General features: G+C 45.8%; 1 protein-coding gene across 3 annotated transcripts; it reads right to left on the bottom strand.

The window, feature by feature from the left end:
• Positions 1–27,110: 27,110 nt before the first annotated feature.
• LOC129699383 (uncharacterized) lies at positions 27,111–66,860 on the bottom strand. Of its 3 annotated transcripts, XM_055639105.1 has the most exons (4): positions 66,763–66,858; positions 41,956–42,114; positions 39,669–40,168; positions 27,111–28,475 (listed from the first exon to the last, which is right to left on the bottom strand). In XM_055639105.1, exons 3-4 carry the CDS (start codon positions 40,162–40,164, stop codon positions 27,967–27,969), a joined length of 1,005 nt encoding a protein of 334 aa, XP_055495080.1. In that variant the 5' UTR covers positions 40,165–40,168; positions 41,956–42,114; positions 66,763–66,858; the 3' UTR covers positions 27,111–27,966. The 3 variants fall into 3 exon arrangements, with proteins under 3 accessions (XP_055495080.1, XP_055495081.1, XP_055495082.1); XM_055639106.1 differs by lacking the exons at positions 41,956–42,114; positions 66,763–66,858 and having other exon boundaries at positions 39,669–41,867; XM_055639107.1 differs by lacking the exons at positions 27,111–28,475; positions 39,669–40,168; positions 41,956–42,114 and adding an exon at positions 47,945–51,218 and having other exon boundaries at positions 66,763–66,860.
• Positions 66,861–72,089: the final 5,229 nt, after the last annotated feature.

Here is a 72,089-nt window from a genome sequence, read left to right as displayed (position 1 = left end):
ACTGGTAAGTTCTCGTTTAATCTTACTATTTTACTTCGGAGTCACGTGTGACTACGTGAAGAGCCCGCCAGGACGCATGCGTGTCATATCGCTTCACGCATTGCGAAACGACAGGCGGGGTGAAACGACATTCCCCCGCAGCGGTAATTTTGAAACCGACAGGTAAGTGAATTACTCTGCGGTCGTTTTTTGTTTCCCGCGCTGTTTTTTACAGGGGGAAACTGGACAAAAATAGAGTCCACAAGGGCTGCGTCTAAAGCTTGCTGGGGAGGACTGCGGAGTTGCGAGCAGCCAGCAACAGCTGAAGGCACCAGCATCACCATGAGTGGGATCAGCTGTGCCCGACTTAGCACCCGCGCCGGCCAGATCAACTCCACGGCCGGGCGGGAAGACTACACAGAACAGAGCCGTTAACTCTGACAAGTCGAAACGGCAAGTGGGGGGAGCATTTTCCTGCAACGGCAAGTTTTTAAAACCAAGACCGACAGGTAAGGGAATTACTGCGATCGTGTTTTGTTTCCCGTGTCTGTTTCTTACAGGGGGATAATATGGACAAGAGTCCACAAGGGCTGCACTGGCTGGAAAAAACCGCGGAGATGCGGGCAGCCAGCAGCAGCTGAAGGCACCAGCATCACCGTGAGTGGGATCAACTGTGCCCGAGGTGGGGCGGGGGGGGGGGGAGTATTCCCCTGTAGCAGCAAGTTTTTTTAAACCAAGACCGACAGGTAAGGGATTTACTGCAGTCATGTTTTGTTTCCCGTGCTGTTTTTCACAGGGGGAAACTTTGGACAGGAGTCCACATGGGCTGCACTGGCTGGGAAGAACTGGAGTTGCGGGCAGCTAGCAGCGGCTGACGGCACCAGATCACCGTTAGTGGGATCAGCTGTGCCCGACTTGGCTGACAAGTCAGACTGCAAAGGAATGCCGCGGGGACCAGCGTTACTGGGGCCAAATGGAGCGGCTTATGGAGCACATGCTCCACTGTGACAGACTCTGGGAGATGGAATCTAGTCACAATGGGTATATAATACACCCATGGCAGCACCTTATCAGGGCTGCACAGTGCATCTCCCTCGACAGAGGGGAATACTGGGAGCCAATTCTGGGCTGGCTCTGAAGAGGGGTTTTGCTGAAGAGACAATCAGTGTGCAGGAGGTGCAAGAACAAGGAAACCTCCTGGAAGAGGAGTCCAAGTATGTACATAACCATATAACCATATAATAATTACAGCACTGAAACAGGCTATCTCGGCCCTACAAGTCCGTGCCGAACAAGTACATCTAAAAACAACTACAGGAACATGGCTGTAATAGACACTGCTGCCAAATATTTGGCACCGGTAAATGGGTATCCCTCAAAATTTCCCACAGTGAACAGTTACATCTGAAAACATATTGGAACGGGAGTCAGAAGGCAGGATGTTTAGCTGCAGAAAATCCTAAAATTGTTGACTGCAGGGATCACAGTTTTTGCCCGGACAGGGGATGGAAAAAAGATGTCAGAACAACAGCAAACAGCTGTGGCATTATTCTGCAATACGGAGTACGAGATTAATAGTCTCAGGAGAACGCCATCCGCCCAGCTTTAAACCATAAGTTTGCAGAGCTGTGCAGACCTGGAGGGATTAAACCACCAATATTACTACTTGGGGGCAACCTGTCAAAACAGGTAAAAGAGCTCAATAAGGAGGCCAATACCCTGGGGCTCATAAAGGCGGCAATAGGCAGGATCTCCTACACACGGCAACAGCACATCCACGCACCCACCAGCAGGCAAGACACACAGAAGCTGGTGAAAGCTCAAAGGCCGGGCTACAGGACAGAGGTCTTTATAGGCCATGGCTCAGACCGGCCTTCGTGGAAGACGTGCAACCCCAAATCCCAAATCCAAACTGCGACGCCACAATCTCTACGGCGACTGCACAGGAAGAAACAAACTTTCCACTGGTCACCATGGTGGTAGGGGGGTCTGGTCTCTTCCAAAAAACAGGAAGTGTAAATATCACAAATTGGTGTGTAGATTACATTTTTTTTGGGAGGCATGGAGTGCAATAACTACTAATACTTATTATTGAATTTGTGCACAAATCTTCCCAGTTCAGCATGTACCGAACTGAACGTTTGTGCCGTCACGATAAGAAAAACTGGAAGTGCATGCTGAACTGGAGAGGCTAGATGCTAGGGGATCATGGGAAAATCCCAACACACATTTGTGCAGTAAATTCATTCGAAATGGAATCCTTTGTTACTGCCAAACAATTGATTCCATAGGCTAATTTATGGAATGCATCCATTAAAAGATGCTTACTATATGGTGCCTATGCGGAAGGATTATAGACTAGTTATTAATTCTAAGCTAACACCTTCCACCGCTAAGGACTACTAGGGATTCACCTTTGACTTAGTTCACATGTGGGTAACTTATCAAAGGAAGGTACAGACTTAACAGAGGCCAACAATCTCATTGACATCAGTAAACCACCTATTCGATTGGTAGTAAGAGTAATTGGCAATAATGTGGCCTTTCCAGCCACACTGTTTGACCTTTGTATTACCAATAATTACAAGGACAAAGGAACAAGCACTTAAAATCAATACTGGTCATGTGTATAGACCAATGAGGCTACCAATCTAAGCAATCACGGAAGTACAATGGTGGGGGAAATATTGGGCATTGTTCAAGCCCTATCATTGTCAGCAACCATTCAGTGGTGCTACAAACTAATGCCAGTGTTCATGGTTGGCGTGTTACTAACCCCATCTCTAGTTGTGGATATAGATGGGATGCACAAGAAGCATCATTGCTTCAGATACATGTCATGAATTGCTTGGAAATGTTGGGTGCGTTCTATGGACTAAAATCATACTGTTCAGAAATGCATCACCTGCATGTTAGACTACAGATTGATAACACCAACATGGTGACATATACTAACTACATGGGTGGAATCAAATCGGTATCATGTGATAATCCGGCTAACACAATTTGACAATGGTGTATTCAGAAAAACATTTGAATATCAGCTAGTTACCTACCAGGTAACCTCAAATTCAGTGGCAGACACCAGGTCACGCAAATTCAATGACAAACATCAAATGGATGTTGGACCGCAAAGTGTTTGCTGATATTGTAGCATGATATGAAACACCAGAGATTGATCTATTTGCATCTTGGCTTAATCACCAGTTGCCTATCTGTGTTTCTTGGGAATCAGACTGGGGCATCAGCGATGGATGCCTTCTCGCTGCATTGGGGGAAATTGTTCTTTCTATGCATTCCCTCCTTTCTGCCTCATCAGTCGGGTATTACGTAAAATACAACTAAACACGGCACTCCATTCCGAAATAACCAGATTGTTGGTTCATCCCGTAACGGGCGGGAAAATCATCCCTACCATAATAGGACAAATGTGTTGGTTAGCAGAATCTTAAGTAACCATTTCCGGACCTGGGACTAACGAACTGAACAATGAACATATTACAGCGGCTCACAGGCAGTCCACGAAGAAACAATATCGGGTCTACATCAGGAAGTGGGAGATATTGTTCTTGGAACAACATCACTACTGTACGACGAACATAACTTCTGTTCTGAAATTCCTGGCTAGCCGCCACTATCAGGAGGGGCTCAGTTCAGTGCCACAAACTGCGCCAGAAGTGCCTTTTCAGTATTCTGGGGCAAGGACCAGAGCGTCATTGTGACTGGTGACTAAACTCATGAGGGTATTTTAATATTATCCCCAAGGACTAAGTATTCCCTTATATGGGATGTGAGTATAGTCCAACATTACTGAGGAATTGGTCACCAGCTACAGATCTGTCCCTGCATAGACTTGCACATGACATGGTCATGCTTGTGGCATTGGTCTCAGCATATAGAATTCAGTCTTTACATAAATCAAGGCTGGATAGTATCACCACTTCAACGAGTAAAATAACCTTTTACATCCACGAATGAGTTTAACAGAACAGACCGGGATTGTCAGGCCTCATATAGAGTTCAGTGCATACCCAATAGATGATTGCCTATGCATTATGAGACATTTGTTCTTATACATAGAGAACTCTAAACAGCACAGAGGCAATGAGATGGCTGAAACAGGTTTACGGCTGCTGGGGTGGATACTAACATATTCAATCTCATACCACCAGGACTGTAACTACATCAGCAGCAAGGAATTGGACGTGACATTGCAGAATCAAAATTAGATCTGTATCATGATTTACCCCATAAGACAGGGGCTATAATTTGTTGTTAATATTTCATCATGGAATTTCAATGTCAGATTCACGTTTGAATATGTTAACACTATTTCCTCCCTTAGGCAATTAAGGCAGTTGTGAGGCATGGACTCGTTTCCACGGCATGAAATCACAGAGCTTTAAAATCTTCACATAGTCACTCACGTGACTCCGAAGTAAAATAGTAAGATTAAACGAGCTTACCAGTTTGAAGTTTGATCTTTATTTTATGAGGAGTAACGTTGAGGGATTACGTACCCTCCGCTCCCACCCTCGATCATAAAGTTCAACTGGTATCCTGTTTCTCTAATCTTACTATGGTCAGGTCATTACTGTTATCTGTGATTTCACACCGCTGCTTTGAAGAATGACATGCATGCGTCCTGGCGGGTTCTTCACGTAATCCCTCAACGTTACTCCTCATAAAATAAAGATCAAACTTCAAACTGGTAAGTTCTCGTTTAATCTTACTATTCCCTCCAATAACAGACAACACTAAGGACTTTTGATGTATATAGTGTCTTGTCTATGGTCTTTGTCTGTTCTTTTGCACTATGTTCTGTTGGTGAGATTTGTGATGTGGTATGGATGCACTTTATTACTGTGATCTGTGTTGTTATATGTGTTAATGTGACTAATACAGTGTACCATCATGTACCGAACCCAAATACCACCAACCCAGGTTGTGTGGCAAATAAAGATTCTATCTATCTATCTATCTATAAGCCGCTGAAAGGTCTGTGCAGCATTCATAAGCCCGAATGGCATACGCAGGAACTCGAAAAGGCCGAATGGTGTTATGATGGCCGTTTTGGGCACGTCGTCAGGATGGATGGGAATTTAATTGTAGCCACACACCAGGTCAACCTTGGAGAACATCACAGCCCCAGTCAGGTGCCCTTTGAAATCAAGAATGTGGGGTACCGGGTACCTATCAGCGATGGCATCATTAAGCCGACGATAGTCTCCGTAAGGGTGCCAGCCACCGTCAGCCTTGGGAACCATATGGAGCACGGACACCTGAGCTGCACGATACCATGGGCTGTCTGAGTGGCGCACGATACCCAGCGACTCCATAAGGTGGAACTCCTCCTGAGCTAGACGGAGTTTGTCCGGTGGAAGATGCCGCACCCGGGCCTGCAGGGGCGGGCCAGTAGTCAGAATGTGATGCTCCACCCCATGTTTCGGGGCGGAGGAGCGGAACTGTGGGTCATGGATTTCAGGGAAATCGGCCAGTACACGCCGGAATGTAACATCCACGGACGTCAGGGGCCCATCAGGCAGCAGGACCAGGTCGCCCACGCAGAGGTAAACAGGCTCCAATGTTACAGAGTGCACCAGTCGATCCAATGTTACATAGTGCACCAGTGCACAAGCAGGGAATGTGCGCGTAGGAAGTCCGCGCCCAGCAACGGCTGGGAAACATCAACAATGACAAATGGCCATGAAAAGCGGCCATCCCTGAAATTGAGGGTGTGCGTGCGCACCCCATATGTGCGGATTGGGCCCCCATTTGCCACGGTGAGGAGGGAGGCCACGCTTACCGGGGCAGACGTTGCCATTAGAAGGGGGCAGCACACTGATCTCTGCTCCAGAGTCCACGATGAAACAAGCCCCAGTGCGGCGATCCCACGCAAACACGCGATGAATCTGGCCGGCCGCCGAAGCAATCACTGACGGCCGGCCCATACATTTCCTGGGAACGTACAGGCCTGCCAACACTGACGAGATGCAGCCTCCCAGCGGTGGTGATAGTAGCACCAGCTCCCTCTGCTGGCGTCTGAATAAACAGGTGGAGGTGCAGGTTGATCCGACCACCAGCAACCACTGGTGGCATCCAAAAGAATTGATGGCAGGCCACGCTGGAATGACGTGCCAGCGCCCAGATGCACAGTAGTGGCCAGATCCCACCACGGACGGCATTTAGTACCGACCTGGTGTGCGCCCCCCGGTGCTGTCGTGAGGATCTCCAGTGCATCCAGGGCCTAGTGACGGGCCATACAAAGTTGATCGACGCGCTCCCCCACCGATTGCATGTCGGTGAAAGAGTCGCTGGTAAGTTGCAGGCAGATGTCCGTTGGGAGCTGCTGCAGGTAGGCATATTTAAACCTGGTCAAACCAGACTTCGGCTCGTCCGTCCCCAGGGTAGTCAGCTTCAGAGCAATGGCGTGGTGATCGGCGGTTCCAACATGGTCCAAGGGCAGTTGACTGGGTTGTGCGCCCTGAAGAACATTTGGGTCCATCGCGACTTCCGATGAAATGTCGAGTCACCAGTGTAGCAGGTGCGTGAGACAGCCCAGAATGAAGGCGAGGAGCCAGGCAAATTCTGTAAAGGCTTTAATGAGCACAGCAGACTAATCTTCGCTTCAGTGAGAGACTGAAGACTGGTCTCGCGCCAACAATCCCAGCTCGTATCTTCGTAGCTGGGAGCCGCCCCGGACCAGTCAACCAAGTGCTGAGGGTGATGAATCAGGGAGTAGCCTATGCCCCAGTAACTGCCACATCATAGTCTTTTCCATTCCATGGCCTGTAGCTGGGTAATCCACCTGTGTCTTTTTCGGCCCCAGCTCTCGCAGACTCTTGGAATATTTCTTTATTATTGTTGTTTATTTGTGACAATAAATGACTGAAACCATAAAACCCAGCTTTTAGTAGTGCAGTGAGACTGTTTACAATTTACACCACTGCTGCAATGAAGTGCTAATCCATACCAGCTGATTGTGTAGATATCAAGTATATTATTGGGGTTATCAAGTGGGCACCTCTCTTCACTGGTGTTTCATTGAGTGAGGCCCACGACACCTCGGGAAGGCTCAACAATTACTTCTGGTCAAAGATACTAGAGCACAATCGTTGGTTCTGGTGCTATTTTTCTTTACCAAATCCACCTTACTGCCTTGTTCTGCTGCCTATGACATCTCCTTTACGGCCTGACGCAAACTCTGTCCGCAAATGTTCTAGCTCTGCTAATAGCGATGTGGTCGATCGCATGATGAAACCTCTACAACCCACCTCTACCGGATGTACTCTTGCTCTCCAATCTCGCTGCTCAACTTCTGTTGCCATCTAAGCTTTTTCCTTTCATAAGCCTCATCCACTAAATTCTCCAAGGCACCGTCAGTTCTATAATATACACTACCCGCTGACTAAAGGGCCTGTCCCACTTACATGTCCTTGGCACGCAAATTACGCAACCTCGTGGTCACGTTGAGGCGCACGGGCATCGTATGGCTGCGTGGGGCCGGTCCCACTGAGACATGGCTCTTGGGTTAGGCAGGGATCATTCTCTGCGGGGTGATCTTAGTGCGGGAGACAAGTTGCAGGAGAGGTGTACTGACTGTGTGGGCAGAACTTTGGAAGTGATTGCCCACCAGTCTCAAAAGCCGCTGTGTCTCCCTGTCCCTGGGATAGCAGGGGACGATCAAACAGCACAATACCCCCCTCCCCCTCCAACTCCAGAGGAGTCCGCTCCCCGATGGGCCGCTACAGCAACAAGTGACAGTTCGCCCACAGCCCGAGCTGCGCCCCCTCATCTACCACCCCAAGAACAAGACGTACCTTGCACACCATCAGCTTCTGCCCCTACGGGGAGCGTGTTCCTCTGGAGTTGAAGCGGGGCTGGGCTGGAGTTGCTGTTGGCTGTGTGTCTCTGGGATCTCCATGCTTGCAGTGGGCCTGGGGGTCGGTGTTCCATTGGTCCTGACGTCTCCGGCCATCCCCCTGGACAGGATGTCTATATTGGTGAGACCAAGCGGAGGTTGGGCGATCGTTTCGCCGAACACCTCCGCTCGGTCCGCAATAACCAAGCTGACCTCCCGGTGGCTCAGCGCTTCAACTCCCCCTCCCACTCCGTCTCTGACCTCTCTGTCCTGGGTCTCCTCCATGGCTACAGCGAGCAGCACCGGTAAATTGGAGGAACAGCATATTCCGTTTGGGGAGTCTGCATCCTGGGGTCATGAACATCGAATTCTCCCAATTTTGTTAGTCCTTGCTGTCTCCTCCCCTTCCTCAGTCCCCCTGCTGTCTCCTCCCATCCCCCAGCCTTCGGGCTCCTCCTCCTTTTTCCTTTCTTCTCCCCGCCCCCCCACCCCCCATCAGTCTGAAGAAGGGTTTCGGCCCAAAACGTTGCCTATTTCCTTCGCTCCATAGATGCTGCTGCACCCGCTGAGTTTCTCCAGCTTTTTTGTGTCGCCTGGACAGGAGCTGAGACTGGGAAATGTACCGTCCTTGCCCCCTCCCTCTGCAACTGCAAACAACCACACTCTCCTGCTCACCTGCAAGGGCGGTACAGTTCCCAGTCTCAGCTCCTGTACAAGGGGGTGGCCGGAGACGTCAGGACCAACAGGATCCCGCTCCCCGATCGGCCGCTTCGGCGACGTGGCAGTTCGCCCACAGCCCGAGCTGCGCCCCCTCATCCGCAACTCGCGTTCCTCTGGAGTTGGAGAGGGGCTGGGCTGGAGTTGCTGTTGGCTGTGGGTCTCTGGGTTCTCCGTGCTTGCAGTGGACCTGGTGGGTCTGGGGGTCGATAGCCCATTGGTCCTGATGTCTCCGGTGACTGGCACGGACCTGCTGGCATCGCCGACGTGAAGACAGTGCAAAGACCCCGTGCTGGTGCAATGTGCGGGGAGCTGGAGAGGGGAGGGAAAGGGTCACACACATTGCCGGGAAGCAGAGGGGTGTAGGTGGGGGTGGTGACAGATGGGGCCAACAATGAGTGGAGAAATACAGAAACACCGGCATGCAAAGGTGACCTACAACAGTGCATGATCTCCCTCGCGTGGTAGGTGACTGTCGCTGGGAAATTGAAGGGAGCGACAATCTGCTGCTGCCTGCCCGCTGAGGTAAAGAGTTCCCACGATACACTAAGGTAAGCGCACGGGCCACCACGTTCTTAAATCGAGTTGTGGGTTATTTGTTATCAGTCACCCCCATCCCAGAAACAACAGTACTTAAAGAAGAACATTTGTTTTACTAATTTACGAGCATGTACCATACATGTACCATTGGTCCATATCCAACAAGCTATTGTGATAATTGCATAAAAGGTATTATTGTCTAAGAAATTTGGTGTGGAATGATAATCCATCTCAGTACTCATTTAGGCAGGTCCCAAGCTATAGATACTTTTCCCCCACCCCCAATCCCCCTCGCCCGATCTTCATTTGACCGATATTTTACTCAGCTGCTGTAATATTTCCTTCCTATCAAAATCTTTGTGTAACATCTCTGTCCCTATCTTCCAATTCCAATTTCCCCTCTTTCTCTCCCTTTCTCTCCCCCTTCCTCTCTCTTCTCTCTTAACTTCTCTCTCTCCCTCTCCCCAATCGGCCTAGGACCGGCCGTGGACAGGGGCATTACTGATTCCCAGAAAAGCTGCTTTGGATTCTGTATGACTCTTCTGAAGATTACAACAGCAGTGTTAGACAATAGACAATAGACAATAGGTGCAGGTGTAGGCCACTCGGCCTTTCGAGCCAGCACCGCCATTCACTGTGATCATGGCTGATGATCCACAATCCGTACCCGTTCCTGCCTTCTCCCCATATACCTTGACTCTGCTATCTTTAAGAGGCCAGAAATGAATAAACAGAAGGCGTGAGAGAAACATTTACGGATTGTGAAGCCTGAGAAAAAATAGGGGGGGGGAGGGAGAAATAGGGGAATGTCCAGCACAGAGGATGTGGGTGAAAAAGGGTAGGAGGAGGGTGTGGCTTTGTTAGAGGTTACCAAAAATAGGAAAATTCAATATTTAACGATGGAGTTGTAAGCTACACAAGCGGAATATGAGGTACTGCTCCTTGAAGTTGCATGTGGCCTCACTCTAGCTGCAATGGAGGAGTCCCAAGGCAGAAAGGTCAGCATGGCTTTAGGTAGGGGAGTTTAGCAACAGATCAAGTAGGCCATGGCGGACCGAGCGCATGTGTTCGGCGAAATGCTCACCGAGTCAATGTCTGGTCTCCCCACTGTACTGGAGGTCACATTGGGGATATTAGATGCAGTAATAAGGTTGGACTAGGTGCACATGAACTTCTGTCGCACCTGGAAAGACTGCTGGGGCACCTGGATGGAGGTCAGGGTGGATGTACGTACAAGGTCAGTCTTCCACCAGAGGTTTGTTGCTGAGTGAACCAACATTTATATTAAGCTTATCAACATGAAGGCTGACCTCTAGCGTGCTGAGGCCACACACCAGATCTGGGCCACCTCCTCATACCCACCTTTGTCATGACCCAACAGACGAACACCCAGGCCTTCATCTCCCAGACTGATGCAAATATTGAAGCCAGAAGGACAGCATGGTGGCGCGGCGATAGAGTTGCAGTCTAACAACGGTTGCAGTGGCAGAGACCATGGTTCAATCCCAACTATGTCTACTGTCTGTATGGAGTTTGTGAGTTCTCCCCATAATCATGTGAATTTTCTCTGAGATAATTAGTTTCAGGATAATGTTCATTTGTGGGGATCGCTGGCCGGTGTGGACTCGGTTGGCCGAAGGGCCTGTTTCCGTACTGTATCTCTTGATACTAAGAAGAAATGGAAGAGGGGAGGGAGGGGATAAATAGGGACATGTTCAGGTGGAGCGGTGAGAAGAAAGAGGGGTGTGGGTGGAAAGGGAAAGGGGATGTTGTTAAAGGTTACATAAAATTAGAAAATTCAATGTTCATACCATTGTTGTAAGCTACACTAGCAGAATCTGAGGCACTGTTTCTCTGTTTGGCCGGTGGCCTCTCTCTGACAATGGTCAGAGACGGCAGTATGGGAATGGCAAGACAAGTTTAAATGCTTCACAAACGAGAGATCCAATAGGTCTCACTAAGAAAGCGAATGGTATGTTAGCATTCATCGCAAAAGGATTTGAGTATAGGAGCAGGGAGGTTCTACTGCAGTTGTACAGGGTCTTGGTGAGACCACACCTGGTGTGTTGCGTACAGTTTTGGTCTCCTAATCAGAGGAAAGACATTCTTGCCATAGAGGGAGTACAGAGAAGGCTCACCAGACTGGATAGACGCAGCTTGTACTCGCTAGAATTTAGAAGATTGAGGGGGGATCTTATAGGAACTTACAAAATTCTTAAAAGGGTTGGACAGGCTAGATACAGGAAGATTGTTCCCGATGCTGGGGAAGTCCAAAACAAGGTGTCACAGTTTAAAGATAAAGGTGAAATCTTTTAGGACTGAGATGAGAAAAAACATTGTTTACACAGAGAGTGGTGAATCTGTGGAATTCTCCGCCACAGAATGTAGTTGAGGCCAGTTCATTGGCTATATTTAAGGGGGAGTTAGATGTGGCCCTTGTGGCTAAAGGGATAAGGGGGTATGGAGACAAGGCAGGTACTGGATATTGAGTTGGATGATCAGCCATGATCCTATTGAATGGCGGTGCAGACTCAAAGGGCCGAATGGCCTACTCCTGCACCTATTTTCTATGTTTCTATTTCTTGGCGGATCGAGTGCAAGTGTTCAGCGAACCGCTCGCTGAGTCTATGTCTTGGTCTCTCTGCTGCACAGGTGACCTCATCGGGAACACCGGATGAATTAGATGAGTTTAAAGGAGGTGCATGTAAACTTCTGTCTCATTTGGAAAGACTGCTGAGGATTCCTGGATGGAGGCGAGGGTGGATGTATAGGGGCAGGTTTGCATTTCCTGCGGTTGTAGATTAAAGTACCTTGAGAGGGGGTGGTTTGGATGGGAAGGCATGTAAACCAAGGAGTTGCGGAGGGAGTTGGCTGTGCAGAAGATGAAAAGGTGGAGATTGGAAGAAGCTACCGATAGTGGGATTTCATTGAAGAAGACAGAAATGTTGGAGAATGATGTGTTGTATGCGGAGGCTGATGCCACAAAAGGTAAAGGGTGGAAGATATGTTCTAACAAGTACCCAGGTGAGGGTTCAGTTTTCCAGTAAGTAAATGTAATGTTGTGATACGAAGAAAGGCAGTTCTAGTTTCTATTTACTCTGAAAGACGCATATGCAAATTGTTCTTCCATTGGAGAGTAGATGATGGAGGGATGTGTAGAATAAAGGGAATATTGGTGATAGGATGAGTAGACATTGCATTGAGACACTGTGGCAATATATTCAGCTCCTTGGTCTCTGTGGCCAATGTTTTTGCTCTTGTCATCCCTAGTGGTTACCTCTTTAAAGTCTGAATTAAATATTCCAATGCAAAATAGTGATCAGTAATTGTCTATCCAAATGCTGGTAGATCTTCAGAAAAGCCTCCAGTAATTTATCCCTGTCTGATGTCAGGATCACTGGTTTGTTGTTCTCTGGCTTGCACCTACAAACTTCTAAATTGAGAGCACAGCATTAGGCAGCTTTCAGTCTTCCAGTACCACAACCGTGGTGAAGAAAGATACAAAAGTCTCTTCCAAAACTCTAGAAATTTTTTCCCATGCTTCTCACAACAACCCAGGTGACACAAGAAGCTGAGTTGTGGGAAAGGATGGACAGACTAAGACTTCCTTAGACATTTGGTCAGGTCCTGCGGATAAATGTACCATTATGCGCCTCAAGACTGTAAAGATATAAAACTACACTGAGCAGAGGACTGTGTACAGTGAGGCTCGGCTAGACTTTGTTCATGACATATATAAATAACATTCCCAAATACTGCCAGCATGGTTGCTAATGAAGAAAATTCAAGCTACTGAAAGATAAAGATCTGGTCTTCAATCCAAAGGGGGAACAAGGCAACAGAATAGGTGATAAATGATAGGATATCATATGTAATGAAGCATGGGGACCTTTGCACACATGTCTACTTTATCCTGAAAGTAACAGGTGGATAAGACAATAGAGGATATCTACGGAATACTTGTCCCTTTTGACCAAGTTACAGATTGCTAGTGTAACAATGTCATGCTAAGATGGTACAAAACATCAGCAAACATACTGTGTGCAGCTCTGGTCATCACACTCCCTGACATATGTGATAGCACCAAAGATGGTGCTGAGGAGATTTACAAAGTTGTTGTTAAGGATGCAGAAAGGAATTAAAATAAAATATGTAAATTAGGATTCATTTCTTTGAAAGAAAGGAGGCTGAGGAATAACTGCTCTTTTTATCACAGAATCTGGCCCTTTAAATGTTGTTGTCGTAGCTGACTCAACTCTCTCCTCTGGCAGCTCATTCCATTTACCCAACACATTCAGTGAAAAATTGCCCCTAATCTTTCCCTTATCAACTTAAACCTATGCCCTCTAGCTCTCGATTGGCCAATTCTGGATACAAGACTGCATTCACCCTATCCATTTGCCTCGTGATTTTATACACCTTTTTAAGATCATCTCTCAGTGGTGGTGGTTAGTGGCGGCGGTGGGAACGGCTGCGGCTCGCCTGTAGTCCGTTTGTCTTATACTTTTTTGTGTTGTTCTTTTTTTTTGTTTTGTCTAGTTATGTTTTTGGTTTTTAGGCTGTGTTTATGTGGGGAGGGGGGTGGGGGGTGAAACGGGGGCTGCTGTCACTCCCTTCGGGGGAATACGACCTTTTTGTCGTATCCCCCTTCTTTGCCTCCGTCTACGATGGGGCCTAGCGGAGTCGGCGACCTCGGGACTCTGGAGGCAGCTGACAGGACTTGTCCTGGGCTCGCTCCCGGCCCAGCCCGGGATGGAACGGTGCTCCCGTGAGAGCGGCATGGTGAGGGGCTGGAGTGGCCCAGCCCGAGGAAGGAACGGCACTCCCGCTGGAGTGGCCCAGCCCGAGGGAGGAACGGCACTCCCGCTGGAGTGGCCCAGCCCGAGGGAGGAACGGCACTCCCGCTGGAGTGGCCCAGCCCGAGGGAGGAACGGCACTCCCGCTGGAGTGGCCCAGCCCGAGGGTGGAACGGTACTCACGTGAGGGCGATCTGGTCCGGGGGCTGGGACGGTGCTCCGGTGGCTGGGACGACGTTCTGGCGGCGGTGTCCAGAGTCCTGGGTTCAGCCGCGGGTCGGCGGCTGCGTGTGCTGGACTGGAGGTGCGGCGGCTTCGACCGCCCCGGGCCGCAGTGTTTGAACCGGCCCGTTCGCGGGGTTCAGTGAGCTGAGGGACTGTTTGTACCATCGCCCGGTGGGGAATTGCCTCAGCGCAGAGGGAGAAGAGGGAAGAGACTGCAGCCCTAAGATTTTTGCCTCCACCACAGTGAGGAGGTGTTTGGAGGACTCACTGTGGTGGATGTTAATTTGTGTTTATTGTTGTTTATTATTGTATCATTGTATGTATGACTGCAGGCACGAAATTTCGTTCAGACCATAAGGTCTGAATGACAATAAAGGAAATTCAATTCAATTCAGGAAGTTCTAAGGAAGGTCTAAGGAAGTAGTATACAAACTTAAAGCACACGGTATTGGGGGTTCAGTATTGATGTGGATAGAGAACTGGCTGGCAGACAGGAAGCAAAGAGTAGGAGTAAACGGGTCCTTTTCACAATGGCAGGCAGTGACTAGTGGGGTACCACAAGGCTCAGTGCTGGGACCCAGCTATTTACAATATATATTAATGATCTGGATGAGGGAATTGAATGCAACAACTCCAAGTTTGCGGATGACAAAGCTGGGGGGCAGTGTTAGCTGTGAGGAGGATGCTAGGAGGCTGCAAGGTGACTTGGATAGGTTGGGTGAGTGGGCAAATGCTGGCAAATGTGAGGTTATCCACTTTGGTGGCAAAAACAGGAAAGTAGACTATTATCTGAATGGTGGCCGATTAGGAAAAGGGGAGATGCAACGAGACCTGGGTGTCATGGTACACCAGTCATTGAAAGTAGGAATACAGGTGCAGCAGGCAGTGAAGAAAGCAAATGGTATGTTAGCATTCATAGCAAAAGGATTTGAGTATTAGAGCAGGGAGGTTCTACTGCAGTTGTACAGGGTCTTGGTGAGACCACATCTGGAGTATTGCGTACAGTTTTGGTCTCCTAATCTGAGGAAAGATATTCTTGCCATAGAGGGAGTACAGAGAAGGTTCACCAGACTGATTCCTGGGATGGCAGGACTTTCATATGAAGAAAGACTGGATAGACTCAACTTGTACACGCTATAATTCAGAAGATTGAGGGGGGATCTTATAGAAACTTACAAAATTCTTTAGGGGTTGGACAGGCTAGATGCAGGAAGATTATTCCCGATGTTGGGGAAGTCCAGAACTAGGGGGTCACAGTTTAAGGATAAGAGAGAAGTCTTTTAGGACGGAGATGAGAAAATCATTTTTTTACACAGAGAGTGGTGAATCTGTGGAATTCTCTGCCACAGAGGGTAGTTGAGGCCAGTTCATTGGCTATATTTAAGAGGGAATTAGATGTGGCCTTTGTGGCTAAAGGGATCAGGGGGTATGGAGAGAAGGCAGGTATGGGATACTGAGTTGGATGATCAGCCATGATCATATCGAATGGCGGTGCAGGCTCGAAGGGCCGAATGGCCTACTCCTGCATCTATTTTCTATGTTTCTATGAAGTCTTAGTTTGTCCATCCTTTCCCTCCTTGTGTCCTGGTGACATCCTTGTAAATCTTCTCTGCACTCTTGTAGAAACAAGGAACTGCAAATGCTTTGAACATAAGGACACAAAGTGCTGGAGTAACTCAGTGGGACAGATAGCAGTTTTGAAGAACATGGAAAGGTAATGTTCTGGGTCAGGATCCTTCTTCAGACTGGTTATGGGAGGGGGGGGGAGAGGGGAGAAAGAAAGCTGGGTGAGGTGAGGACAAAGCATGGCAGATAATTGGTGGGCATAGGCATGAGGTGGGTTTGATAGGCAGATGATTGGAATGAATGAGATTAAAAGAAAGGTGTGAGACAGGATTGAAATTGCAATTTGTGAAGCTTCCGAACAAAAACGTCACCTCTCAATGTTCTCAGTGGATGCTGCCTGAAACGTTAATTTACTCCAGCAATTAATCCTGTGTCTTTTTTTGTAAACCAGCATCTGCAGTTTCTTGTTTCTAAATGGTATTCTGCATGTCTAGGAAACCCTATCCATTTTCTCAACACCTAACAAGCGTGCATCTTTCTGTTTTTATTCCACAAATTTGGACATTGTCACATTTTTTCACAAAGTGTTCATCTCCTACATTATTGCTTACTCACTGAGCTTGTCCATACCCTATTAAAGCCTTGTACCTGTCCAACAGTTTTATTTAACGATGGAATAGTCCCAGCCTCAACTACCTCCTCTGGCAGCTTGTTCCATACACCCACCACCCTTTGTGTGGAAAAGGTTACCCCTTGGATTCTTATTAAATCTTTTCCCCTTCGCCTGAAACCTATACCCTCTGCTCCACAATTCCCCTATTCTGGGTAAAAGACTCTATGCATCTACCTGATCTATTCCTCTCATGATTTTGTATATCTCTATAAGATCTCCCCTCATCCTCCTACGCTCCATGTCATAGAGACCCAGCCTATTCCACCTCTCCCTATAGCTCACATCCTCTGATCCTGGCAATATCCTTGTAAATCTTTTCTGAATCTTTCAAGCTTGACAATATCTTTCCTAGAAAATATCTAGACAATATCTTGGTGCCCAGAACTGAGCACAATATTCTAAATGCGATCTCACCAACGTCTTATACAACTGCAACATGACATCCCAACGTCTCTGCTCAATACTCTGAATGATGAAGGCCAAACTGCCAAAAGCCTTTTTTGACCACTGTATCTACCTGTGACTCGACCTTCAAGGAACCATGCACCTGTACTCCTAGATCCCTCTGCTTTACAACACTATCCAGAGGCCTACCATTTTCTGTGTAGGTCCTGCCAATGTTCAACGTCCCAAAATGCAACACCTCACACTTCTCTGTATTAAATTCCATCAACCATTCCTCCGCCCACCTGGTTAATTGATCCAGATCCTGCAGCAATCGTTCACAACCACCTTCACTATCTGCAAAACCACTACATTTTGTATAATCAGCAAACTTGCTAATCTTGCCCTGTATGTTCTCATCCAAATCATTGATGTAGATGACAAACAATAACAGGCCCAGCACACCACTAGTCACAGGCTACACAGAAAAGCTGGAGAAACTCAGCGGGTGCAGCAGCATCTATGGAGCGAAGGAAATAGGCAACGTTTCGGGCCGAAACCCTTCTTCAGACTGATCAGGGGTGGGGGTGGGTGGGGACAAGAAAGGGAAAAGGAGGAGTAGCCGGAAGGCTGGAGGGTGGGAGGAGACAGCAGGGGAGCTGAGGAAGGGGAGGAGACAACAAGGACTAACAGAATTGGGAGAAGTCGATGTTCATGCCCCCGGGGTGCAGACTCCCCAAACGGAATATGAGGTGCTGTTCCTCCAATTTCCGGTGCTGCTCGCTGTGGCCATGGAGGAGACCCAGGACAGAGAGGTCGGAGACGGAGTGGGAGGGGGAGTTGAAGTGCTGAGCCACCGGGAGGTCAGCTAGGTTATTGCGGACCGAGCGGAGGTGTTCGGCGAAACGATCGCCCAACCTCCGCTTGGTCTCACCGATATAGATCTGCTGACATCTAGAGCTAATAACCTAGCTGACCTCCCGGTGGCTCAGCACTTCCGATCGTTTCGCCGAACACCTCCGCTCGGTCCGCAATAACCTAGCTGACCTCCCGGTGGCTCAGCACTTCAACTCCCCCTCCCACTCCGTCTCCGACCTCTCTGTCCTGGGTCTCCTCCCTGGCCACAGCGAGCAGCACCGGAAATTGGAGGAACAGCACCTCATATTCCGTTTGGGGAGTCTGCACCCCGGGGGCATGAACATCGACTTCTCCCAATTCTGTTAGTCCTTGTTGTCTCCTCCCCTTCCTCAGCTCCCCTGCTGTCTCCTCCCACCCTCCAGCCTTCCGGCTACTCCTCCTTTTCCCTTTCTTGTCCCCACCCACCCCCACCCCTGATCAGTCTGAAGAAGGGTTTCGGCCCGAAACGTTGCCTATTTCCTTCGCTCCATAGATGCTGCTGCACCCGCTGAGTTTCTCCAGCTTTTCTGTGTAACCTTCGATTCTCCAGCATCTGCAGTTCCCTCTTTAACACTAGTCACAGGCCTCCATTCTGAGCAGCAATCTTCCACCATCACGCTCCACCTTCCTTCCATGGAGCCAATTTGCTATCCATTCAACTATCTTTCCTTGGATCCCATTAGATCTAACCTTCTAGAGCAGTCTACCATGCAGAAGCCTTGCCGATCGCCTTACTAAAGTCCATGTACACAACATCTACAGCTCTGCCTTCATCAACCTTTTTGCTCACATCTTTAAAAAAATCTGTGAGACATGACCTCACACCAACAAAACCATGCTAACTGCCCCTAATCAGCCCTTGCCCATCCAAATGCCTGAATTCCTATCCCTCAAAATACGCTCCAGTAACTTACCATGTGTTCAGCTTACCGGCCTATAGTTCCCAGCATTTTCCCTGTGGCTCCTCTTGAAAAGAGGTACATTTGCAACCCTGCAATTTGGACTTCTCCTATTTAAGGAAAACTCATAAATTTCAACCAGGGCTCCCACAATTTCCTCTCTAGTTTCCCCACAATATCCTCGGGTATATCTGATCAGGCCCTGGAGATTTGTCTACCTTCAAACACGACAGCATCTTCAGTAATTCCTCGATGGTAACCCTAACTGCTCTCAAGACACTTCAAGTGACTGCTCCAATCAACTCCGTCCAACTGTCTTTCTCCTCGGTAAATACAGAGGAGAAATACTCATTGAAGACTTTGCCCATCTCCTGTGGCTCAACACAGAGGTGACCGCTTTTATCCCTGAGAGGTCCCACTCTCTCTCTAGTTCCCCCTTATGTGTTGATAAATTATTTTGGGATTGTCTTTTATGCAACCCGCCAGAGCTATCTCCTGGCCCCTTTTTGCCCTTCTGATCTCATTTTTGAGTTTGCTTCTTAGTTCCCGAAACTCCTTCAGGGATGCACTTGATCCAAGCTGCCTATACCTGTCCCAGGATTTTGACTAGCGTCCCATTTACCCTCGACAGCCAAGCTTCCTTACGTTTGCCTGCTTTACCTTTCATGCTAACGGGGACGTACACATCCTGAGCTCTCCTCAGTACACTGTTTGTCAATAGTCAGATATATTCGTCACATGCACTATAAAGTGCAGTGAAATGAACTTGCCAGCTGCGGAACAATAAAAAAAAGAACACACAATACACAATAAAAATTTAGCACAAGCATCCACCACAGCATTCATCACTGTGGTGGAAGGCACAAAGTTTAGTCAGTCCTCCTCCATTTTCCCCCATGTTCGAGACCACAAACCTCCACAGTCGCCGCTGTGGGCGGTCAGATGTGCAGACAAGGTATGTCCCGAATCGTTGCTTCCCAATCGGAGACCGTGGCTTCAAGATGTAGGCCGTGACCCGGAGGTCACAGCTCTTCTCCAGGGATCTCCGGTGACGGCTGGAAGGGGGAGAGAAGAGGATGTGGAGGGGGAGTGGAGGAGGGGGGAGAGAAAGAGGAAGGGGAGAAGTGGAGGGGAGGGGAAGAAGAGGAGGAGGGTAGAAGGGAGGGGGAGGGAGAAAGGAGGGAGGAGAGAGGGTGGTAGAGGTGGGAGGGAGAGGGGGGAAGGCGGAGAGAGATTGGAGGGGGAGAGAGAGCGGAGGGAGAGAGAAAGGAGAGGGAGAGCGAGGAGGGGGAGAGAGAAGGGGGAGAGAGAAGGGAAGGGGATAGGGGGAAAGGTGCTGGGAAGGAGAGAGGGAGGGGAAAGAGAGACAATAGAGGGGAGAGAGTACAGGGGAGAGAGAGTACAGGGGAGAGAGAGTACAGGGGAGAGGAGGGAGGGAGGGGTGAGCAAGGAGGGGGTGAGAGCGGTTTGAAGGAGATGGGAGTGGGAGAGAAGAGGGGGAGTTGGAGGGGGAGAGAAGAGGAGGGGAGAGAAGAGGGGGAGATGTGGAGGGGGGGAGAGATGAGGAGGGGGAGAGGTGGAGGGTAGAACAGGAGGGGGATGGAGGAGGAGATGGAGAGGATAGGAGGGGTTGAGGTAGAGGGGGTAAGGGGAGTGGAGGGGGATGGAGAGGGAAGGGGTAGATAGGGAGGGGGGTAGGACAACTTGCTCTATTTGATTGTGCACGCCAGGTTGATTGCATTTGTGGGACCACGTGAAGGTTCCAATCTCCCACACCTGTCCCATTGTGATGCCATATGTAAATGAGATTCATTGTGATTGTACATCTGTGAGATGGCTGTGACTCATGCAGCTGTTTGATTTTAGTCGGACCACCTGAAGGTTCCAATCATCCTGCCCTGTCCCATTGTGATGTCATATCATATTTAAATGAGATCCATTGTGATTGGACATCTGTGAGATGGCACAGTGACATGTAGCAGCTTGATTTAAATTTATTTTAATGTTTTTTACTAAAAATGCAGGGAAATTAATAACCAAATGTTCTCATTTTCAAAACAAAATGTGGAGGAGGAGAAACTCTATAGGAATATGTAAAAATGTCTCCGTCACGGCAAAGGGTGGAGGAGTAAATTCACAAACAGCTTATTTGTATTTCTATGATTCTACAGATCTTGGCTGGGAACCTGGGGCTCACCAAAATGGTTCCCAATTGGGCCCCACACCTCCTAAGGCCAGCCCTGGATGTAGGCTTCACAAGATGAGGCAGCATTTAATTGCCCATCTCTAATTGACCTTGAGAAGGTGGTAGCGAGCTGCTTTCTAGTTGTGGGTATGTGGGTACACACCTACAAGGTTGTTTGGGAGAGAGACCTCCAGGATTTTGACTCGGCGACGGTGAAGGAACGATAATATAATCCCAAGTCAGGATGGTGATAACATCACAGACTTCAATAAAACATTTTTCTTATTATCTATCAGAAAGTAATTAGTTACAGCCTTGAAGGTCCTGTCAATCATCAGTCTGAAGAATGGTCTTGACCCGAAACGTCACCCATTCCTTCTCTCCAGTGATGCTGCTTGTCCCGCTTGCATGCGATTGCATGCGTCTGGCGTGACCAAACGTGGTCGCTTTTGGCGTACAGTCCACGCAGGGCAGGTCCCACTTCGAAGCGCAGAAGTGTATGGAGTTGTGCGGGTCTGGTCCCGACATCGCGCGGGGCTTCAAAAACCTGACACTGTCCGACAATTCAGCGCGCCAACGGCCTGTCGGCCCGCAAGAGCATTGAGGGCGTATGGGGCGTCGTGACAGCGTACACAGCATCTTGACGTCATATGCAGCGTCTTGGTGGCGTACGCCTAGCGCATGGCGTTACGCGATGATGTCACCGCCCAGCGTGGCGTTGCGCGATGACGTCACCGCCCGGTGTGCCATTCCGACACCTTGCGACGCCCAAATTCAGTCGGCCCGCCTCCTGCCCAGCTGATTGGTGAGTATGACGCGACTTACGTCACATGCGAACTTAGCGCGTACTTACCGCGAACAGTGCGAACTCCGCTTCCGTTTTGTCACGCCAAACGCATGCAATCACATGCAAGTGGGACAGGCCCTTTACTCGAGCTTTTTGTGTCTATCTTCGGTTTAAACCAGCATCTGCAGTTCCTTCCTACACTTCACTAAATTAAAACAGCTCATCGAACTACTGATCTTTATTTGTACTGATTCTACCTTCACAGCAGTGAGTTCTAACAAACCAAAGAAATGAGGCAGTCAGTTGGGGGGAGGGGGGGGGGAGGGGAGGGGAAGAGTTCCAAATGTGGCTGAAATTGCAGGGATCTAAACACTGTCTCCCGAGCATACTTGTAGCTAACTTAGAACAAAGCTGCTGTTTCAAAGTGAGTTCAAGGACTGCTGTGTTATTTGTTTCACTGAAACAAGACTCAGCCCTGACCCACCTGACCCTGTTACCCAAATTGAGGATTTTTCCATTTGTCATATGGACCGCACGGAATCCTTTGGCAAGAGAAGAAGTGGCCGCCACCCCAAACCCAATACCAAGATGGCACTGGACAAATTATACTTGGTTTTCAACTCATATCAAACAGAAAATCAGGATACCCTGTTTATCATTGCTGGGGACTTCAATCAAGGTAACTTAGTAATATATTCCATAAATACCATCAATTTTCTCCCGTCCCACACAGAATGTTAACACTCTAGATCATTGCTACACCATCATCATGTTTGCCTATCGCTTCAACGCTCACCCCCAAACCCTGATTCAACCCCTCCCCCACAATCTCCTTTGCCTACATGTCATCCGTATCCCTCCACTCCCTGCATATTCATGTCCTACCTAAAAAGCCGCTTAAATGCTGCTGTAATTTGATCTGTCTACAAAAAGTTTCTTATTAAAACACCTTCATTCAGGATTAGCTCAAGAGTAACTCGGGAGACGAACTTGGAACATCGCAGAAATAACAAGTAAACTGCAAACTTGTCATACCCATGGGAACTCGGTTAAAAACACAATAACATTTATTGAGGAATGTGGATGGGATGCATTGATGACATTGTATAACAACGTGTTAACTACTTGATGTTACGAAGTGCTAACAGTACTAGTTAACAAATCGTTTGTGTCTGATGGCCGTGCAGCGGTTGTTATACGAGTTTGTTAAATAAAGATTTTTTAAAAACAAAGAGAATTCGTATTTCCGTACGAAATACGGAACATTAGTGCGGGGCCCCCTTTAGGCGTGGGCCCCAATTGGGAGCAATCGGTCAAATCGGCTTAAGGCCGGTCCTGGGCCAAAGGTCTGTTTCCGGAATTGAAGACATAAATGTGTGCCTAAGAATCTGGCGCAGGGGGAGGGTTTCAGGTATAGGGTGATTTCACGAAAGGTCACTGGATCATAGATCCTCACCCACGTGACCGCAAAATCCAACTGGGGTACAAGCGTCACTTCCGTACATGATATTGATGCTGAAAATGCACACTTTCAAACCCATTAAAAAACCGCGAAAACGGCCCGTTTTTGAGCTGTAAATAACTGTGCCAGTCGGGGTGACCGTGAGGCACAGTTATCTTACTTTACAGTCCAGAAGATAAAGAAAAACGAAGGTAAATACAAGAGGGAGCTGAAGGGGCAACAACAGCGGAAGTGTTTAGCAAACATTGGCCGTGGAGATATAAAGATAGAAAATATCGGGAATTATCGCGTTTGCTCACTGCATTTCATCAAAAGTAAGGCATTATGTTTTATCTTTATTCATTTGTTATATAAAAAGTTTTAAAAGTGAAAAATTCATCATTAAAATTGCAAAATCTTCCATGGTTCTCAGGTGGGTTTTAACATGCAAAAAGAAAATGCTTCTGAAGCTACATTTACCATTTAAATAATCGTAAACCATAAATGCGTTATGAAATGAATTTTACTCAGATGCAAGCTAAGGAATGGGATAATTGTCCACTGTTAATTGGACAAAATCAGGACATTTTATTATTATTATCCAATTAACAGCTGACAATTATCCCATTCCTTAGCTTGCATTTGAGTAAAATTCAGGGACAGAGGTTTTGGGGTAACATGAGCGGGAACTTCTTTACTCAGAGAGTGGTAGCTGTGTGGAATCAGCTTCCAGTGGAAGTGGTGGAGGCAGGTTTGATTTTATCATTTAAAAATAAATTGGATAGGTATATGGACGGGAAAGGAATGGAGGGTTATGGTCTGAGTGTAGGTAGATGGGACTAGGGGAGAATAAGTGTTCGGCACGGACTAGAAGGGCCGAGATGGCCTGTTTCCATGCTGTAATTGTTATATGGTTATATGTTATATGGTTATAACCATAAACCCCTCACGGTGCTAGTCGACCCACGAGTGACCCCAAGTTTAAAACAAATTAAACTCGTGGTAATCATGTACGATTAACATAGCGGGAACATCGGAACTCGTGGACGCGACTCGTAGCGCTAACCGCAGGTACCCGTAAAACTTGTTAACTCTTGAAATTTTTCAAACAGGTTTAAAGTTTTCCATGTGTCAAATTTACTGTTGAAGTTAAAAATTGAAACATTTAAACTCATTGTAAGAACTTGGTGGCCCGTGAGTTTACCTTAGGGGCTCTTGAGTCTACCGTGTTAAATCGTGAGCACTCTGAACTCGGCAGCTGGACAGAGAACAGTGACCTGGGAGATTAAAGGTACACAAAAATGATGGAGAAACTCAGCGGGTGCAGCAGCATCTATGGAGCGAAGGAAATAGGCAACATTTTGGGCCGAAACCCTTCAGACTGATAGGGGATGGCGGGAAGAAGGAAGGAAAAAGGAGGAGGAGGAGTCCGAGGGCTGGGGGTTGGGAGGAGACAGCTCGAGGGCTAAGGAAGGGGAGGAGACAGCAAGGGCTAACAAAATTGGGAGAATTCTATGTTCATGCCCACCGGATGCAGGCTCCCCAAGCGAAATATGTGGTGCCGTTCCTCCAATTTCCGTAGTTGCTCACTTTGGCAATGGAGGAGACCCAGGACAAAGAGGTCGGATTGGGAATGGGAGGGGGAGTTGAAGTGCTAAGCCACCTGGGAGATTAGTTCCGTTATCCTCAGATGTTGATTCTTATTGGTATATGTTGTTTTTTGCCTGTTTGAGCATGTTTTAGTTTCTTTTGGATACCTCCACTTTTTCTAATAGCTTAAAGTGTTGAAAAGGTTTTTACTAATCCATTTGATTCACATTGTTTACTTCATTGCACAATAATAGAGTTCTTTGTTATCAAGATCAAATTGATGTCTGGAAGTCTTCATTTTAATATCACTACAAAGTATCATGACTCGAATGTAATATTCTTTCATCATACAACACAAAATTGAGGAAGTGGCACAATATATTCACATCTTGATTCTCACAATCATTTGTGAGAGTTAAGGACTCCGGTGCCTCATATGCTGTGCTTTTTAAATGTTAAAAATTGTCCCCCCTCAGTAGATCAGAAAATAAGACAAACAGCATGGTGAATGTGAAACAAAGTCTTTATTCATCGTGTTCAATATAAAAAACTCTTTTTTGCACATATTGAGAAAAGGAGCACCACAGCAAACAACACAGTGGTCTGAAAAAGGGCTTCTCAAACATGCAAATCAACAAATGAAGCACAAATAAGTATTTCCAGTATATATTCTCATTCAGCTGAGAAGTGGAGCACAAGCCTAAATTCCAGCAATAAAAGAGACAATGCAAAGCACTCAATGGCAAGTTTTAACATCTACAATCAGCTAAGTAGATGCATGATAACCACTTTTTAAAGAAAAGACAGATGCAATGAAATTACTGAAATGAAAAAAATTAAATGAAAAAATGCATCGACACTTAAAGTTAAATAAAACAAAGTCATTTTTACCATGCGATGATTTTTCAACACGTCGGTAGACGTTGTTGGCTCAAGAGTAACTCGGCAGAGGAACTTGGTAACTCGGGAGGAACTTGGAACATCGCAGAAATGACAAGTAAACGGCAAACTTAGTCATACCCGTGGGAACTCGGTTAAACTCTTGATCATAAACTTGGAATCCCGTACACAACCACGAGTCTTTCACTCAGGGTCACTCGTGGGTCAACTCGCACCGTGAGACAGGGCCAATAGGAAGATGCCAAGACCCCAAGCTCAGGAACTCATTCGACCTTCCTTCCACCGTTAAGATGCTCCCTAGAAAATGCAGCTTTGACGCAGCACACAATAATCTGCTGCCTCATCAACCATCAGACATCAAGCAAATTGTCTCCACTGCACAGTTACACGCTGAGTGAACGAATGAGATATTTCTATCTCAATCAGTGATGAAGTCCAACTGCAAATCATGTATTTACATATTCATATTTAATAACAGGCATAGTGATACATGGATCATTTAAATCACCATGCAAACATTTCAGTATAAGTGAGGTTATCTACTTGGGTGGCAAAAACAAGGGGGCAGATTATTATCTCAATGGGGTTAGGTTAGGTAAGGGGGAGGTGCAGCAAGACCTGGGTGTCCTTGTACACCAGGCACTGAAAGTTGGTGTGCAGGTACAGCAGGCAGTGAAGAAAGCTAATGGAATGTTGGCCTTCATAACAAGAGGATTTCAGTATAGGAGTAAAGAGCTTCTTCTGCAGTTGTATAGGGCTCTGGTAAGACCACATCTGGAGTATTGTGTAGTTTTGGTCTCCTAATTTGTGCAAGGACATCCTTGTGATTGAGGCAGTGCATCATAGGATCAGGAGATTGATCCCTGGGATGGCAGGACTGTCATATGAGGAATGATTGAAAAGACTAGGCTTATATTCATTGGAGTTTAGAAAGATGAGGGAGGATCTTATAGAAACATATAAAATTATAAATGGACTGGATGAGCTAAATGCAGGAAAATGTTCCCATGTTGGGTGCGTCCAGAACCAGGGGCCACAGTCTTAGAATAAACAGGAGGCCATTTAAGACTGAGGTGAGAAAAAAAACGTTTTCACCCAGAGTTGTGAATTTGTGGAATTCCCTGCCACAGAGGGCAGTGGAGGCCAAATCACTGGATGGATTAAAGTTAGATAGAACTCTCGGGGCTAGTGGTATCAAGGGATATGGGGAGAAGGCAGGTACAGGTTATTGATTTGGGATGATCAGCCATGATCACAATGAATGGCGGTGCTGGCTCGAAGGGTCGAATGGCCTCCTCCTGCACCTATTTTCAATGTTTCTAATACAGGGTATTGGTTGCTATGATTTAGTCATGGCCAGCTGGAAACTTAACAAGGCTGCACAGACAGTTGAATGTATCCGACTCAAATCACTGTGAATGACATGTGGCTTAGATCAGTGCCTTGAATCATTATAAATTGCGGTAATAATTTAGAAATACCCGAGCCATATCCTTCAATATCAATGTTCAACTTCATCTAGATTGGTAAATATATTTGCCTAAAATGTTTATGCTGGTATTAACCTAAACATCTCTTTGTGTGGTTGTAAAATATATAATACTAGACCAAGTGCAGACCCGTTGGGTCTGTTACCCCAGCGTGAGTGCGGGGGGGGGGGGGGGGGGGAAGAGGCGGCGTGCAGCGTCACACACTAACATCCCCCCCCCCCCCCCCGCACTCACGCTAATTGAGGGGAGGAGGGGAGAGGGAGAGAAAAAGAGGGGGGAGAGAAAAAGAGGGGGGGGGGGAGAGGGGGGGGTTTTATAATTCCTCCCTTTCCCTCCAGCAGGGGCAGCAGAGAGAATGGCGAATTTTGTAAAAACATTAATACCTCTGTCAATTTTCATCGATGGCTTAAATCCTCCGCACACATGCGGCGGAGTGGGGCTCTGAGCGAGGTGGCCAAAAATGATGGCCGTAGGTGGCGGCGTACTCTCGGAAATCGTAGCACAGAAAGCCAAAACCGGTCAAGAACAGACTTTTAGTAATATAGATATGTGCCAGAAACCCGGGTTGTGTGGGAGTGTGTGAGTGTGTGTGAGTGTAGGAGAATTTGTGGGGAGGTGGTGGGGATTCGGGAAAAATTTAAAAAATCATGATTATTGTAAATGGTTGGCCTAGACTCGGTGCCTCAATGACCTGTGAAGATAACATGGCATTAGGGACCCGAGGTCAGAGAGAGAGGGTCGAATAAGAAAACTTTGATCATATCACTGCAGTGACACGGAGTTTTGTGGAAATGTGGGAGGAACAATAAATGAGGTTAATGCAGGGTCATTGTAAACGGGTGGGCTGTGGTTGGCCTAACCCGAAAGGGCCTGTTTCTGTGCTGGATGACTCAATGCCTTCAAAATATAACCAATCACGAACCACAGGGACAGAAAGAGAGAGAGGAATGAGAAAACGTTGATCATATCAGTTGCCTTCAGTGACACAGTGCCGTGTGGCACAATCCAGTGCACACAGTTGCCCTGCTCATTGGCATTAGGACCATTCGCTGAGATCTGAATCTGACCACTCAATCGCCCTCAGCTGATCACTGAAGGTTGTCAGCATGTTAACAGTGTATGGTTCCAAATGCAGAATCTTCCCCTGTAGCAGGTTAGGCAGCTTTAATATGTGGGCAATTACGTCCTGTACAACAATGTTCAGAGCATCCAGATTCAGGAATTTCTCACTGCGCCATTCCAGCACTTCTACTTTCCCGAGCAGTGTGTTCATACTGAGTGTTCCATGTTTCAGCTGGCAATCTATAGCGAAGAAATATTCCAGTCGCTCTTGCTGCATGTTCAGTTGATCGTCCACAGCTTGTATTCTTTTTTTAGTCTGGCGAATCGCGTTTCTCACCTTCTCTATGCGCGAGATACAAGATTGCAGATCTGATGAACATTTTGAAACTTTCTCCTCTCCTCTCCGCACTTCTTCACGAAGCGATCGACAATTGTCCTCTGCCTCAGCTCTGCTGACTTCACAAGCAATGGCAGATATACCTCCTGGGGGCAGAAATGATTTTACTGAATTAAATATTTATTTTTCATTATTCATTGTTATAACACTCAATGATGAGCTTTTATACTGATATCTGGCCAGTGGACAAGGCCATTCATTAAAAATGTTGCTCAATAAGCAACAGTTCACCAAATTATGTGACACTGTTCCATGCTGGTGAATGAGCAACATTGAACCATTAGATCTTTTCTCATCTAACTTCATCTAACTTCTGGCAGCATATCCCAAATTGTTTCAGCTTCAAAAATTTCCACCCTTCAAGCCTATCATATCTTCATGGAAAATGCAAGTTTATAGAAGAATCTTTGTAAACCATCCCAATACACACAGAAATACACTAAATGCTGGAATAACTGGGTATCCTGAGAAGCTGCCTGTCCCGCTGAGTTACTCCAGCATTTTGTGTCTATCTTTGGTTTAAACCAGCATCTGCAGTTCCTTCCCACCAATCCTTGTACACATATTTTCCATCCTCTGCCAAAATATCCTTCATTCAAAATAATAATCAGTATTGTAGATGGCTTCAGTGTAGCCTAATCAAGACATTTCGGTCTGAACCAAATTATGTTGCCTGCAGTCATACACAGAATCAATAATAACAAAACATACAATAAACACAAATTAAACATCCACCACAGTGAGTTCACCAAGCACATCCTCACTATGATGGAGGCAAAGTCTTAGTCTCCGTCTCTTCCCTCCTTGTTCTCGCTCTGCGCCGAGGCGATGGATCCAGGCCGAAGATGCCGCTCTCCAGTCCAGCGGACCTCCGTGGTGATGTCGCCGCCGCCGAAAGTCGGAACACCATCTCCGCCACAGCATCAGCTTCGGGCCGCCTTCCCCGCCCCAGGCCGCCGCCTCAGCTCCAGGTCCCGCAGTCTCCGCTCCAGGCCGCCGCCCTGGCTCCAGGCCGCCGCACCCGCACCAGGCCGCCGCCCCCGCCCCAGGTCCCGCAGTCTCCGTTCCAGGCCGCCGCCCCAGCTCCGGGTCCCGCAGTCTCCGCTCCGGGCTGCCGCCCCAGCTCTGGGTCCCACCCCAGCTCCGGGTACCGCCCCAGCTCCGGGTCCTGCAGTCTCAGCTCCGAGCCCCGCTGCATCAGCTCCAGGCCGCCGCCGAAAGCCAGAACGCCACACCAGCAAGTCGGGCTACCGCTGCCTTAGCCCCGAAGACGGCCAAGCTTCTCGTTGTTAAGTCCTGGCTGGCTCTGCCTCCGGAGCCTCGGGGTTGGTCGCAGGTTGGAGGCCGCCAGCTCTGCCATTAGGCCTCAGCGCAGACGGAGGCAGAGAAGGGGGATACAACATGAAAAACTCGCATTCCCCCGAAGGAAGAGACAGATAACATGTTTCACCCCCTCTAACACAACCTAACAAACTAAAACTTAACCAAAACAAGACAAAACAAACAACAGATAAAAGTAAAGACAGACGGACTGCAGGCGAGCCGCAGCTGTTAACAGCGCCGCCACTTCCGGACTTCCGGATACTGGGCAGATTAGAACTGTATCTCACGGGCTGTGTAATATGTAAATGGAGGGGTGAGGGGGGGTATCCATCACCGAACAGTTCATGCAAGAAATGTCTGTCTCAACGTGGATGTTAAATGAACCTTCAACAGTGCAAATGTTTAGAGACACAAGAAGTTAAACTTACACAGTATAGTCTTCTGCTTCGAAGATGGTTCCATTAGAGTATGTGAAGGGGAAACCAGTGGATGTATTTGGATTTTCAGAAGGCAGCACAGACTTCACTACCCATGTTAATCAGATGAGATATTTTGCTCAGAGATGGCATTTGTCTCCATGCCTTGAGAATTTGTCTATTTTTCCAAGGACTGCTGATTACTCATTTCTCCATTTGTTGCCAAACTAATCAGATACAGGTGGCTGAATAACCTCTTGCTGTAAAGTTACTGGTCATGGAGGTATGTTTTGTTTTCCAGCTACATTTATGAAGTGGAGGAAAGAGCCATCCCTGCCACATTTTCTCTCTGAAATCATCCTCCAATGGAGGCTTTGCAGGGAGGATGAGGAATTCCAAGTGTAAATCCTTTGTTTTATTTTTCATTCAGAAGACGACAAAATAAGGGTAAAAATACCATAATGGGAGTTATCTACAGGTCCCCAAACAGTAGCCTGGAAAATGAGTGCATTGAATCAATAGTTAAAATTGCCAAGTCACAAACATAATGCTACGATTGTTATGGGAGATTTCAACCTGCAGGTAGACTGGTAGAATCAAGTTGGAACTGGACCCCAAGAAAGGGAGTTTGTAGAGTGCCTCCGTGATGGATTCTTAGAGCAGCATGTACTGGAGCCTACCAGGAGGAAGGCAATTCTGGATTTAGTGTTGAGTAATGAACCGGATTTGGTTAGGGAACTCAAAGTAAAGGAGCCATTAGGAGGCTGTGATATGGAAAGTTTGAATCTCCAATTTGGGAGGAAGAAGGGTAAATCAGAGGTGTCGGTATTACAGTTGAACAAAGGGGATGATGGAGCCATGAGGGAGGAGTTAGCCAAACTTGACTGGAAAGATACCCAAGCTGGGATGACAGTGGAATAGGTATTTCTGGGAATAATACAGAAGGTGCAGGGTCGGTTCATTGCAAAGAGGAAGAAAAATTCCAAGCGGTGACCATGACTGACAAGGGAAGTCAGGGTCAGTATCAAAATAAAAGAGAAGAAATATAACATAGCAAAGATGAGGAAGCCAGAGGATTGGGTAACTTTTAAAGAACAACAGAAGATAACTAAAAAGGCAATATGGGGAGAAAAGATGAGGTGTGAAGGTAAACTAGCCAATAATATAAAGGAGGATGGTAAAAGCTTCTTTAGGTGTCTGAAGAAGAAACAACTAATCAGGCCAAAGTTGAACCCTTGAAGACTGAAATGGGTGAATTTATTATGGGGAACAATGAAATGGCAGATGAGTTGAACAGGCACTTTGGATCCGTCTTCAATAAGGAGGACACAACCAATCTCCTTGATGTACCAATGGCAGAGGATCTAGGGTGGCGAAGGAACTGAAGGAAATGTACATTAGGCAGGAAATGGATACACAAATGGGACTGAAGGCTGAAAAATCCCCAGGGCCTGATGGTCTGCAAAACATGGTACTTAAGGAAGTGGCTCTAGAAATCGTGGATGCATTGGTGACCATTTTCCAATGTTCTATAGATTCAGGATCAGCTCCTGTGGATTGGAGGGTAGCTAATGTTATCCCACTCTTTAAGGAAGGAGGCAGGGAGAAAAGAATAAATAATAGACCAGTTAGCCTGACATTGGTGGTGGGGAAGATGCTGGAGTCAATTATAAAAGATGAAATAGCGGCACATTTGGATAGCAGTAGCAGTATCGGTCAGAATCAACATTTACGAAGGGGAAATCATGCTTGACTAATCCTGTAACCAGAATAATGGACAAGGGAGAGCCAGTGGATGTAGTGTACCAGGACCTTCAGAAAGCAGTTGATAAGGTCCCACATTAGAGCACATGGTATTGGGGGTAAAGTGTTGACAATGAATAGAAAATTGGTTGGCAGACAGGGAAAAAAAAAAGTGTAGGGTCCCTTTCAGAATGGCAGGCAGTGACTAGTGGGCAGGCACGTGCCGTAAGTAATTAGTCGAGGCAGGAAACCAGTATCTTTGTCAGTCGGCTTTAAAAAAATATCTTGTAAACCACGCATGCGCAGATTGTTCACTCAACTTTCATAAAGTAATTTGTCTTCTAAAGTATTGAAAAACATATAGCTCAAAGAAATGTATTTACCACATTCTATTTGTTAAAAATACAACTGCATAGCCACTCTTTCCTGTTGTACCAAGCTGTTTAAAATGTTTTAATTATTTTTGTTCCTTTGCGCTGTTGAAGTTCTTTAAGTTCTGGCGTTGGTCTGCCATTTGTAATTATTTTTGTCTTTTCCTCATAGGATTGCTTAGAGAAACTCTTAAGATAATCACTATCCATCTTTGAAAAACCTGCCAAGAAACTTGTAATGCGCACAGTGGCGTAGCGTGGGGGGGGGGGGGGGGGGGGGCGCAGAGGGGCGATTGCCCCGGCGCTAAATTTTTAGGGACGCAAAAAAATAGTTGGATAAATTTTTTTTATAAAAGGGCAAAACAATTTGTTCTAAAGGCACGTTGCGCCTCTTTAGCAGCCTTCCCCTGAATTATTGTAATAAAATGTAATTTTTTTTGCCATTTTATAATTATTTTTATCTAACAATTTTTTTGCGCCACTAAAATTTTATCCAACAATTTTAACCAACCAGCGATCTCTGCGCCGAGGCCACTGCCACTGTCCCAGCCGCCGCTGTCGTCCACTGGGCCCGTGGTCACCGCTGTCCCACGGAACGTGCCCCAGCTCCGAGTTCTGGTCGCCGCTGTCCCAGCTCCGAGGCCAGATCGCCGCTGCTCCAGCTCCGATACCGTGTGGCTGCTGCCGCTGCCCCCGCTCCGAAGCCAGGCCGCCGCTGTCCCTGCTCCGAGGCCAGGTCGCCACTGCTCCAGCTCTGATGCCGTGTGGCTGCTGCCGCCGCCCCAGCTCTGAGGCCAGGCCGCCGCTGCCGCTGCCGCCATCCCAGCCGCTGCCGCCGCCATCCCAGCTCCGATGCCGGGCGGCCGCTGCCGCTGTCCCAGCTCCGAGGTCAGGCTGCCGCTGTCAAAGTCGCCGCTGCCCAGCTCCAAGTTCTGGTCGCCACTGTCGCCACTGCCCAGCTCCGAGTCCCAGCCGCCGTTACCACTGCCCCAGCTCCGAAGCCGCCATTAGGCCTCGGCGCAGGTGGAGACGGGGGATACGACAAAAGAAGTCGCATCCCCCGAAGGAAGAGACCAAAAACTGCTAATGAGGAGGCGCAATATTTTAAACTGCCCCGGGCGCGCAAAACCCACCCTACGCCACTGAATGCGCATGCGCAGTAGGATGCCGCAAGTGGGGTGCCACAAGGCTCGGTGCTGGAAGTACAGCTGTTTACAATATATATTAATGATTTGGACGAAGGGATTAAAAGTAACATTAGCAGATTTACAGATGGCACAAAGATGCGTGGCAGTGTGAACAGTGCAAGGCAAGGCAACCTTAATTAGGCAAGGCATCTTTAATTAGGCAAGGCATCTTTAATTAGGCAAGGCGTCTTTAATTAGGCAAGGCGTCTTTAATTAGGCAACACAGCTTTAGCATTTCCAAACCCAAGTCACAGCTTTAGCATTTCCAAACCAAAGGCAACACAGTTTTAGCATTTACAAACCAAAGGCAACACAGTTTTAGCATTTCCAAACTACATTTTCAAACCACATTAAGGGCACTGACAGGTCAGTAAAACTCAGTTTAGTAGACTTGTGTTCAGTGTTGTTCACAGCTCAGACTGAGAGACACGCTCCTCCATCTGGCAGAGACTGACCGAGACACTCAACACTTCCGGGTTTTATAGTCCCTCTGGAAGGGGCGTGGCCTTCAGGAGAGTGAATCTCAACATTTTTTAAAAACTAATAACTTTTTTTTCATCGATGGCAAAAATCTTGATGTCCTGCACAGCGGAGGGGGGTTCTGAGTGAGATGGCCAAAAATCACAGCCGTAAATGGTATGTTTTTTTCTAAAATCAATATACAGAACAGAAAGTGGTCAAGATCAGACTTTTAGTAATATAGATTAATTATTTGGGCAAAGGGATTAAAAGTAACATTAGCAGATTTAGAGATGACACAAAACTGCATGGCAGTGTGAACATTGATGAGGATGCTATGAGGATGCAGGGTAACTTGGACAGGTTGGCTATTGCGTTTGGTGGGCGGCGCGACCGGTGTCGCAGCGGCCTCTGCAGTCTGTCTGTTTTTTTTGTTTTTTTGTCCTGTTGAGGGTTTAGTTTGTAGCTGTTTATCGGGTTTTTTTTTTTTAATGTGTATGTGTGGGGGGTGGGGGGTGGGTGGGGGAAACTTTTAATCTCTCCCCTGCATGGAGACCCGACCTTTTCCCTGTCGGAGCTCCGTTGCCATTGGGGCCTAGCGCCGTGGAGCGGCCTCCACCGGAACGACCTGGAGGCTCAAGTCACAGAGCATGTGGAGCTGGGGAGCTGCCGTGGAGCCTGCTGTGGAGCCGCGGAGCCTGCTGTGGAGCCGTGGAGCCTGCTGTGGAGCCTGCTGTGGAGCTGCTGAGGAGCTGCTGCAGACTTACCTACGTGGAGCTGGCCGGCTTCGGGGCGTGGAGAGCGGCGGTGGCGCGTTGATGCGGCCCGGCTCCGGTGGATGGTGACATCGGGAGCTCGCGGATCCCCGGGGGGAGGCTGCTTTGCGGGGCACCGGCAGCAGCGACTTCTCCCGCCCGAATTGCGGGATTGAGAGTGACCTGGAGGGGGGCCCTACAACGACCGGCGCGGCCTTAATTTGCCGCGGACTAGCGCCCGCCGGGGGCTTTGACCTCGACTTTGGGAGGGAAATGGAATGCAGGGGAGAGACAAGAACTTTGCCTTCCATCACAGTGAGGAGGAGAGCCACTGTGATGGATGTTTATGTGAATAGTGTTGGTGTGTGTTTTGGTTATTTTATTGTATGGCTGCAGAAACTACATTTCGTTTGAACCTCATGTGAGGTTCAAATGACAAATAAAGGTATTGTATTGTATTGGGGATCTGGGGGTCCTTGTTCATCAATCATGTTCATGTTGGCCTTTATAACAAAAGGAGTTGAGTATAGGAGCAAAGGAGTCCTCCTGCAGTTGGTGAGGCGACACATGGAGTATTGTGTGCAGTTTGGTCCCCAAACTTAAAGTACATTCTTGTTATCGATGTCGGGCAGCGTAGGTTCACAAGGTTATTTCCCGGGATGGCGGGACTCATATATTGATAGATTGGAGCGGCTGGGCTTGTATACCGTGGAATTTAGAAGGACAAGAGGGGATCTTATTGAAACATATGAGATTATTAGGGCTTTGGACACGCTAGACGCAGAAAACATGTTCACGATGTTGGGGGAGTATAGAACCGGGGGCCATCGTTTAAGAACAAGGGGCAAGTCATTTACAGTGATGAGGAAAAGCTTTTTCACACAGAGAGTTGTGAATGTGTGGAATTCTCTGCCTCAGAGGGCGGTGGAGGCCGGTCCTCTGGATGCTTTCAAGAGACAGTTAGATAAAGCTCTTATGGATAGCAGAGTTAAGGGATATGGAGGGAAGGCAGGAATGGGATACTGATTGTGGATGATCAGCCATGATACCATTGAATGGCGGTGCTGGCTCAAAGGGCTGAATGGCCCTCTCCTGCATCTATTGTGCTCCAAGCATGTCAGATGAAAAGGAAGATTTGACAGGAATATTTTCACCAGAGAAAGAATGTGGTGCACGAGACATTACTACAAGATAAGGAACAGGTCGCTTCAAACTGAAGTAAGCAAAACCTTGAGGAGAAAGGTCCGAAGATGGGACCCAACCCAAAACGTCATTATCAGTGTGAAGAAGGGTCCTGACCCAAAACGTCACATCCATTTTCCCCAGAGATGCTACCTGACCCTCTGAGTTATTCCAGCACTTTGTGCTGTTTGAAGTAAGCAGAAGTTCCCTCTTACAGCAGCAGGATAAGGCCACAATCCCTCAGGTCTGTCCCCTCATCTAATGTAATTGTGGCCAGTCAGTATTGACATCAACTTCAGACACACTTCCTCCAGTACCACGAGCTCTTCATTTATGCCCTGGACCTTTATGCGGTATCTAGTCAAACGCGTTTTGGAATTCTAGAGGGCCACAGAGAACATGGAAAAGTACAGCACAGGAACAGGCGCTTTGCCCCACAATCTCTGTGCCAAACATGATGCCAAGCTGAACTAATCTCGTGTGCCCGCATGTGATTTATACTTCTCCATTCCCTGTATGTCTATATGCCTATCTAAAAGCCTCGTAAATGATATGATTGTATCTGCCTCCACCACTATTCTTGGAGGTTTGTTTCAAATACTCACCATCCACTCTGAAAACAAAAACTTTTTAAAAATCCATTTTTTAAAATATTTCACCTTGCATAAACCTACACCCTCGCCGAAGCAAACTTGAGGATATATTGTATTTATTAACTTTCCCTGTCAAATCCTCATAGAATGACATCAAATTGGTCAAACAATCTTTACCTATCATAAAACTGTGTTGACTTGGTTTGATTACATTCAGCTTTCCTACAAAATCAGCTACTTCATCTTTTGATTTCTCACTACCATCCTGCCAACAATGAAATGTTAGATTAACTGGAGTATAACTACCTCATTGAACAAGGCAGTCATATTTGCTGTTTTTAATTCCTATGATACTCTCCTCAAAAGCCTCTCTTGAGATCCTAATTTTTGTTTTCATTCGTCTTGGTTCTTGGTTTCTTGGTCCTCCAAAATATTCCAACTGGAATTTAAACTGGAGGTGGTGAAGGGAGGGATTAACGCAGATGGGTTATTAGGAAGAAAGTGCTACTTTAAATTTAGTTGCATCTGGTTGGGTAACTATAGTTTGGTGGAGATTATTCCATGCTTTAATTGTGCGTGGGAAGAACGAATTGCTGTACACATCTGTCTTTGTAGCTGGGATCACAAATTGGATCGAATGCCCTCGTCTGCTCCTAATTGGTTTGGGGTTGGTGTAGGTCTTGTGATCTATGTCTAGCTGACCATTTAACATTTTGTAAAAACAGGTCAAACGGTGAGCTTCACGTCTGTCTTGGAGAGAGTTCCACCCCAGAGAATTCAGAAGTTTGGTGACACTCGCTTCTCTCTCATAGGTGTTAGTAACAAATCGAGCTGCCTGTCTTTGGACACGTTCGATGGATGAAATGTTTTTATCTGTGTATGGGTCCCATGCTGCAACTGCGTAGTCCAAATGAGGTCTAACGAGGGTGAAATACAGCTTCTCCTTGACAGAAGCTGAACAATGATGAAAGTTGCGCCTCAGGAAGTTTAGGACACCTGTTGCTTTCACTGTTGCATGATGAGTCTGACCATTCCAACGCAGATCATTCTGCAATTTGATGCCAAGATACTTGGTTTGTTTGGATTCTTCAAGGGTGACACCAAGTATGTTGTAGGATGTAAAGCCTTGATTCCTCTTTCTGGTGACATGCATGGTTTCACATTTGGAAGGGTTGAACTGCATGCCCCATTGTTGTGACCACTCGACCATAGTATCGAGATCCTTTTGGAGAGCATCTTCATCATCAGTTGACTTAATTGGACGGTACAGCAAACAATCATCAGTGAATAGTCTGGTCGTACTTGCAACTTTTTCATGGATGTCATTTATGTAAAGCAAAAATAGGTGTGGGCCAAGTACTGTGCCCTGGGGTGTACAACTCAACACTGGATGCCAATTGGAGCTCTTTCCGTTCACACACACACACGCTGAAGGCGTTTTGTCAGGAAACTGGAAATCCATCGTTTCGTGTTGGAACGAATACCATAGAAGTCAAGCTTCCGAAGCAGTCTCTGGTGTGGGATGACATCAAATGCTTTAGAAAAGTCCAGCACAACTAAATCCATGATGACGTTACTGTCATGGTGCTTGGTCAGGTCATTTGTCGTCAGGATAAGTTGAGACTCGCATGATCTATGCTCACGTGATGCATCAGATTACTATCAATGATATGCTCCAGCAATTTGCAGCAAGTACTTGTTAGTGAAACAGGACGATAATTCGCTGGGTTGGTGGTTGAACCCTTCTTAAAGAGAGGAGTGATGTTAGCCTTCCTCCAATCCAGCGGAACATCGCCCGAGTCAAGCGATTGTTGAAAAATGAACTGCAAAACTGGAGCCAGTTCTTCGGCTGCGATCTTGAGGGCTTGATTCTGTATCTGATCTGGTCCAATTGCTTTTGTGGTATTAATGTTGAGCAATAACTTCTTGACACCTTCAACCTCAATTTTAATAGCAGGCATATCAGCATATGGGCTGGGCGGAAGGACTGGAAATGACGAAGGCTCCACATCTTCCCGGGTGAAAACGTGTTGAAATTGGTTTGCAAGTGCTTCTGCTTTCGCCTGGTCCTCAGTGATCAGACAGTTGTTCACTTTAAGCATCTGGACACCAGTGTTGTCTGTCCGTCTGGATTTCACATATCTCCAAAAAGCCTTGGGTTGCTCTCCCCAAGAATAGAGGAAACATGTTGTCTATGAGCACTCCTAATTACACGATCGACTTGCTTTCGCACACTAGTAAAATTGTCCCAGTCCAGTTTTGTACCCCCTTTTTTGGCACAGATATAAAACTTCTCTTTCTTACTGCAGAGACGTTTCAGTTTTGCCGAAAACCAAGGAGGACGCATCATACGGCCCTTGATTAGTTTTTGAGGAACATAATTTGTGACAATATTATTTAAAGAGTTTTTCAGCCACACCCAGTTGTCTTCTACGGATCTTTTATCTGGTTGCAGGTTGAAGAAATCTTTTGCCAGTTTTTTTGCTAGGCCTTTAAATTCCTCGCTGTTCACTTTTTTCCAGAGGGAAATTTTTCGCGATGGTTTTGAAGGAACTTTAAGCTTTAAGTGCAGTTTTGCTTGGATAATATATTCATTCATGCATCGACGGCAGAAAAAAACAAAAGGAAATTGCTTCAATTCGTTGGAAATTCGGAAGACATTTTCTTTCCCATTCCCACTTAACTGAGGCTCCATTCACCACCAGTTGTCTAATTAAGCCCATTTAAGCTCAGGGACTGCACCTCATCTCCCAATGGGACGCAACATTGGGAATGAACACTGAGTTCGGGGCATTGAGATAATCAACCATCCCAGTCACCTGTTGTTATTCTCAATTCCCTTTACCACCCACTTTCACTGAACACCTTCTGTCATATAAAACTCTCCGTCCTCCACCCGATCACAGATCTTGCCGGTCTCTCGAGATGTACTCCACATCTTGAAACGGATTTATTTCCATTTTTTACACAGTTCTGATTAAAGGTCATAGGAGAACATAACGTTAACGCATCTTCTCTGTCCAAAGATCCTGCCTGACCCACTAAATATGTCCAACAGTTTTATTGGAAAGGAACGAGTCAGTGTTTAACATCTTTTCATTTACTGTCAAGATCCTTTGCAATGCCCGTAGTTTGAGAACTGCTGCTAGATGTTCTGAACTTCCCTCTCGCTCGGACCTCTGATAAATCAAAACCTGGATGAACTAATACATTCAATCTATATTTGGATCTTCACTTCACAATAACTCACCTGCTATGGTGCCAATAATGGGAATAAACATTATCCCAATGCTTACATTCCTTGCAATTTCCATAGACCTCTCATGTTCCCTTTGTCTCTCCAATGCTCTCTCTGCCACTCTCAGTGGCTCTCTTAAGCTACGCATGTAACGTTTTTGCTTGGTCTTCTCCTCTCTCATGGTTGGAAGCTGTCCTTGTAAAGCGCTCAGTTCCTGTTTCTTCCGTTTCATCTCTTCTTGTATTCTGCCTTTCTCTTCCATTAGGTTCTCACAGACTGATTGAACCTCTCTCAGATAGCCAACAGCCATGCCATAGGCCTCCTTTGCTTCACAGTGTGCTTTCTGGACCAGCCACTGGATCACATCAACATCTGCTTTATTCGGGGCTCTGTTCCCGATTCTGGTCAGTTTGCTGGCCAGCGACTCCACAGCTTTGACCTGTTTTGAGAGATGCTTTCCAATCTTGTTGGCAGCTTCTGCCTTCATAAAATACTGTGCAACCGCCATGGTCCTTTTAGAAATAAAGAGGAGGGTTATTAACAAAGTTGGGTGCTCCAGGGTCCAGAATTATCTCTATTTCCTCTTTTGAACAAACTATATTCGCTGCTCTCCAATCCTCCAGGGCCTGGACTGTTTACAGTGAGGATGCAAAGATCTGCATCTGGGCCTCAGTATTCTCCTGTTTTGCTTCTTTTAATAACCTGCGATAGATCCAATCATAATCTGAAGACATGTCCACCTTAATGCTCTTCAAAACACCCAGCCCCATACCCTTCTTGATCTCATACTGCCTCAGCCCACAAGATCCCTCTCCCAGCTCGCATGTCCTTCTCTTAGTGAATCTTGATGCAAAGTACTAATTTAATACCTTTCCCATGTCCTGTGTAGATTAACATAGTTTAGTTTAGAGATCTTGCATAGAAACAGGGACAGCTTCTTCCTTACAGCCATGAGGCTAGTAAACACTACAAACTCACATAAGCTCTGAACATAAGCAGTGACTAGTGGGGTACCGCAAGGTTCAGTTCTGGGACCCCAGCTATTTACGATATATATTAATGATTTGGACGTGGGAATTGAATGCAACATCTCCAAGTTTGCGTAAGACACGAAGCTGGGGGGCAGTGTTAGCTGTGAGGAGGATGCTAGGAGGTTGCAAGGTGACTTGGATAGGCTGGGTGAGTGGGCAAATGCATGGCAGATGCAGTATAATGTGGATAAATGTGAGGATATCCACTTTGGTGGCAAAAACATTAAAGTAGATTATTATCTGAATGGTGGCTGATTAGGAAAGGGGGAGATGCAACGAGACCTGGGTGTCATGGTACACCAGTCATTAAAAGTAGGCATGCAGATGCAGCAGGCAGTGAAGAAGGCGAATGGTATGTTAGCATTCATAGCAAAAGGATTTGAGTATAGGAGCAGGGAGATTCTACTGCAGTTGTACAGGGTCTTGGTGAGACCACACCTGTAGTATTGCGTACAGTTTTGGTCTCCTAATCTGAGGAAATACATTCTTGCCATAGAGGGAGTACAGAGAAGGTTCACCAGACTGATTCCTGGGATGTCAGGACCATCATATGAAGAAAGACTGGATAGACTCGGTTTGTACTCGCTAGAACTTAGAAGATTGAGGGGGGGGGGGGGGGATCTTATAGAAACTTACATAATTCTTAAGGGGCTGGACAGGCTAGATGCAGGAAGATTGTTCCCGATGTTGGGGAAGTCCATAATAAGGGGTCACAGTTTAAGGATAAGGGGGAAATCCTTTAGGACTGAGATGAGGAAAACTTTTTTCACACAGAGAGTGGTGAATCTCTGGAATTCTCTCCTGCAGAAGGTAGTTGAGGCCAGTTCATTGGCTATATTTAAGAGAGAGTTAGATGTGGCCCTTGTGGCTAAAGGGATCAGGGGGTATTGAGAGAAGGCAGGTATGGGATACCGAGTTAGATGATCAGCCATGATCATATTGAATGTGCAGGCTCGAAGGGCCGAATGGCCTACTTCTGCACCTATTTTCTATGTTTCTATGTTAACTACAATAAACTATTATTATTACTATTGCACAATAATTGTTTGTTTTGAGTATGTGTGTATGTGTATATACCCGACCATGCCCATATCAGGTTCACTTAACATTTCATCCGCTATGTCACGTTATTAATGATTAAAGTTTAAAAAAAAAATCCAAAAACACTTCTCACAGACAGCCTTTTTCCAGCAGATTCATTTTTGCCATCTTTAAAGATAGGATTTATTTTAAAACACCTTGCGATTTAAAAAAAAAAAATGTTTTACCTTGCTTAAAGATTCACTTTCTCGGCCCCGCTCGCTCGGCTCGGGGAAGTGAAGAGTCCACAAAAGCTAACCTTGCGCTTATTAGGTTTCTTTTAAAAGACCTCCCGGTTTTTGACTTGATTGCAGTAATTCCGTTACACCTCACGGTTTTAACTGATTCTTTGAATATAATAACATTTTAAAAAGATTAACCTTGCTTTTATTCTATTTCTTTTAAAATACCTCGCCATTGCACTAATTCCGTTTTTGACTTGATTCCACTTAATATCTATATAATTAAAAGTCTCTTGACCACTTCCTGTGTTTTTGTTTGAATTTAGAAACAAAAAAGGCTACCACATATGGCTGTGATTTTTTGGCCATTTTACTCAGTCCTCCTACGATGATCAGGCCCAGAGGATTTTTCCCATAGATGAAAAATAAAAGAGTTATTAGTGTTTAAAAATGTTGAGATTCTCGCTCCTGTCAATCACCATGATGAAGGCCACGCCCCTTCTTGGGAGAGGGACTATAAAATCTAGAAGTCTGGATGTGGCTCAGACGCTGCAAGATGGTGTGCGTGAGGCCACAAATCAGTCCGAGCTGGGAATCTACACAACACTGTCTCCTGAACTGTGAGTGCCCTTTATGTGGTTTTATGTGGTCTTGAAACCAGTCCCTTCAGCCCACAACACCCATACTAGCACTCCAGAAAGCCCCCCCCCTCCCCCCCCCCACTACGCTCCCTCCCCTCACTGGCCAGTAATATTGGAATTGGTGGAGAGGTGGAATATTGCGTTGGGGGGCCAGCCCTCTCACGTGTAGCTGGGGCCCAACGAGTCCTACTTAGTCTAGTATACTATTAAAAGTCTCATCTTGTAGGTATGTGTGTATGTATGTGTGTGGCCGTGTATGTGTTATTTTGTAATTTTTGTCAAAACCCTACGCAGTAGCGCTTTCCCACATTGTAACTCACATTTTTACCGTCCACGCCGTAATCAAGATTTCATGTTATATTTCAAAAGTTATTGATGATTAAAGTTTCATAAATAAGCCAAAACAGCCTTTTAAAACACAGATAGTTTACTATCAGAGCCCCCTCCTTCTCTCCCTCCCAGAGACTTCTCATCGCGGACCGATCTCGAAGGGCTCGACAGGGGTATTGAACTGTGAAATGTAAAGTTGTACAATATTCTTTGAAAGTAATACGGCCAATTATCAACACTGTGGTAAAGGAATTCAATCCCACTTACGTGCATATAATCCTCCTCACTGCCCATCCATCCCTCTTTACCACAGCATGGCACTGCCTTCTCACTGTCCCTCCATCCCTTCTTCCCACAGTGCTGCTCTCCCTCCTAACTGCCGTCCCTCTCTCCATCCCACACACTTCCCATCCCGGACCAAATATGCTTTGAAAATAATACGGCCAACTCACAACACAGTGGTAAAGGAATTCAATGCCACTTGCAGACCAGCTGCTGATAAAGTTATTCAAGGGCATTCTCCAACTTCACATTCCTGACAACAGCTCAGAAACCATCAAGACTTCAATGCACAAAGTTCTGAAATTTGCTCTGAGCAAGCGAAGGACCAAAATTGCAAAGCCATAAGGTTATCCCTTCCATTCTGCAAGCCAACGTCACCAGGCCCTATCGGAGGGGGGCAAAGGGGGCCATTTAGCATCGGTGTCATGTCTGCCTGCTTTAAAGGGATCTTGATTTGGGGGCCTCTGCTTGATCTTGGTTTGGGGGCCACTAAAATTGAATTGAAGTCGGATCGGCCCCGTTGCAGGATGGCTAAGGAACAATGTAAACAGATGTTGAGAAGCAGTAAGGAGCAGAAGAACAAGAGACAAGAGACCCCCCCCCCCCCCCCCCCCAGGTTAAATGTTAAGATGAAACTATACGGTTAATGGCAGGACCCTTAACACATTTGATGCACAGAAGGATCTTGGGGTTCAAGTCAAAATCTACCTGAAAGTGGCATACAAAACCCCCGTCTCACAGTGCGAGTTGACACACGAGGTACCCCGAGTTAAAACTCGTGGTTATAACGTACGAGTAACGTAGCTGTAACGTCGGAACTCGTGGACGCAACTTAGAGACTCGTGGCGCTAACGGCAGGTACCCGTGAAACTTGTCAACAGACAAATTAATGACGCCCACGCATCCCCCCCCATTGACCTCCCCCAACCTCTCTCCACCTCAACTCACGCCTGAGCACCAAAGCAGCTCAGAAGGCGAAGCCTGAGCTCCATCTCCCAACAATCTGATGTGCACATCCGTCCATATTCAAACATTTCATTACCTGTCTCCCTGCAATGTGTAGACATGGCAGTAAATTCAATTAAAATATATCAAATCTGTGTGTTTCAAACAAATCATAAGTATAACTGCTCTGGCACTGGACGGTAAGCATTTTCCCTTTGTAGGTCACATCAATAGATGCGGCCGCGCTGAATTTTATCTTTAAACCAAAGCCGCAGGATGGAGATGTCTTTTTAACACTGTTGCTTATTAAAACATAACACTGTTGCTTATTAAAATGGACCTTCATTCAGGGTTGGTTCAAGAGACGAACTTGGTACATCGCAGAAATGACAAGTAAACGGCAAACTTGTCATACCCGTGGGAACTCGGTTAAACTCTTGATCATACACTTGGGATCTCATACACAACCATGAGTACTTCACTCGGGGTACCTCGTGGGTCAGCTTGCACCGCGAGACAGGGCTTTAATGAGAAAGACAAATGAAATGCTTACCGTCATCAGTCAGGGCATCGAATACAAGCGGCAGGAAGTCACATTGCAGCTTTATAAAAGGTTTGTATTTGGATGTTGTAGCATTGGCTATAGCATGTTAGCCAATTGGAATGCTTAGTAATTATAACCCCACCTAATGGTAACATTCATAGTGGAAGACCCTGCCCACCAAAGATCTTATAGCAGAGCTATAAGATCTTTGCTGCCCACTGCTTACCAGTCTGAGTAGCAGTGTGAACGTGTGATGATCTGCTGTGTAGTTGATGACCTGAACAATAAAGATGCTTATGTTTCAATCCGTGTGAGTTTCAGCTCTTTACATGATGTCAGATCGGGTCTGCCCCACATCTGGTTATCGCGATTTATTTCATTTACCAATTTTTATTTGCATGTTTTTTTGTGATTTGGAAATATGGCTAGTTCTTGTCGAAAGCCTAGCCCGCTTGTGTTTGATTCCGATATTGCGGAGCGATGGAGGATGTTTGAGAAGGATTACTCTCATTATGAACGCATCATTCACCGCAACGATCCCGATGATTTGAAGGCTTCGCTACTGCTGAATTTAGCGGGTCTGGAGGCTATGATCCACGCTGACTCATTTGAATTTGCACCTACTCAATTGGATGCGAATGGACAGGTATTGGTGCCAGCAGAATCTATAGACAACTCCATGGTGTTGCTGAGAAAGTTTAGAGAACTGGCCGACCTGCTGTCTAACAGAATCCTTGAGAGGCAAAGTTACTGATCCTGCTGTGACCATGATAGTCAATAACAAACCGATGATCGCCAAGGTCGATACCGGTGCCCGCGTGAACGTCATGTCACTCAAAGTGTTCAACAAGATAAGAACCACTGAGCACATGAGAAAAGACTCCTCCACCTTACATGCTTATGGAGGGGAAATTCTTCTTCACCCACTGGGCAAAACCGATTTCAAATGTACCATCAATGAACAGACCAAGGACTTGCTATTTTACATCATCCAGCCAAGTTCTGAAACCCTGCTAGGCATCGATATGTACCATGACCTGGGTTTGGCCTATTTTGGGCATGCTGTTCACAAACTCTGTTTGACAGAGGGACCACCCAAACAGATGCTATCCAACTACAAAGATTTGTTTGACAACCAACTCGGTAAACTACCTACAATATACAAGATCATTGTCGACCATGCAGTCACCCCAATTGTACGTGCCCCTCACTGCGTCCCGCATGGCATGCGTGAGCAAATACACAATCAGCTTAAATGTATGGTCTCCATTGGAGCCCTCGCCAAAGTCAGAGAGCCCTCTGATTGGGTTTCCACCATGATTGTTACCACAAGGAGTTACGCATCTGTATCAACCCTAAATATTTGAATACAGCAATGAAACGCCAACACTATCCTATGAGGACCATCAAAGACTTCGCAGCACAAATCGGTAACGCAACGGTTTTCTCAGTCATGGATGCCAAAAACTCATTCGGGCAAATCCCGTTAGACCGTGCCTCATCGGCATTAACAACATTAGCCACCCCGTTCAGACGTTACCGATTCCTAAGAATGCCCTTTGGCATCAACTCTGCCAGCGAAGTCTTCCAGCGTGCAATGGAACAACTGTTTGCAGAATTCCCCTGCGATGCCACAGAGCACGAGGCAAACCTACGTAAAGTTCTGGACTGTGCCAGAGACATCAATTTAAAGCTGAACCCACTGAAGTGCAAGTTCAGGGTTCCCGAAGTCACTTACGTAGGTCACGTGTTCACTAGCAATGGGCTGAAACCAGATCCTCTGAAGACTGCAGCAATCAACGAGCTGCTGGTACCAACTGACGTCACCAGCCTGCAATGATTTCTAGGCATGGTCAACTATCTGGGAACGTTTATCCCCAATCTCAGCGAACTATCAGCCCCCCTGCGTCAACTAACCCACAAGGACAACACCTGGTCCTGGTACCCGAACCACCAGCGAGCTTTTGAGACTTCAAAACTACAGCTCGCTAGTGCACCCACTCTGTCTTACTTCAACCTCAACCTGCCAGTTACAATCACCTGCGACGCATCCCAGTATGGACTAGGTGCTGCATGTCTGCAGACCTCTTTCAACGGCGATGTTCTGCCGTTATCCTACGCTTCAAGAACACTAACAGATACAGAACAGCACTATGCCCAGATAGAGATAGAGCTGCTTGCCGTGGTTTTTGCCTGCTCCAAATTCAAAGATTTCATTTTTGGCAAAACCTTCACGGTAGAAACTGAAACTGTTTATATGCACAAAGACCAGAGATGAACACACAGAAGTATTATAGAGATGCACATTTTGAAGCTGGAGAATTGACGAGGTGCGAGTTGTGTCGCTAGGGGAACGAATGGTGGTGGAGGGCGAGGAGAGCGGAGAGATTGCGGCAAAGTCAGCTGGGGCTCAATGGAGGAGGGGGAAAAAAAGTAGACATTTATAGGGAAGAAAAGAGAGACAAGGGCAGGGGGGTGGAGGGAGGCAATGACTAGAAGGATACAGGCCTAATGTGGGCAAATGGGTTTAACATTTAAGAGTCACAATTGGCAAGGATGACATGGGCTGGAAGGGCCATTTTTAAATTATTTTCTTAGATTAGAAAGAGTGCGCAATGTACACATAAGGGAACGGAAAATGATAACACATAAAGCAAGGGGTAATGTATTTGGTTTAAGGAAGATGGGTGGAATTAAAAAAATGATAAGTGCTAAGTTTAGATATGATTATTACAGTTATGAGAATGTATTGTAAGATGACTGTAATAATACAATTTTGCAACAGTGTATTACTCAATTATATTTTAGGTAAAGAGCATATACCGTGAAGGTGAAATTTAGTTAAAAGGGGAGGAGTGCTGTGTATGTAATAGAAATGGTGTTACCTGCCTCGAAGTTAAAGGGGGGGGGGGGAGTGTGATGTATGAGATAGAATTAACATATTTGATGTCTTGCACAATGGTATGGACGCGCAAGCGAGACTGAAGAATAAAGAAGTTTGTAAGTTAACTCCCGTGTCCGAATGTTATTTAAAGCAACAAATACACAACAGTAACAGCTTAAAAGTACAGTTCCACTGGAGACTTCAAAATCTTCAAAATGACATAATTTTTATTCTCAGTTATCCTCAGATTAATATGGCTCAGATATTAGAAATAATGTCATTAAAACACATTGGTGATCTTAAAGGAAATATCAATGAATGTGAGAAAATTCAAGGATTTGGTCAAACATCAAGCATAAACAATTTATTGAAAAGTTAATGTGAAATATTGAACATATTCTTGTATATCTTTAGCAAATTACAAACAGCTTAATCTCAGGCAAATGTGATCCTGGGCATACGTCTCAATTAAAGCAATTTAAAACAATTTTATTCTAATAATCAAATAATGAATCAGGTGCAAGATATTTTACTGAATCACAGAATTGGTAGAAGCAAAGGAGGAAGCCAACTGGACAATCGAGTTCATGTTAGCTGTCTGTCAAGAAATCTGTTCAACCTCATCCTTCCAGTTTACACAGAGCCCTACAATTTATTTACATGGAGCCTCAATTTATTTAGCCTACCTGCCTTCCCAAATCTCCTTGGAATGCTACAATCAATTATATTTCCATCATCTTTAGAAACTGCAAGTTCCGGATTATAACCATTCACTGGACAAAAGTCATTTACTCACAAATCACGTGCCATTTGCCCATCAATTAATATCAGTATCGACTGGATCTGCTAATGATAACAGATTCATTCTATTTAACTAATCCTGCCATGATCGTTCCTTAACTCTCTCCAGAATCTTCAAAACCTTCACAACAACACAGGTGAATATTTCAGTTGTGACTTAACCTTAGAAAGGTTCAGTGTCACCTCATCTTTTAGAAACAGTGCCTCGGCTTCCATAGTTTCAGATCCCATTTTGCTCACTACGTTCTGCCACTTTAATAAATTTATGTGAAAATGTTTTGATTTTTAGAGTTAGATTCATCCATGTTAACCAAGTTGCCCATCTAAGCTAGTTCCAATTGGCCATGTTTGGTCTATATCTGTCTAAAGCTTTTCTATCCATGTACCTGTAGAAATATTTTATAAATGTTACTATGCCTGCCTCTATAGGGCAGTCCATATATCAACAAGACTGCGTAAAAAAATTGCCCCTCAGGTCGCCCCAATCAAATCTTTCCCTTCTCCCCTTCAACATACATACTCTCGTTCTTGACTGCCCAGCTCTTGGAAAATGACTATATGCTTTCAATATATTGGAAGGTGCTGTTATTCATGTAACCTGCTGCCACCTTCATAAAAAAAGAGCAACACCCTTTTTATTAAAATATAATGAAGATAGAATCGATAAACTGCATTGATATTTGGGAATTGGAATAATAAGTAAGGTCTGTGGGGGAGCAGATTAGTAAAAATCATTAATAACTTCCTCTGCTATTTCCACAAATCCCTCTTGGATGCCTCCTTGCACGGAATCTTGAATTTCTTGAATTTCTTCTGGAGTGGCTGGGGATAGCAAGGCCTGCACACTGTTATTCAGCGTATCTATTCTCGCCTGCACACGGTTTTTATACTGGTCCTTGTTCTTCTGAACAAGAACCTCTATGGCATTTGATGCTTCATCGCAGTCCGATCCAAACTTCTCATGTTCCCGATCAAACTTAAATCTGTCCCGATTTGGGTCGAGTCCCAGTAATTTCCCCAGGCTGTTGACTCGGTCCATCAGGTGGTGGGTGGAGATCTGTACGTAGGTTTCAGCAATCATGTGGACAAGGCTCGCAATGTTGGTGGCCTGAGAGATCTGTGTGTACAGTAGATCCTGTGTCAGCTGGTCCGGTGAATAGCCAGAAATCTTTTCACTGTACTCCGTGAATTTGAGAAGTGATGGGTTCAGTGAGCTTTCGATCAGGTTTGACATCATGGTGAAGAAGAGCACCATCTTCCCCCATTGTTCCTTCACACGGCCTAATGCATCCAATCCCTTCAGGAGCATCTCACAGTTGTATTAAAGTCTATTTCCTGAACATTACAACGCTTCAGAGTCTCCAGGACCTGTTGGAGTTCTTTGTTATTCTCCATTATATTCTCAAAGCTTTTCTCGTACATCTCCTGTGAGGCTCGTAGCTGAGCTGCAGACTGTTCCACTTTGATCCTGGCATTGAGACTGGCTATCTGTACACCACTGGGTCCCTCTGCTGGCTGAGATGTGGCAATGTGTGGTGGACTGGCAGTAAACCCCATGGATCCTGTCTTTCCCTTGCTACGAGAGGTGAATGTAATTGAATCCTGCATCACTTGTTTGATCTTCACAGCTAGATCAGCCATTTTGTTTTTGTCAACTTGTTTAGACTTTCCCATTGTTACCAGATCCTCACATATTCCAATTCCTGCTTCACAGATCTTCAATGCTGTGTGCTTCTCTTTGCAGTCCACTCCATCTGTTGCTTTCTGCTGCAAATCGTCCAAGCTTTGTTTACAATAGCTTAACATTTTAGCTCCATCCGCACTGTTCAACTTACTCAAGTTAATTTTGTTATCCTCCTTCAGGAAAGGCTGAATATTTTGTATAACATTTTGTAGAGTCTCTGCTTTATAAATGATATCATTCTCAACTCCTTCAGCAGAATTCGGATAGGTGTTATTATGATAATTCCTTGAACTGGAATTATGACATTTTTTACTGCTTTCCCCAGAGAAAAACAGCCTTGAACATGCTTCCACTGATGAATGCACTGACAGCATTCACAAGTGTTTCTGCCATAGACATTTTCATAGCATCCCAGCCAACAGGTATGGAATCCATGCTGGCTTTGTAATCTTCCTTTGCTTCCTTCATTTGGGCTTCCAGTTTTTTATGATGTTCTTCTATCATGGCTTTTCTTTCTTTAGATGCTTTCTCCTGCATTTCAGCACGTTCCTTTTCATTTTTTATTTCACGTAATTGTTCCTCATACACTCCTTTGGAACTTGTACAGGCCTCCAGTAGTTCATTGATCAGACAGATGACTGCATTAAATTTGTCCTCCACAACCGTGGAAAGCTTCAAGCATTTATCTGCAGTAGATTTGATGCTGTTCAGGGGGATCGGGAGGAAATCTTCAGTGAACTTTGGATTCTTCTGCATGAGGAACTTCACAACATCCTTCATGTCAGTCGGGACCATCACAGAGAGAAGTCGGATTTGGTCCATGTTCTTGTGAGCTATCTGAAAAGCCTCCCAGCCCTCATTGCTCACTTGCACTAAAGAGGCACGGAATGATTTGGGATATTTCATGAACTTAAATCCTTCCTCGGGCATACCCTTGTCAATTGCAAAATCTTCTCCTGCGGAAAGGAATATTATTTCACCTAAAATGGCTACAGAGAGTGGGCCAGGCATTAGGAACTGTTCCCAGTTACTGTATGGCTGCAAGAACAAAGCATTGTCTTCCCTGACGTCAGATGCTTTGGTGACGCTCCTCACGGCCATCTTTATGGCAGCAACAGTTTTACATTCTTCACTGGCCATGGTGGCTGAACTCCTCTCCTGCAAGGGAAATAGTTGCAGTAAACACAAAGGATGTTTGATGACATAATATTAAAGAGGTAAACCTCTAGGGTGGCATGGTGGCACAGCGGTAGAGTTACAGCCTTACAGTGTTTGCAGAGCCAGAGACCAAGGTTCGATCCTGACTATGGGTGCTGTCTGTATCGAGTTTGTACTTTTTCACCATGACCTGCGTGGGTTTTCTTCGAGGTCTTCGGTTTCCTCCCACACGCCAAAGACGTCCAGATTTGTAGGTAAATTGGCTCGGTAAATGTGAAAATGGTCGCTAGTGTGTAGGAGAATGTTAATATACAGGGATCGCAGGTTGGCGCAGTTCCGGTGGGTTTCCACACAGTATCTCTAAACCATGTGACATCGCTCCCCCCAAAATGATAGAGTAATTCACAGACAGCAGTATCTCACATCATCCCAATATCCTGTGGAAGTGTCTTCTTGGTGACTGGGATCCGAACAGCTCATTCTGGAGGATGGACTGTGTGCAGAGGAAAATGACAGATGGGGGAAACAGCTCACTGTTATTTTTGGGAATCTTTTAAATATTTAACTTATTTCCAGTATCTTGCTGCATTGTTACCATTTTGACGATGGTTTAAATCAAATGTGATGGAGGGTTAATCCGAACCTTAGTTCCATCCACACACCCATGTTATGTACCCCTGAAAAACCTTAACGTGTGTCTGGAAATTAAGGACCTGACAGTGTGAAGAATGCAAGGTTGACCAGGGATTTGTGGCATCTAGTTAGTGTCACTGGAGGTATTGTGAGGAGCATCAGAGTTCTGGTATTTGGTAGATATAAGAGTTCTGTACTTGGGAGGGTGCTGGCAATCTAGATGATAATGTGCTGAAGTCTGATGGAAACATTGACAAGAGTCGCAAACAGGTGTTTCCGATGGGACCTGAAACTCGACGAGTTATGAGATGAAGTGGGAGGGATGATGCCAAGAGCAAATTTGTGGAAGTGAGGTGGAGTGAGTGGGAATGTAATACACAGAGAGACTTGTCAGAATGTAAAATTCTACAATTTTGCAAATCCAATTGTATTTAATTTGGAAATATTAGTGCCTGTTACATTGCTAGCTAAATCATTAAATCAAGGAAATTTTAGCCAGAAGGTTGCCTGCTGTTCCTTGTCTCTATCCTGCCCATAAATAGACTTTAGACTTCCCGGCTCAGTGTATAGTCTGACAGGTCATGGTTCTTCAAGATGTCATCCGGGTATGTTAACTCAAGATCCAGCCCACAAGTTAAAGTTCTGAATTGGTGCAAGGCCAACTTTGATGGTATTGGACAGTTTTAAGTAGCTTGTTTGTGGGCAAAGGGACGTCTGGAAAATGGGATGCTTTTAAAAGTGTGATGGGGAGAGATCAAGGCACGCATGTTCCTGATTGAGTGAAGAGCAAGGCAGGAGGGAGTAAGGAGGCTGGTTATTGAGAAGGATAAAGGAGGTGTCGGCTAGATATAGGCAGATGAGATCAAGTTTTTGCCTGGTGGCATTTAGGGGACTGAAGAGCATACTTAAGAGAGAAATCGGGAGGATAAAAAGGAGGCAGGAGATAGCTCTGGCAGACAAGATTAAGAAGAATTCAAAAAGTTTCTATGCCCATTAAGGGAAAGAGGATAACCAGAGACAAAATAGGGCCGCTCAAAAATGAAGTGGTCATTATGTGTGGAGTCACGGGAGAGGGGCAAGATCCTCGCTGGGTATTTTTTCTCTGCTGAGGTGAGATGAGGGAACTTGGGAGTGTCTTGAGGGCAGTCCACAATATGGTTGAGGTGGTGCAGGATTTCATAAGGCATATAAAGGTGGATAAAATTCCTGGGCCTGATCAGAAATATCCAAGGACACTACAGGAAACTGAAAACTAAATTGCAGGAGTCCTGTCTGGGACATGTAAATTATCATTAGACAAGGGCATGGTGAGGTGACTGGAGGATAACTAATGTTGTCCCTATGTTTGAGAAGGTCTGCAAGAAAAAGCCTGGGAATTATAGCCTAACATATGTGGTGATAGTTACTTGAGAGAATTCTGAGCAAAAATATATTGGCATTTGTGTAGCTATGGGCTGATTAAGTCAAGTCAAGTCAAGTCAAGTTTAGAGATATGTAGCATAGTTTTGTACATGGCAGAAAGTGTCTTACAAATTTGCTTGAGATTTTTGAAGAAGTAACCAAGAAGTTCGACAAGGGCAAGGCCATGGATGTTGTTTATATGAACTTCAGCAAGTCCTTTTATGATGTCCCACAAGGTAAACTGCTCTGGATGGTTAGATTGCATGGGATCCAATGAGAGCAAGTTAACAGGACATGGAATTGGCTTCATGGAAAGAAATAGAGGATGATGGTAGAATGTTTTTCAGACTGGAGGCAAAGGACCCATTGATTTTTGTTGTTTATATCATCAGTGTGCATGAGAATGTACAAGGCATAATTATTAAATATACAGATGACATTAAAGTAGGTGGTATTGTACAATGGGTGGTAAAGTAGTATCGTGAAGATGTTTATCAAAAATTGCAGGAACTTGATCAGCAGGGCAAGTGGGCTGAGGTATAGCTAATGCGGTTTAATGCAGATAAGTGCGAGGTGTTACACTTTGGGAAGTCAAACGAGGCCAGGAACTTCAGGGTGACTGGTAAGTCCCTGGAGTGTATTGTATAGCACAGGGATATGGGAATGTAGGTACATGTTTCCCTGAAAGTGGCATTACTGATAGATAGGGTGGTGAAGAAAGCTTTTCTTTTTCAGTTAGGTATCGAATATAGAACCATATAACCATATAACATATAATAACCATATAACAATTACAGCACGGAAACAGGCCATCTCGACCTTCTGCGCTCCAAAGAATAAAGCCCTAACTTGTTCAACCTTTCTCTGTAACTTAGTTGCCGAAACCCAGGCAACATTCTAGTAAATCTGTACTCTCTCTATTTTGTTGACATCCTTCCTATAATTAGGCGATTAAAATTGTACACCATACTCCAAAATTGTACACCATACTCCAAAATTGGCCTCACCAATGCCTTGTACAATTTTAACATTACATCCCAGAAGTTGGGACATCATGTTATAGTTGTATACGGCATTGGTAAAGGTTTATGGGATATGGGGCAAATGGATCTAGTTTGCGTGGGGCATCGTGGTTACCATGAACAAATGGCTGAAGGGCTTGTTCCCATGCTCTATGACTTTTTATTGCTTTGGCTCCGTCTTCATTCTTTCAAATGAAACAATCACAGCCTAGATAGTTTATTTTTATAGCTTTCTCCATCCTGCCAATTCTTTTAGCTACAAATTTAGTCATATAAATATTGCAGGTTTTCAGGCACATAAAAATGAACTTATTCCCAGGGCCTGACCATGTGTACCTTTGGATGTTGTGAGAAGTGAGGGAAGAAATTGCTGCGGTTCCCGTGGAGACCGATGTATCTTTCTCCCCCACAGTTGTGGTGCTGGAAAGAATGGAATGTGCATAATGCTGTATCTTTATTTTAGAAGGGTTGCAAGGACAAACCCACTTCCTGCAAGAAGGGCTTACAGTCGCCCTAACTGTCATCTCCACAGCATAAAGACCAAGGAAGAGTCACACAAAAAAAAAGAAAAAAGGAAAACTGAATGTCCCTTATGCGACAGGGATAGTATCAAAGCGAAGGATGACGCGTACAAATTAGCCAGAATTAGCAAATTAGCCAGAGAAAGCAGCATACCAGAGGACTGGGAGAAATTCAGAGACCAGCAGAGAAGGACAAAGGGCTTAATTAGGAAAGGAAAAATAGATTATGAAAGAAAACTGGCAGGGAACATAAAAACTGACTGCAAAAGTTTTTATAGATATGTGAAAAGAAAGAGATTAGTTAAAACAAATGTAGGTCCCTTGCAGTCAGAAACAGGTGAGTTGATCATGGGGAACAAGGATCTGGCGGACCAATTGAATAACTACTTTGGTTCCGTCTTCACGAACGAAGACATAAATAATCTGCCGGAAATAGCAGGGGACCACGGGTCAAAGGAGTTGGAGGAATTAAGTGAAATCCAGGTTAGTCGGGAAGTGGTGTTGGGTAAATTGAATGGATTAAAGGCCGATAAATCCCCAGGGCCAGAGAGGCTGCATCCCAGAGTACTTAAGGAAGTAGCTCCAGAAATAGTGGATGCATTAGTAATAATCTTTCAAAACTCTTTAGATTCTGGAGTAGTTCCTGAGGATTGGCGGATAACAAACGTAACCCCACTTTTTAAGAAGGGAGGGAGAGAGAAAATATTACGGACCAGTTAGTCTAACATCGGTAGTGGGGAAACTGCTAGAGTCAGTTATTAAAGATGGGATAGCAGCACATTTGGAAAGTGGTGAAATCATTGGACAAAGTCAGCATGGATTTACGAAAGGTAAATCATGTCTGACGAATCTTATAGAATTTTTCGAGGATGTAATGTGTAGCGTGGATAGGGGAGAACCAGTGGATGTGGTGTATCTGGATTTCCAGAAGGCTTTCGACAAGGTCCCACATAAGAGATTAGTATACAAACTTAAAGCACACGGCATTGGGGGTTCAGTATTGATGTGGATAGAGAACTGGCTGGCAAACAGGAAGCAAAGAGTAGGAGTAAACGGGTCCTTTTCACAATGGCGGGCAGTGACTAGTGGGGTACCGCAAGGCTCAGTGCTGGCACCCCAGCTATTTACAATATATATAAATGATCTGGATGAGGGAATTGAAGGCAATATCTCCAAGTTTGCGGATGACACTAAGCTGGGGGGCAGTGTTAGCTGTGAGGAGGATGCTAGGAGACTGCAAGGTGACTTGGATAGGCTGGGTGAGTGGGCAAATGTTTGGCAGATGCAGTATAATGTGGATAAATGTGAGGTTATCCATTTTGGTGGCAAAAACGGGAAAGCAGACTACAGGTGCACAACCTTTTATCCGACGATCCAAATAACGAAAACCTCCGAATAGCGACATTTTTTCGGTCCTTGAAGAAAGGTCCTTGAAAACGTTCACCGAGGGCGGCCCGCAGAGGTGACAGCGGAACCTCCGGTCGGTCCTCGAAGACAGTGTATAGTGAGTCTTGCGTGGGAACTTTTTAACAGCGTGCAGGCAGCAGTAGATTGTCGCTCCCTTCAGTTTCACCCCACCTACACCCCTCTGCTTCCCGGCCATGTGTGTGACTCCTTCCCTCCCCTCTCCAGCTCCCCGCTCATTGCACCGGCGCGGGGGCTTTGCACTGTCTTCACGTCGCGATGCTAGCAGCACAGTGCCAGTCACCGGAGACGTCAGGACCAACGGAACACCGACCCCCAGGCCCACTGCAAGCACGGAGATCCCAGATCAGCAACTCCAGCCCAGCCCCGTTCCAACTCCAGAAGAACACGCTCCCCGTATGGGCAGAAGCTGATGGTGTGCAAGAATAACGTCTTGTTCTTGGGGTGGCGCAGCTCGGGCTGTGGGCGAATTGCCACTTGTCGCCATAGCGGCCCATCGGGGAGCGGATTCCTCTGGAGTTGGAGGGGGAGGGGGGTATTGTGCTGTTTGATCGCCCCCTACTATTCCAGGGACAGGGAGACAGGACGTTCACCGAGGGCGGCCCGCAGAGGTGACAGCGGAACCTCCGGTCGGTCCTGGAAGAAAGGGGAACTAAATCCCCATCCATAAAAGAGAAGGTGAGGGTATATTGCGCGGGAGCGTTAATAATTGACAATATGCTACTGTCTGCCCGCTAAGTTAAAAAGTTCCCACGGTAGACACGATACACAGTGTAGGCAGCAGCAGATTGTCGCTCCCTTCAGTTTCACCCCACCTACACCCCTCTGCTCCCCGGCCCTGTGTGTGACCCCTTCCCTCCCCTCTCCAGCTCCCCGCTCATTGCACCGGCGCGGGGGCTTTGCACTGTCTTCAAGTCGGCGATGGCTGCCAGCAGGTCAGTGCAGTCACCGGAGACGTCAGGACCAATTGGACGTCGACCACCAGGCCCACCGCAAGCACGGAGAACCCAGAGACCCACAGCCTGCAGCAGCCCAGCCCCACTCCAACTACAGAGGAACCTGGGTTGCGGATGACGGGGTGCAGCTTGGGGCTTCGTAGGGGCCCATCGGGGAGCGGGTTCCTGTTGGTCCTGACGTCTCCGGCCACCTGCTATCCTCCGGGAACTGTACTGCCCTTGCAGGAGAGTGGGGTTGTTTGCAGTCGTAGAGGGAGGGGGCAAGGGCGGTACAGTTCCCAGTCTCAGCTCCAGTCCAGGGGGGTGGCCGGAGACGTCAGGACCAACGGGACAGCAACCCCCAGGCCCACTGCAAGCACGGAGATCCCAGAGACCCACAGCCAGCAGCAACTCCAGCCCAGCCCCGCTCCAACTCCAGAGGAACACGTAGGGGCAGAAGCTGATGGTGTGCAAGGTGTTCTTGGGGTGGCGCAGCTCGGGCTGTGGGCAAACTGCCACTTGTCGCCGTAGCGGCCCATCGGGGAGCGGATTCCTCTGGAGTTGGAGGGGGAGGGGGGTATTGTGCTGTTTGATCGCCCCCTGCTATCCCAGGGACAGGGAGACACAGCGGCTTTTTAGACTGGTGGGCAATCACTTCCAAAGTTCTGCCCACACAGTCAGTACACCTCTCCTACACTGCATTTCATACAAACATTTATTCTGCAAGAAAAAACGACATTGAAGACTCAAACTCGCGACCGAGTAACTGCCTGGATCAAGGCGCAAACTCGCGACCTTGCGGATATGAGCCGAACACTCTACCACTGAGCCAGCCATTAAAGTCTACGCTAAAAAATTTCCATTCCCAAGACCGACAAATTCTGAATTACGAAAAGTGTCTGGTCCCAAGGCTTTCGGATAAAAGGTTGTGCACCTGTATTACCTAAATGGTGGCCAATAAGGAAAAGGGGAGAAGCAGCGAGACCTGGGTGTCATGGTACATCAGTCATTGAAAGTAGGCATGCAGGTGCAGCAGGCAGTAAAGAAAGCGAATGATATGTTAGCTTTCATAGCAAAAGGATTTGAGTATAGGAGCAGGGAGGTTCTACTGCAGTTGTACAGGGTCTTGGTGAGACCACACCTGGAGTATTGCGTACAGTTTTGGTCTCCAAATCTGAGGGAGGACATTATTGCCATAGAGGGAGTGCAGAGAAGGTTCACCAGACTGATTCCTGGGATGTCAGGACTATCTTATGAAGAAAGACTGGATAGACTTGGTTTATACTCTGTAGAATTTAGGAGATTGAGAGGGGATCTTATAGAAACTTACAAAATTCTTAAGGGGTTGGACAGGCTAGATGCAGGAAGATTGTTCCCGATGTTGGGGAAGTCCAGGACAAGGGGGTCACAGCTTAAGGATAAGGGGGAAATCCTTTAAAACCGAGATGAGAAAAACTTTTTTCACACATAGAGTGTTGAATCTCTGGAACTCTGCCGCAGAGGGTAGTTGAGGCCAGTTCATTGGCTATATTTAAGAGGGAGTTAGATGTGGCCCTTGTGGCTAAGGGGATGGAGAGAAGGCAGGTACGGGATACTGAGTTGGATGATCAGCCATGATCATATTGAATGGCGGTGCAGGCCCGAAGGGCCGAATGGCCTACTCCTGCACCTAATTTATATGTTTCTATGTTTCTATTGTTTCTATGCTTATCCTGCTGTCACCCTCTGGTCCACCTCCTCTGTGAAGCCTTGTGAGCCAAAGCTTCATTGCTTGCCCTGAGCACAGCACTTGCACCTTAACACGCAGCCTCTCGTTAACAACTAGATAATTAGTTGTAGGACTTGACGAGGTGTATCATAGGACATTGTGAGAAGCCATATAACCATATAACAATTACAGCACAGAAACAGGCCATCTCGGCCCTACAAGTCCGTGCCGAACAACTTTTTTTCCCCTTAGTCCCACCTGCCTGCACTCATACCATAACCCTCCATTCCCTTCTCATCCATATGCCTATCCAATTTATTTTTAAATGATACCAATGAACCTGCCTCCACCACTTCCACTGGAAGCTCATTCCACACCGCTACCACTCTCCGAGTAAAGAAGTTCCCCCTCATATTACCCCTAAACTTCTGTCCCTTAATTCCGAAGTCATGTCCTCTTGTTTGAATCTTCCCTATTCTCAAAGGGAAAGCTTGTCCACATCAACTCTGTCTATCCCTCTCATCATTTTAAAGACCTCTATCAAGTCCCCCCTTAACCTTCTGCGCTCCAGAGAATAAAGACCTAACTTATTCAACCTATCTCTGTAACTTAGTTGTTGAAACCCAGGCAACATTCTAGTAAATCTCCTCTGTACTCTCTCTATTTTGTTGACATCCTTCCTATAATTGGGCGACCAAAATTGTACACCATACTCCAGATTTGGTCTCACCAATGCCTTGTACAATTTTAACATTACATCCCAGCTTCTATACTCAATGCTCTGATTTTATAAAGGCTAGCATACCAAAAACTTTCTTTACCACCCTATCTATATGAGATTCCACCTTCAAGGAACTATGCACAGTTATACCCAGATCCCTCTGTTCAACTGTATTCTTCAATTCCCTACCATTTACCATGTACGTCCTATTTTGATTTGTCCTGCCAAGGTGTAGCACCTCACATTTATCAGCATCAAACTCCATCTGCCATCTTTCAGACCATTTTTCCAAATGGCCTAAATCACTCTGTAGACTTTGGAAATCCTCTTAATTATCCACAACACCCCCTATCTTGGTATCATCTGCATACTTACTAATCCAATTTACCACACCTTCATCCAGATCATTGATGTACATGACAAACAACAAAGGACCCAACACAGATCCCTGAGGCACCCCACTAGTCACCTGCCTCCAACCCGATAAACAGCCATCCACCATTACCCTCTGGCTTCTCCCATTCAGCCACTGTTGAATCCATCTTGCTATTCCTGCATTTATACCCAACAGTTGAACCTTCTTAACCAACCTTCCATGAGGAACCTTGTCAAAGGCCTTACTAAAGTCCATATAGACAACATCCACTGTTTTACCCTCGTCAATTTCCCTAGTAACCTCTTCAAAAAATTCAAGAAGATTAGTCAAACATGACCTTCCAGGCACAAATCCATGTTGACTGTTCCTAATCAGACCCTGTTTATCTAGATGCTTATATATATTATCTCTAAGTATCTTTTCCATTAATTTGCCCACCAAATTAATGGAAAAGACAGTGATGAAATTCCTTGGGTTCAGGCTGTGACCTTTGTATCTTTGTTTGCCACGGTTGTGCTACCGGAAGACTTAAAAGTGCATTATGCTCTGCCTTTATTTTAGAAGATTTGTGAGGACAATTCAGGGAACTACAAGCCAGTGAAACTGACACCAGTGAAGGGTAAATTACTCAAGGGAATTCTGAAGGTCAAAAGTAATAACAAGGACAAAGTCACAAACGTTTCCTCCACAGACCAATATACTGATAACCAGTGCCTTAAAGTCACAATATGTCGGAAGGAAATGCAGATGCTGGTTTAAACCAAAGATCAACACAAAATGCTAGAGCAACTCAGCGGGACAGGCAGCATCTCTGGGGAGAAGGAATGGGTAACATTTCGGGTCGAGAACCTTCTTCAGACTGAAAGTCATGGGAAAGTTGTGAGCCTATGGAATTCTATGCTTCAAAGGGCGGTGGAGGACTGTTCTCTGGATAGTTTCAAGAGAAAGCTAGACAGGGCTCTTAAAGAAAGCGGAGTCAGGAGATATGGGTAGAAGGCAGGAATGGGGTACTGATTGGGGATGATCAGTCATGATCACATTGAATGGCCGAAGGGCCTACTCCTGCACCTACTGTCTATCGTCTATTGAAACAGAGACATAGATTATGAAGTAGAGAGATATAGAACAAATGAAAGATAGGCAAAAAATATATGTGATTAAGGAAACGGGCCATTGTTAGTTGTTTGCTTGGTGAGAATGAGAAGCGAGTGTGAATTGGGTGGGGGAGTGGATGGAGAGAGAGGTGAAGCACGGGTTCCAGGTGTACACTGGTCCTATCCCCGAACTCTATCTTCATTACATTGATGACTGCATCGGTGCTACCTCCTGCCCCCATGCAGAACTCATGTACTTCATTAACTTCACCACAAATTTCCATCCTGCACTCAAATTGACTTGGACCATCTCTGACACATCCCTCCCCTTTCTTGAGCTCACCATCTACATTATGACACTAGAAGATTATCGACTGATGTCTATTAGAAACCCACTAACTCCCACAACTATCTCGACTACACTTCTTGCCACCATGCTTCCTGCAAAGACTCTATCCCCTTCTCCCGTCTAAGCCACACCTGGGCCCAAGATGACGTTTTCCATACCAGGACATCCGAGATGTTCTCATTTTATAGGGAACGGGGGTTCCCCTCTCCCATCATAAATGAGGCCCTAACACGTGTCTCCTCGGCATTCAATTAATCAGTTGTAGATTTATCATTATAAAGGAGAATATAGTCAATTTGAAGGTAGACAAAAATGCTGGAGAAACTCAGCGGGTGCAGCAGCTTCTATGGAGCGAACGAAATAGGCAACGTTTCGGGCTGAAACCCTTCTTCAGACTGAGGGTCTGAATTTGAAACTCACTTTATATCAATGCATCTGCAAATACGGCAGTGTAAATAGAAACTGGAGCTACCTATCTAGGAATTAGGATGAATTACATTTAGTTTTACTTACGTGAATTAAAATGCACTTTAATTTTGTGAACTTTCATTTCTTTGTTGTTTGCATGAAACTTTCTACTTGAGCTAAAGATAGACACAAAGTGCTGAAGCATCTCAACGGGTTAGGCTGCATCTCTTGAGAAAAAGAATAGGTGACGTTTCGGGTCGGAACCCTTCCACAAACTAAAAGTAACGAGTCGAGTGTGGAGAGGGAGAACAGGAGGCGGGAAATGGCCAGGACAAATCAGGGCTGGCAACAAATGACTTCAGCAGGGTGGTGCGCATTTTCAGCTAGGGAAGGTAATATTTCAAGCATCTCCTACATAGTGGCAAACTGTGAAACTGGTTAAATGACTAGGTTAGGGGAAGGTGGAGGGGAGGGGGGCGTTAGTAGATATTACTTAAAATTAGAGATTTCAGTGTTCTGCTGGGTTGTAAACTACCCAAGTAATATACGAGGTGCTGTTCCTCTAATTTGCATGCATAGAAACATAGAAAATAGGTGCAGGAGTAGGCCATTCGGCCCTTCGAGCAATGGATGCAGTCCCATTCTGGCAATGGAGGAGGCCCAGGTCAGAGAGGTCAGTATGAGAATGGGAAGTGGAGTTTAAATAGTTAGAAACCGGGAGATCCTGTAAACTTCAGCAGACCAAATGAAGTATTCAGCGAAACGATCGCCGATTCTACATTTGGTAGCCCCGATGTACAGGAGCCCACATCGGGAACACTGGATGCAGTAGATGAGGTTAGAGGAGGTGCACGTGAACCTCTGTCTAATCTGAAAGGACTGTCGAGGTCCCTGCATGGAATCGATGGAAGGGGTATAAGGAAAGGTGTTGCATCTCCTACAGTTGCAGGGCAAAGTACCTGGGGAGGTGGTGGTTTGGGTGGGAATAGATGAGTGAACCAAAGAGTTGCGGAAGACGCAGTCCCTGCAGAAGGCGGAAAGTGGTGGAGATGAGAAGAAGTGATTAATGGGATCACAAAGGAGGTGAAGAAAATGTCGGAGGATAATGTGTTGGATGCAGAGGTTTGTGGGGTGAAAGATGAAGAGCAGGGGAATTCTGTCCTTGTGACTGGGAGAGGGGGAGGGAGAGCAGAACGATGGGACACAAGAGCTTCCCATTCCTCTTCACTTGGTCTTCTTTTATTAATATTTAATCTGGCCTGGTTAGTGCCTTAAGGACCTGCCCCACTTGGGCGTCATTTGCGCGTAATTTATGCGTCATCATTTGCGTATCACGACACACGTGATGCGTGCATGGTGCGCATTACGCGCGCACGGTGCGTGGTGACGTAGGCAGTGATGCATGGTGGCGCGCGGCACCCCAGGATTTTGGGATGTAAAAAATCTTCGCGCGCCATCTGCGTGACACGCAAATGACACAAAAGTGGGACAGCCCCTTTATACCAGACTTCATTACCAGACTTCACATTAGCAACACATTATGCAAATAAACAATTAGTGTCCATTATTTCACCCCATTATGGATTTCCCTTTGTTCCATCCATTGCCACACTCACCTTCTGCTTGACTTCCCACATCTTGGAAGAGGAGCATACAAATGCCCCAACTGCCTCATCTATTGCACTAAGACCAAGGAAGTGTCACATATTAAAAGTAAACAGGCCTCATCTTATCCTGCTGTCACCTTCTGCTCAGTCTCCACCCCAAAACCTGATGAGTCAAAGCCTCAGATCTTGCATTCAGCACAGCCTTGCAAATCAACATAGAGCCTCTCCCAAAATGATACCTCCAATAGGCCACTCTGGTTAGTCAACAGGCCACAATGCTGGTTATTCATTAATTTAGGAGACTATGGTACTATTTATGATCTTCACTGTTGGAATATATGGATAATTCCATAAGTAAACAGATACTAAAGCTGCCTTGCTAGGAATCAGAATCTTGATCAACTAGGCAAGTGGGCTGAGAAATGGCTAATGGAGTTTAATGCAGATACATGCAAGGTGTTGCATTTCAGGAAGTCAAACCAAGGTAGAACCTTCATGGCGAGTAGTAGAGCTCTGGAAACCGTTGTAGGCAAGAGGGATATAGGAATGCTGACACATTGTGCCCTGAAAGTGGCATCACATGTAGATAAGGTAGTAAAGAAGACCTTTGATACATTAGCCTTCATTGATCAGGGTATTGAATATAGAAGTTTGGACATGATGTTAGTCATGATGACCTTGATGGAAACTTTTTTCAGTCACTTACCTCGACGGAGATGCGATTTTTCTCCGTATCGCATCTCCATCTCCCCTGCTGACTAACATCGTGGAGTGGTAGGTCTTTCCTTAAGACTGGCCCAGCACTTCAAGCCGTGGACGCGGTGCGGACTTATCATCACGGAGCGTGCGATCGTTTACCGAGGATCGCCAATGTAAGAGCTCCAACTGCGGGGCCTGTGGACTTTAACGCCATGAAGTCTCCTGTTAGACGAGGCCGACTGGAGCTCCATGCCGCAGAGTTTTCCAACAGCGGAGTTTCCATCATCCCGACACAAGGGCTTCGGACATTGGACCGTCGGCAGCGGTGACTGCGGAAGGTTCAACGGCCCCGACCACATGTGAACAAAGGAGGAAGATGATTTAACTTTATTATCTTCCATCACAGAGAGGAATGTGGATTCCGCTGTGGCGATGATTATGTTATATTTTATTTTTTGTGGCTGCGTGTATTGTTGCTTTTCACTTAGTATGGCTATATGGTAACTCAAATATCACTGTACCTTAATTGGTGCATGTGACAATAAATTTGAACTTGAAGTAGACCTACATTCCCAAGTCCAGCATCTCCTCCACACTGGATATCCTCTCATTTATCACCTTTTCTCTTGCCTTGTTTTCCTTTTGGATTGAAGAACTTTTATTATCTGGTCTTTGATATCTTTCTTCATTATCAACCATATTAGCAGTGCTCGGCACTGCTATTTATATATGTTATTGCCCAAATCTAAAACTCTAGTTTATAAGTTATAGTAGAATTAGGCCATTCGACCCATCAAGTCTACTCCGCCATTCAATCATGGCTGATCTCTGCAATCTCGGCTCATCTCTAATCCCATTTTCCTGCCTTCTCCCCATAACCCTCGACACCTGTTCTAACCAATGTCTTAAAAATATCTTCAGACTTGACCTCCACAGCCCTCTGTGGCAATGTTCCACAGATTAACTACCCTCTGACGAAAGAAGTTCCTCCTCACCTCCTTTTAAAAAGAGCACCCTTTAATTCTGAAGCCATGACTTCTGGTCCTGGACTCTTCCACCAACTGAGTCAACGCTGAGTTATATATTCTCAAGATGCAATCTTTTACTACAGATGTGGTCACCATAGATCCCAATTGTTTAGTTTAGTTTAGAGATGCAGTGTGGAAACACACCTAATGGCCCACCGAGTCCACGCTGACCAGCGATCCTCATACAGTAACACTATCCTACACACACCAGGGACAATTCACAATTTGTATTCAGCCAATTTAACTGCAAACCTGAGCGTCTTTCAAATGTGGGAGGAAAACGTAGATTCTGGAAGAAAATCCATGGGGTAAACGTACAAATTCATCACCCAAAATCAGGATTAAACCCGTGTCTCTGGCACTGTAAGGCAGCAACCCTACTGCTGCACCACCATGTCACTCCTTGCCTCGTGGTGTCCTTGACTTCAACATCAACACCCCACCCGCCCAGTCTTATAATATTTATTTCATGTCATCAAGAATTAAATATGATCAATCGTATCTCACCAATATTTTGTACTTACCAAATACTCATTGGATACTGTACTCAGAGGGCTCCAAGGCAATTCCTTTTGTGCTTTCACTGTATATATTTATTTATTTATCAGGGAGATTATGGTCAACTTAATCATCACTTTCTATCAATAACATTGTGATCTACAGATAGGGCAGAGTCAATAGAAGACCGAGCTGCCTTCTTGAGAATCAAGAGTCAGTTTCCGTTTTATGTTACGGGGAAAAAGAAAGCCTGACCTGAGCCATCATCCCTCTGCACAGGAAGACAGTTATTTCAAATGCAAAAACTTTCTGTTGTATCAGATTTTTCTATTTGTGCTTCCCATACCACTTCCCTTTTTGTTTTCATACTTGCACCTCATTACACGGCTTCTTCCAACATGGTGTTTCCAAAAGATAGACACAAAATGCTGGAGTAACTCAGTGGGACAGGCTCCAACTCTGGAGAGACGGAATGGGTGATGTTCCGGGTCGAGACCCTTATAGGCGCTCCATTAGTCAATAAGATTCTGCGCTAGTTAACCGTTTGCAGATAGTTATTAATTTCTCGCAGATGTTACTGGCAACATATTTCATTGCATATTTTATCTCATTGCTTTCTCTAAAGCTCCAGTTCATCAACACGGAGTTATATATTTCTCAAGATGAAATCATTTTCTGCAGATGTGGGCGCCATATATTATAATAGCTTAGTTTATAGATACAGCGTAAAAGCAGGTCCTTCGGCCAAACCGAGTCCGCGCCGACCAGCGATTCCCATACACTAATAAATTTAATATTCCACACATACCAGGGCCAATTTACAATTTTTATCAAGCTAAATAACCTACAAACCTGTACGTCAATGTTGGAAGAAACTGGAGATCCCGGAGAAATTCCATGCGGAGATCGTACAAACACTGTACAGACATCATCCATAATCAGGATTGAACCCGGGCTCTGATGCTGTGAGGCAGCAACTCTACCGCTGCGCCACTTTGCCGTTCATTTCCGCTTCTTGTCCTTGACTTCTGCATCGCACCTCCTTATAACATTTATTTAATGTGATCAAGAGTTAGATATGATATGATGAACCATACCTCACCAATATTTTGTACTTACCAAATGGTCCTTGGATACTGTACTCGGGGGACTCAACGACAATTCGTTTTGTGCGTTCAGCAAGTCCCGCTATTTATATATTCAGTTGCAGACGCTTATCAAGAAAACAATTGGCAACGATACACAACATCAGTGACGTTTTTTTCACTGATAGGGTGGAGCAAATTGAAAATAGAGCTGTCTTTCCGGTGGTTGGGTTTACTTACGGGAAACCGAAAGCCTGTCGTGGGACCACCAGATAACTAGCAAAGATCTTACAGCGTCTAGATCGGTACTTCAAAAGTAAAATAATGCATGTCAACAATGTTAAACCTCACAGCACAGCACAATGTTGAAACTCACAGGACACATGGCAGTTGTACCGGATTTTCGGAAAGGCTGTTCTATTAGTCTCATAGAAACATAGAAAATAGGTGGGGTAGGCCATTCGGCCCTTTGAGACAGCACCGCAATTGAACATGATCATGCTGATCATAAACCAAAATCAGTATCCCGTTCCTGCTTTTTCCCCACATCCCTCGATCCATTAGCCCTAAGAGCTACATCTTACTCGCTCTTGAAAACATCCAATGAATTGGCATCCACTGCCTTCTATGGTAGATAATTCCACAGACTGTATTATCTGATAACCCTCTCACTCCACGACTGACTTGCCCCATGACCATTTTAACTCCATGACAGTCTTGCTCCCTGATGGTCTAATTACATGAACTTTATGCCCCATGACAAACTTTCCCCATGACCTTCTTACTTAAGTTTTAATTATGGCCATCTTGTTCCATGACTGGTTTGCCCCACAACTGCCTTGTCCAACAGCAGTCGTGCCCCATGGTCATCTTGCCCACATGGTGATCTTGTTCCATTAATGACTAGCTTTTCCAATGTGAATCTTATTGCATAACTGTCTGACCTCACAACTGTCTTGTCAACAATCTTACCCCATATGGGTGAATTGCTCCACGACACTTACCTCATGAATGACGCCCACTTGGCCATCTCCCCCGATGAGTCTTAATCCACATTTGTCTTGCCCATCTGTCTTGTTGACCTAATTTACCGGCAACCACTTCACCCCACCAATGGATTGCCTGAGGAAAGTCTTGCCTCAGGCCACTTGCCTCAGAACAATCTTGCCCTTCGCAGTTTTCCCCACTAGCATTTGATAAGGTCCCACATTAGTGATTAGTGGACACAATTAGGTCACATGGTATTGAGGGTAGAGTGCTGACATGGATAGAAAATTGGTTGGCAGACAGGAAACAAAGAGTAGGGATTAACGTGTCCTTTTCAAAATGGCAGGCAGTAACTAGTGTGGTACCGCAAGGCTCGGTGCTGGGACCGCAGCTATTTACAATATGCACCAATGATTTGGGATGCAGGGATTCAAAGTAACATTAGCAAATTTGCAGATGACACAAAGCTGGGTGGCAGTGTGAACTGTGAGGAGGATGCTATGAGAATGCAGGGTGACTTGGACAGGTTGGGGGAGTGAGCAGATGCATGGCAGATTAAGTTTAATGTGGATAAATGTAAGGTTATCCACTGTGGTGGCAAAAACAGGAAGGCAGGTTACTATCTAAATGGCGTTAAGTTGGGAAAAGGGGAAGTACAATGGGATTGCAGGGTCCTTATTCTTCAGTCTATGAAAGTAAGCATGCAGTGAAGAGAGCGAATGGCATGGCGAATGGCAAGAACTTTTTTCACACAGAGAGTGGTGAATCTCTGGAACTCTCTGCCACAGAGGGTAGTTGAGGTCAGTTCATTGGCTATATTTAAGAGGGAGTTAGATGTGGCCCTTGTGGCTAAGGGGATCAGTGGGTATGGAGAGAAGGCAGGTACGGGATACTGAGTTGGATGATCAGCCATGATCATATTGAATGGCGGTGCAGGCTCGAAGGGCCGAATGGCCTACTCCTGCACCTAATTTCTATGTTTCTATGTTGGCCTTTATAACAAGAGGAGTCGAGTATAGGAGCAAAGAGGACATTCTGCAGTTGTACAGAGCCCTAGTGAGACCATACCTGGAGTATTGTGTGCAATGTTGGTCTCCTAATTTGAGGAAGGATATTCTCTCAGTAGGACAGGCAGCATCTCTGGGGAGAAGGAATGGGTGACATTTCAGGTCGAGAACCTTCTTCAGACTGAAAATTGTGAGCATGTGGAATTCTCTGCCTCAGCAGGCGGTGGAGGCCGGTTCTCTGGATACTTTCAAGAGAGAGCTAGATAGGGCTCTTAAAGATAGCGGAGTCAGGGGATATGGGGAGAAGGCAGGAACGGGGTACTGATTGGAGATGATTAGCCATGATCACATTGAATGGCAGTGCTGGCTCGAAGAACCAAATGGCCTACTCCTGCATCTATTGTCTATTGTCTACCACTCTTGCCTTTTAGAAATTAGGTGCAGGAGTAGGCCATTCGGCCCTTCGAGCCTGCACCGCCTTTGACCATCTTATTCCATTACAGTTTTGATCACCACTGTCCTGCCCAATCACTGTGACTCCATGGTCCACTCTTCTGTCCCATCCTCTCTCTCCCCTTCTAACTGTACTTTCTCTTGCAACTGCAGACAGTGTAACAATGTCCTTTCACCTCTTCCCTTCAACCATCGAAGACCACAGTTACCTTCCAGGTGACATAGAAATTTACTTGTTCATTTTTCATTCTACTGCACTGCGTTCATTGATCAGTTTGATCTGCTCTGCACTGGAAAAACCAAACACAGATTGAGAGACCGTTTTGCAGATCACCTGTGTTTGATATTAGGGTGCTTTGTGCTCGAAATAGTGTAGAACGAGTGTGTCGGGATGCTAGATGGACAGTGCAGACATGGCGGGCCAAAGGGCCTGCTGCTGTACTGAATGCTCTTCTGACTCTAGACACATACATCCCACCCAATGACAACACTAGCATCACCCTATTGTAAATATTATTTTTGTCCTACGCATCCCTCATCATCTTTCAGCAACTTGCCGCTAATGTACTTTCTCTTTCCCTGTTATGAGGGAGATCTTCAATCAGAAACGTTAACTATTATCTCGACAGATGCTATCTGACGGCAGGAAATGGTGTTGGGTAGACTCATTGGACTGAAAGCTGATAAATCCCCAGGGCCTGATGGTCTGCATCCCAGGATACTTAAGGAAGTGGCTCTAGAAATCGTGGATGCATTGGTGATAATTTTCCAATGTTCTATAGATTCAGGATCAGTTCCTGTGGATTGGAGGGTAGCTAATGTTATCCCACTTTTTAATAAAGGCGGGAGAGAGAAAACCGGGAATTATAGACCAGAGCCCTACATCGGTGGTGGGAAAGAGCCTGGAGTCAATTATAAAAGATGAAATAGCAGCACATCTGGATAGCAGTAACAGGATCATTCCGAGTCAGCGAGGATTTACGAAGGGAAAATCATGCTTGGCTAATCTTCTGGAATTTTTTGAGGATGTAACTAGGAAAATGGACAAGGGAGAGCCAGTGGATGTAGTGTACCTGCTCTGTCAGAAAGCATTTGATAAGGTCCCAAATAGGAGATTAGTGGACAAAATTAGGGCACATCGTATTGGGGATAGAGTGCTGACATGGATAAAAAATTGGTTGGCAGACAGGAAACAAAGAGTAGGGATTAACGAGTCACTTTCAGAATGGCAGGCAGTGGCTAGTGGGGTACCGCAAGGCTCGGTGCTGGGATTGCAGCTATTTACAATATACATCAATGATTTGGATGAAGGGAATCAAAGTAACATTAGTAAATTTGCAGATGACACAATAGAGTCTATTGGAGCAGCTACTACCCTTTGCCTCCACATATTTATGTGAGGCCTCCTTCTCTGCAATGACTGGGATCAAAACAAAGCAGAGAAACAGATTGTGCCTGGAGAAGAGCTTGATCACAGCAGTTGCCTCCCTGCCACCAACAATGAAAAAGATCCTCAGTGAAGCACAAGCCCAAGTGTCTCACTAACATGTCTCACTAAGTGCAAAAACACTCAGTTCAGTGCAACAATGCAATATTCAGTGTTGACAGTTTGTAATGTTAAGATGTCAGTCTTCTTTTTCATACTTAAAAATATATTTTAAGATGATAAATATTTTTATTTTTTATTTTTTATTGTTAGCAATTTCTGCTTTTATTTAAAATTAAGTTAATGATTTCTTTTTGAGCACAGGTCTTTACTATGATCCCAAAAGAGGACACTTTATGTTGATAATTATTTTTATGTGCACAAATCTTTATTTATAATTAAGTTAATTATTTCTTTCTTTGTTTTAGTTATATCTTTTTATTTCCAAATAGTTCAAGAGAGACCACTACAAATGAGCAGTATTTTGCACATTTATGGAGTTTTAAATGGTTCATTTTATAGTTTTAAATGGTTATATGGTCACTGTTTTCACTACATTAGTTTGAATCACTACATTTTAGTGATGAGAAATATTTGCAATAAATTTAGTCATGGATTATTAACATTTAAAATGTTCAAAATAGTTTTTTTTCAAATGTTTGAATTTTGTATGTGTTTATCAGTTGCAAAGTTTAATAAATCAGACACTGATGGCACAGTGCTCTGTTTTAAGTCTTCTTTTTTTTCAACCAAAAATGCTTTGCGCTGGTTAGGGGGTACTTGGCTGAAAAAATATTTCACAGGGGGTACATCACTGAAAAAAGGTTGAGAACCACTGCAATAGACAATACACAATAAGTGCTGGAGTAGGCCATATGGCCCTTCGAGCCAGCACCGCCATTCAATGTGATCATGGCTGATCATCCCCATTCAGTTTCCCGTTCCTGCCTTCTGGAAAGTCAGCACCACCAGCGGCTTGAAAGCCATCGCCACCAGCAGCTGGAAGCTCCGCAGACCACAGCTCCACGGTGTCAAAGCCGGCAGTCTCTGCACTCCGGAACTTCATCACGGTGATCACGGTAAGGCATCGCTTGCTCCGCAATGGAATCCTGTGCTGCGCCGCCGCTGCTGATGCTGAGGGTCTGGCCGGTCTCTGGCAGCAAAGGCCGCGCCAATCCAGGTGGTAGGCCGCAAGGAGAAGGGGCGAAGATGCGGCTCAGAGAATAGTCGCATCCTCGACCAGGAGGTGACCAAGAAAGCAGTTCCCCCCCCCACAAAAAAAGACTAAAAGATTTCCAGAAACAAACTTTAAAACAGACTAAAAATAACAAAAAGAATGAAAGGACGGACAGCTGCAGGCTCGGCAGCCACACTCGATGGCACCACCACTCGACAAGTGTGTGGGGAGATTACGTTGTGTTCGGACAGGATAATGTTATGATGGGGGGTTGATTGTTAGTGTAGAGTAGGTGGTCCCCTGTATCCCAG

This window comes from Leucoraja erinacea, chromosome 8, assembly GCF_028641065.1.
Source record: "Leucoraja erinacea ecotype New England chromosome 8, Leri_hhj_1, whole genome shotgun sequence".
Taxonomy (NCBI): Eukaryota; Metazoa; Chordata; class Chondrichthyes; order Rajiformes; family Rajidae; genus Leucoraja; species Leucoraja erinaceus.
This window is presented reverse-complemented; position numbering and strand designations above follow the sequence as displayed.

Coding starts and splice junctions, on each gene's coding strand:
- LOC129699383 (XM_055639105.1), bottom strand. CDS start 40,164: ATGGCGGTTGCACAGTATTTTATGAAGGCAGAAGCTGCCAACAAGATT. Junction 28,476..39,668: donor CATTATTGGCACCATAGCAG/GTGAGTTATTGT, acceptor TTCTGCCCCCAG/GAGGTATATCTGCCATTGCT.